General features: G+C 35.8%; 2 protein-coding genes across 5 annotated transcripts; both read left to right on the top strand.

The window, feature by feature from the left end:
• Nucleotides 1-7,258: 7,258 nt before the first annotated feature.
• Nucleotides 7,259-10,224, top strand: LOC131644742 (E3 ubiquitin-protein ligase SINAT2-like). 2 transcript variants are annotated; one of them, XM_058915324.1, is made up of 4 exons: nucleotides 7,259-7,397; nucleotides 7,986-8,298; nucleotides 9,060-9,446; nucleotides 9,617-10,224. In XM_058915324.1, the coding sequence occupies exons 2-4, from the start codon at nucleotides 8,071-8,073 to the stop codon at nucleotides 9,935-9,937; spliced, it is 936 nt and encodes a 311-aa protein (XP_058771307.1). In that variant the 5' UTR covers nucleotides 7,259-7,397; nucleotides 7,986-8,070; the 3' UTR covers nucleotides 9,938-10,224. The 2 variants fall into 2 exon arrangements, with proteins under 2 accessions (XP_058771307.1, XP_058771306.1); XM_058915323.1 differs by lacking the exon at nucleotides 7,259-7,397 and adding an exon at nucleotides 7,609-7,746.
• Nucleotides 10,225-36,958: 26,734 nt separating this feature from the next.
• On the top strand, nucleotides 36,959-39,845 carry LOC131621279 (probable protein kinase At2g41970). 3 transcript variants are annotated; one of them, XM_058892349.1, is made up of 9 exons: nucleotides 36,959-37,113; nucleotides 37,317-37,399; nucleotides 37,716-37,851; nucleotides 37,994-38,247; nucleotides 38,336-38,462; nucleotides 38,611-38,884; nucleotides 39,175-39,307; nucleotides 39,399-39,485; nucleotides 39,561-39,845. In XM_058892349.1, the coding sequence occupies exons 3-9, from the start codon at nucleotides 37,743-37,745 to the stop codon at nucleotides 39,684-39,686; spliced, it is 1,110 nt and encodes a 369-aa protein (XP_058748332.1). In that variant the 5' UTR covers nucleotides 36,959-37,113; nucleotides 37,317-37,399; nucleotides 37,716-37,742; the 3' UTR covers nucleotides 39,687-39,845. The 3 variants fall into 3 exon arrangements, with proteins under 3 accessions (XP_058748332.1, XP_058748331.1, XP_058748333.1); XM_058892348.1 differs by having other exon boundaries at nucleotides 37,711-37,851; XM_058892350.1 differs by lacking the exon at nucleotides 37,317-37,399 and having other exon boundaries at nucleotides 36,971-37,113; nucleotides 37,711-37,851.
• The last annotated feature ends 32,244 nt before the right edge of the window (nucleotides 39,846-72,089 follow it).

Here is a 72,089-nt window from a genome sequence, read left to right as displayed (position 1 = left end):
GACTTCATTCCACTCAGGAAAGTACATCGTTGTCGAGCAGTAAGCTATGACAAACCGCAATCGAGCCTTTAGTCCCCACTGATGATCTCTTACCACTCAGGCTAATGTTCCGTTACCGAGCATCAAGCTCCTACTGGTAACCAATGCCACACGGGCCACCTGTTAACAGCATTCCGCCATTAACGTATTGAAATGTTATGCTGTGCTCACAAATGACTCAATTACATAACAACGACAACAATAATATAACTCGGTTACACATCCACATCACACCAGTTATATTAATCCACACAGATACATCATAAACACCACTCAGGCTTCCATAAGCACACAACACACCTTTACCGTCAAAACACACCTGATTAGTAAATATTATATCATAAAAATATATTTATGAAAACTCATACAACCACCAACACACTCTCCTTTATCATAAGACATACTCAATAATTACCATAACACTTCAAACGGCACGTAGAAACGGTCTACGGTTCAAAAGATACTACAAAACGAAGTTTGGAAAAAACTATATTTAACATTGTCCGCTTGAGCTCCGCTTAGCGGACCCAGACAGAAAATTATTAGTCAAAAATGCAGAAGCTCCGCTTAGCGGACCCTTACAGAGATTTTTCTGCAAAAGAACCTCCGCTTAGCGGACCCAGGGCCGCTTAGCGGACCTGCGCAAACCTAGAGAAACCAGTTCTGCAACAGTCCCTCTCAACTCCCTCTAAACCCTTCAAAACCCATTTAAAACTTCATCCCAACACCAATACAACACAAACATGCTATATATACACCTAATCCATGATTAACACATGGTTGGATCATCACATAACACCTTTGACCTATATTTCTTCATAAGTAAGGAAACATGGAGAAATGAAAAACAAACATGATCAATGAAGATATCTATCATCACACTACATATACACACCACAAAATCATGTTTATATCTTCAAAACTCACAAAACTCACAATCTACCATTGTTGGTCAAGCATAGAAAATGAACAAGAACAAGAACAAAAACAAAACAAAACTATAAGAATCATACATCCAAGATAAATTAGATTCACCCCCTTACCTTGGTTAATCTTGATTCTAGCTTGGTTTGGATTTTCTACAACTCTCTTCTTCTCTTTGTTTTTCTCTTCTTTCTCTTCTCTTTACAAGTTTTCTCTCTTTTCTTTCTTTTTCTGGTTTTTCTTTCTTCTATATCTTATTTCTACCTCACTTCTACCTCCTCCCTACTTCCTATTCATTCATAAAATATCTAACTAAAATATCTATTTTACGGTCTAAACTTAGTTCCTCCGAAAAACCCCAAAACGCAAAATAACACGTCATATATATTTCTACTACCGAAAACGTAAAAATCATCGATTAAATAATAATCTACTATACCGAACTATTACCGACTGACACAACTCAAAAATGGTAAAATTTAGGAAAATACATCAAACATCACAATTAAACAGAAAAACACATTTACGGGCGTTACAGTACCAATTTTTAGCATCACTACTATAACACGGTGGGAGAACTGACTTTTTGAAATGTTGCGGATAGCAAGAGTCGCCATCGACTTTTATTTTATCCAATTGGAAATGCAAAAAGAACAGGAAAAAACTTTTAAAGATTTTGAGTTCGGGGGGGTAGATTATACAAAAGGAAGGTGTAAGCACCCTTTGTATGCATGGTTATCCATGGTCTCTTAATTGCTTAGCTCACTTTGTTTGTTTTGAAATGTTTGAAAGTGTAGTGTGTGTTTAGAAAAACAGTTTGAAAAAGGACTTTAACTTTGTAAATAAAGTGTAGCCTTTGAAATTATTTTGAAATTGGAGGTGTGAAAAGCATTTGAAGTTTGGAATTGAGCAAGCAATTATGAGTTACCTACCCTAAGTTGTAAGGTTTAACTTTGTTCTTTAAGACTTTCCTTGGGCGATAGTACTATCCATACCATTTGAGGGTAGGTAGTCCTATACATTGGATGTGTGGGTCATCTAAGGGTCATCGAATCGTCATAGGGGCTATCCATACCATAAAGAGGGTATGAAGTTATATGAGATGTGAATAGTCGTAAAGGCAACAAGTAAGGAAACCTTAGCATTCGAAAGGACTATCATCATTTAATCGAAGGCAACATCGAGGGACAAGATCATATATTCGTAGGCAACATTGAGGGTCATCGAGGGACTATGATCTTTATGATGATTTTGAATCGAAGGCAACATATGCTAAGGTATCCTCACATTCGAGGGACTTGACTATTACGAAGGGCAACAGAAGAGGGGAAACCCTAGAGGTGAGTGAGTGAGTGCGAAGTGTGTTAGATTCAGTTATTTAATCTTGAATTAGGTTAGCTAACGTTTGATTAAGTTATCTTGCCATACAATCCTAATTACTAGCAGTTAAATATATACAGAATAATAAAGTGCGGAAAAGTAAACCTAAGCTATTACATAAAAAACCCTTTGCGACCTATACATAATTTCTAGAATTTAAATAGATTATTAAATAAATAATTAAATAATAGTTAAAACAATCATGCGACATTCATTAGAGTTTGAGATGAGAAGAAGAAGATCGCGAGAAATTAGGGTTTGATTGTTCGTTAAGTGAAAGATTAATTTTAATTAAAGTTACTTCTAAATTAACCTAAATTAATTATATACAAAGTCTATTTAATTAAATCCTAAAAATAAATATTAAGTTATTTATTAAATCAATTATGACCTAATTCTATTAAATTAATTAATGACTAAATTAAATTAAGTCCTAAATTAAATTAATATTGAAACTAATTAAAAATAAAGCCTAAAAGTTAATAAAAACATAAATTACTAAATTCACTAAACTAAAGGCTAATTGTTTTTTTTTGGTTAATTAGTGGTTAGTGGTTAATTGGATTAATTAAACATAACCAAAACAGAAAAAATAAATAACAAAACAAAGAAAAGGGCGCCTGATCCCCTGCGTAGTATCCCTGAGTGTCCATGGTGGAGCAGCATTCCAAAGCTCTTAGATCTGGTTTGGTATTGATCAAATGGTAGAGGGTTGAGGGTGTACGGCGTGCTCTCATAGACAATGTGCGTTGGATCTGTGGGGAAACATAAGCATCAAAAGAATGAAAATAAAAGGCAGGACCCTGGGATCAAACCCAAGTCCTTCTAGTTACAGGTATCTCACGCTTGCCAACTGTGCCATGATTGTTTCGCTGTTAGTTAACCAAAACAAAACAATAAAATATAAAAAATGAAATTAATGAGAGATTCAAATAAAGAGTCAACGTGGGCCCCCTCGGTGCACACGTAACCAATCAAATGGAGAGAGAGAGAGGGAGTGTCGTTGTTGACCAGCGAATGAGAGAATCCCATCGTGCCACGCCAACAGTCAAAGGTTCAGCCATATTATTCATCATCTTCTTCACGTTATTGGCTGAGTTTACCTGCGGATTTTCTTTTGAGAATTGCTGCGGATTTTCTTGCGATTTCTGGAAAAAATTAAAACTCAAACAAAACCTGTTAAACAAACGCAAGTCATGCCCAGATCCACTAATTGGCACCTTGCAAATTCAATGGTGCCATTGGTGTGCCCTGAAAGTGCCTGCAAACTAAGATACAAAAAACGAAAGTTTTGAAACCCTAGCCATGGTGTTTCTCCATTCCTGCGTTAAGGCTTCATGCAAACGGTTCTAAACATCCAGAAACCTTAGTATGAACACGGATCCATGCATTAAAATCATTAATATAATGTAAAACAGAGGTTTGAGGTTTGACATTTTTACCAAAGTAGTGCAACCTCGTGAAACCAGTTCTGGATGCCTGCAAGCTTGGGTAAATAGAGAGATCGACTCCTGGGACTTTAGGGATGATGACATGATGCATGGGAAAGATTGAAACATGCTGAGAGAAGTTTGTGGTTGCGCCCTAGCTTTTGCAAAATTTTCTTTTATTGAGAACCCTAGCTCTTCTGCCAATTTCCTCCTCCCTTGCATCTGTTTATGTGGGATATACATAAGGGGAGATTTAGGTCAAGAGTTTATAGCAAGGAATCAATCTTTGATCATGAGAAAAATTGATATGATTTTTGCACCAAATCTTTCTAATTTGAGCTCCAACCTATTTCATGCATATTTCTCACGTTATATTGGCCCTTGAATTGATTAGAAATTTGATCAAGATATTTGGACATCAATTATATGATCTTTTTATTTATTTATAATTTTATTTGATTTTATATTGAATTTTGATGAATAAAAACAAATATAAATGAAATAAAATTATGAAATAAATAATATATGACCAATGGGCCTCTTTTGACCTTAAAGTCACGTGGGAAGTCCAAAAACAAAGGCCCAATACTCAAAAACTTGAATTTGCTCATTTAAGGTTTCATGTATTTTCCAATTTTTGCCCAAATTCTGTCAATCATAACTCACTCAATTTTTATGGTATGGAAGTTTTGTATGACTTTTTGGAAAGCCCAAGATGTTCTCTACAAGCCACTTTGGAACCCTTTTTGCATTTGGAGATTTTATCTTGATGATATTGGTCCTGACAAAAAATAGCTTTTTGTGAACTTCTAGAAGGACCTGTAATGTTTTGGATCCTATATCTCAAATGGTGCATTTATTTGTCTTGGGCCCAACATCAAAGTTGTAAAGAATTGAATTTCCTTGAGAATGAGCTTTGGTTGGACAATTTCTGATGAACCATGTGAGAGTTATGGCTGGTCAAAGTTTAGTTAACTTTCACCTACAAAACCCTAATTTAGAAACTACGAGTTTTGTTGATCTTTGAGCTTTTCTTGATGAATCATGATCAACCCTTGATCAAATGACGAATGTAACCTCAAAATGTTGATGTTGACCAAAAATCAGGAGTTTTGACTGTAATTTGACCATAGTTGACCTTTAGGTCAAATCAGTCGACTGTTGATCATTTGAGCACTTGACTGAGCAATATTGTACTGTGAGGCTTGCAACTTGGTGTGAGGATCATTTGAGACATATGAGATGCTATGCAGTCCACCTGGAGCCTTAGAACTTGATTTTACCTTGAGAGAAGAAAAACCCTAGTTGTGGGTTGATTGCTTAGGAGAGGGTTTGTGTACTCAACCCTTGAGAAATTCCTTGAAATATAGTGGGCAAATTTTTGGGATATGACAACTACATATTATTCTAGACGTATATGTATGGGGTGTTACAATACACAATTTTGTTTGAAAGGCTAAGATCCTCCAGGCTTATTAAACTCTCACTTGAGGGACTTAGTGTCTCCTCGAGTAGGACAAAACTCAAGGGCTAGGCCTGAGAGGCGTAACACTTATATACCTCGAGAGACTTTATCACAAGTCTTATCTAAGGGTTCTATAGAATTCCCGCCCAAGAATGTTAAACGCTTATCCTGAGGGACTTGTAGTCTCATGAGCTTGGCTATATAACATTCATTTGGAAGATTAAGATCCTCCAAGCTAATTAAACTCTCACTTTAGGGACTTAGTGTCTCCTCGGGCATGATAAAACTCAAGGGTCACGGTAAAGAGGCGCGACATACATCCTGTTTGAGAGACTTGATCACAAATCTTGCTTGAGGACTCGATGGAAGTCTCGCCCAAGAAGGTCAAACACATCACCTAAGGGACTTATAGTCTCATTAGCTGCGCTATATACATTTTGTTTGGAAGTCTTAGATCCTATAGGCTAATTAAACTCTTGCCTGAGGGATTTCGTGTCTCCTTGGGCAGGACAAAACTCAAGGGTCATGCCTAAGAAACAAGATAGATATTTAGCTCGAGAGACTTAATCACAAGTCTTGTCTGAGGGCTCAGTGGAAGTCGTGCCCAAGAAGGTCAATGCTTTGCTTGAGAAACTTAGAATCTCCTCAGTCGAGCCATATGCAATTATGCCTAATGGACTTAGATCCTTTAAGCTAACTAATCTCTGACAGGAGGGACTTAGTGTCTCATCAGCCTGAGCACAAAACACTATGAATAAAGAGCCAAGATTTCCCATGGCAGCTAATGACCTTATGAGAGGAGATACCGGTTCTCGGGATACTCCTATAAACCTTGACTTAAAAAACACGTATTCTCCTACGAAATGCCTCATGCTTGAGGTACTATATAGTGTTTTATTTCCAAAAGGCCTCGCATAGGGCGATGCCTTTAGACAGCTATAGAGAAGGCGACGTTAGAATATCGTCTAAAGGGAGGTATCGCCTCACCCCGTAGTTTTCCTATCGCCCTGACATGGGATAAGACGTTACTTTGGAAGAGAGATTCAACCCACGTCTCCCTTGAAAATAGAGATTCAACGGTCCACCATTTATTTAGTGTGCGGTGACCCTTTCCAAGAAAATTCCAGGTCCTAAAGGCATTTATAAAAACATCTCTCCTCAAGGGGAGAAGTTAGAAATGCTAAGTCATACACATTCTTTACACCTTAAAGAGCACAATAATCACTAAAGTCTTAGGACAGAGTTGCCTGCAACTATACACTTGCTATCAAGCATCACCGATCATCATCAAAGCGTTTCACCTCATGTGAATAGGTCTCTCAAAGTACCTCAAAATACTACCGTACAAGCTTCTCGCTGTCGTGAGCAAGCTCTAACTACCACATCGTGTTATAAATCTACTAAGGTCTCTGAGTCTCCTGCCCTTACAGAAGGAACATGCACATCTGTACTTTTTGACTAGTACAACTCTAATTTAAGCATACTCGCAACAAACACATTTTTAGCAAATACTAAGATAAAATATCTACTAAAACTAAAAATTAATGGAACTTCCTCGAACCAAGAATCAGACAAAAAAAAAAACTTCTGAACATGTGTCATAGTAATTTTAACAATCTAATACGATAACAAATATTTAATTTAAATTATCCTTTTTAATATATAAAAATAAACATTAATTACCCAATTATATAAAATATATCCTTATTAAATTATTTAAAAATCCATTTCATCAAAAATAATATCTCAAGAATTAAGAATAGAAAATATTCAAAATAAAGTTAACTATATGAAGGAGGGAAAGTTGTTTGTTAGGTTGTATTTATGAGGATGCGTCAATCACATATGGAAGTAGTAGCACTGGTCCATCAACCCTTGTTAGTAACCACAGACAAAACCTAAATATTTAACTAATTTCCAAATCAAATTAAATTGCTGTCAGAAACAAATAGTACATATTTTATAAAAAAAATAATTAATTAATTATTTAATTAATTAATTAATAAACAAAAAAAAAAATAGAGCACAATACAAGGAACGAAAACAAATCCTGCGATTTGGAAGAAACATAGAAGAAAAAGAAAGAAGAAGAAAGACAAGACAACCTTGATTCTCAGCATCCATACATAACCAATCACCGACACCTTAAGAATCTCGTGGTACCAATTCTTCATCGTTTGTTGTTCCATTTTAATTTTTTATTATTATTATTTTTTAAAAATTTGGGCATTTTTTTTGTACCCAAATGTGCATTTGTTTGTTTATTTAATTATTTTAATTTTGGAAAAAAAAAGGTTTAAATTTGTTTGCATCTTGTGAGTTTTGTTTTTATTTCCGTCTGTGATTGATAATTGTTTTTAGGTTTGTCTTCATTTTGCATGTGATTTTATGTGCTTAGTTTTTGTTGCATTGTTGTTGTTGAAGGAAGGAAATGTTGTTTTGCATGTGATGATTTGTTGAATAGGTCTTTATGGTATGAGTTTGAAGATTTGTTGTTGATCTTTTCTGGTAGGCAACAAGAACTATGTTGATTTGGTTGATTGATTTTCTGAAATGTTGTTTTGATCTAGGTTTGTTTTGAAGTATGAGATGTTCAGATGAGAGATTCAGTTTACAGATGTTGTTGTTATGATGTTTTCTTTTGTCGAGTTCATGAACTTTGAATTGAAGCTATGAAGGATAATGTTTTGAAGTAGTATTGATTTCTGAATATGTTTTTAGGGATTGACCTCTTTGTTTTATAACAGATGTGCGGTGTTTGTAGAAAGATATGAAGGAAAAGTTCTGAGGCGTGGTCCTTGAGAAAGGGATACTACAGATCTAAATTTTTCAATGGATCTGGGAGGCACTGGGAGTTCGTTCAAAGAAGTTCTTGAATCACATATGATATTTCCAGATTACGAGACAGCTAAGTCTAAATCTGAGGCCAATTGTAATAATACGTTCGTGAAATCAAGGATTTGTTCGGATGGAAAGAATGGAAATAATTCAAAGAATGGTGTCTATGATCTACTTGAGTGCCCTGTTTGCAAGAATTTGATGTACCCCCCAATTCATCAGGTTCAAGTCTCTCAATTAGAAATCCACTTCTTTTTCTTTAAACTTGAAATTTAGTAGCATGTGTTTTCGTGCGTACGCGTGTTTGAAAAGCTCATATTTTACGCGTGTTTGAAAAGCTCATATTTTATCATGCATTACACAAACACAAAATGGAATACGATATCATGCACATCCTGCAAAAGAAACTGAAGTTGATTCAGTAGATAAGGAGTTGGTTCATACCCCCACAAGGTCTTCAACTTTCTCTGCCACCATAAGATCCTCGTTTTTGGGTAATCTGTAACAACCTTTGTGAGTGTTATTGTGAGTGCGTTCTGAGCCTTGAGATCTGTCCTGACCTACGATATAAATATTGATTGGTTATAATTTGTAGATTGTTTGAAGTGGTGCTTGTGAGTTGGGCTTTAACCGACTGATCCCGGACCAAAAAATGTATCGGGTCCAAATTTTGGACTTGGACCAAATTAAGAGTTGGACCGAGCAGGCCTTATCATATTTCGACCTTATCATATCCTGATCAAATTTTCAGCTGAAAATCGGCCTTTCCACCCAAACATCTCCAACTTTCCCGTATTGTCTTAGATGTTTGCCAATATTTTGAGTACTGGCCGAATAACCTTTTCATTAGTTGATCACAGTTCGCATGGTTCCTTTAACTTAATATATAACCGAATCCCTAATACCTAATCTAATTATATGTTTATTTCCAATATTCTTCTTAATTTTAATTTTTTCCTTGATGACTGCATTATGTGTTCCAGTGCCCAAATGGCCACACATTATGTTCAAATTGTAAGATTGCGGTGCATAACCGTTGCCCAACATGTCATCGTGATCTCGGGAATATAAGGTGTTTGGCTTTGGAGAAGGTGGCAGAATCAATGGAGCTTCCTTGCAGATATCAAAATCTAGGTTGTCATGATATATTCCCGTACCACACTAAACTAAAGCACGAACAAAATTGTCGATTTCGTCCATACAATTGTCCCTATGCTGGATCAGAGTGCTCTATAATGTGTGACATTCCAACTCTTATGGCACATCTCAAGAATGATCACAAGGTCGACGTACATGACGGGTTCACCTTCAACCATCGATACGTCAAATCAAATCCTCATGAAGTTGAAAATGCCACATGGATGCTAACTGTAAGTTATTTCTTACGAATTCAATTATCACTTTGCTGTAGCATATAATTTGATGTATCATTTCTTGTAGATTTGCATGATTTGTTTCCGATTCATAGAATCGGCAAAATTTTTATAGGCTCGCTTAAGGTTGAAAACATGACATCCTTCTCATCTACCTATCTTTGTAGGTTTTCAATTGTTTCGGAAAGCATTTTTGCTTGCACTTCGAGGCGTTTCTACTAGGCACAGCTCCAGTTTATATGGCGTTTTTACGATTTTTAGGCGACGAGAAAGAGGCAAAGAAATTCAGGTATAGCTTAGAGGTTGGTGGAAATAGCCGCAAACTCACATGGCAAGGAATACCGAGGAGCATTCGCGAGAGTCATAGAAAAGTTCGTGATAGTCAAGACGGACTCATCATTCAGAGAAACCTAGCTCTTTATTTCTCCGGTGGCGATAAACAACAATTAAAGTTGAGGATCACTGGTCGTATATGGAAAGAAGAATGAAAAAATGGCGATAAACAACGATTAAAGTCGAGGATCAATGGTCGAAAATGGAAAAAAGAATGTAATTATTTTAGGGATGTCACCCAATGATTCTGTACATTGTACAGATCCTGAAACATTTTAAAGATTTTGGTCTGTGCAGAGAATGAAGGTTTTATTTGTCTTCATAGGCTCTCATAGACATGAAAGGTAACATTCAAGTTGGCATTGAGGTTTATGTTCTTTTATTTTTATTTAAATGACATTAATATCGAAACTAATAAATGTGTGTTTTTGAATGTGAATTACATGCCAGTTTGACTGCTATCTTTTTATTTTACTTTATTTAACTTTTTACAAGTTTCCATGTCTTTTTATTCTTGTGGAAAGAAAATTGACCCCTTTTCCTTTTTTATTAAAAAACCGCGTATTATTAAATTATTAGAGTGGACTCTAGAGAGAAAGTTACAAAGTATTTGGTATTTTGCCAAGAGGAAGAAGAAGAAGAAAAAAATGATAGTGAACTGTGGTGAAAATGATGTAAATGGAGAAGAGAAATAGAGTAATTGTTTCCAATGAAATTATGAAATCCAAGACCCAACACAATGAAACTACGACGGTGGAGCACTTTATTAGATGTAAAATTAAGGGCCCTAAAATTAATTATATTTTTCTTGTTCACTACAAATCCTATGAAAAAAACACCCTATTTACATAAAATCTTAATTCTAAATGTTAAATGAAGATCAATCATCAATCTTATTTTGAAATGTTAAATGAAGATCAATCATCCATGGTCTATATACATAATGATCTTTACTAGAACCATAATTGATATTGATAAGTGATAACGGACTTCTAATGCGGCGATGATGACGTGATGATGCGGTGATGCTGATCTCTGACGATGACGTGATGATGAACCTGCAAGGTTAATAATCAAATGCCTAAATCAATTACAGAGTCCAAGATGAGTGAAGTGAAATTATAAGATCGGAGAATGTACCTTAAAGCTTACGTGTGTTGATTATATAGGTTGAATACTTATGATTGAACTTTGCTTTGTTGGGCTAGATATTTAGATCTCGCCCGTGTTGGGCTTTTGATCGGCCAAAAGGCTTCCCATGTGCTTTAATAGCCGAAAAGTCTTTCAAAGTTGCATCTGACATCTGGTTGCCAAAGCCGATCATAGGGAGAAGTGGGAAGACTATGTGGTGGTCGCAGAAGTAGTGGGAAACAAGCACATTAAATGTATTTTCCATTATTGAGGCATTTCTATGATTTTTCAAGTACGTGGTCTTAGGATCGTAGTTTAGGGTGTGACGCTCTTCTCTAGGGCATTCAAGTGCATTTGAGTTTGCATGTGTTTCCAAGGTGAAATTTGATCGTTAATTTTTAACTAGATGTTTTCCCTTTCATCTGATCCACTGCTTCTTCCTTTATATAAGGGTTTCCGAGAATTTTGGGTGAACTTTTTGCCCTTCCGTAAAGCTGCCTTCCCCTGTTGTGAGAGCGATTCTCTTTCTTTCCAGAAGCCTTTACTTGAGCGTTTGTTATCTTTGAAATATAACTTTCCATTTTGCATTTAATCTCCACCCTATTCGTATGCTTCCATTATCTCCAGGTACCATTCTTACTCTGAGTTTACTTTCTTGTATCTAGTATTTATTTATTTTAGCTATGACTTATATAAATTATCATCGTGTAAACCTGTTTAGTGATTCTAGGAGTAATGGTTCCCTCTCCTTTTGTTAGAACAGAAACACCAACTAGTTTAGATTCCAACCTTTAAATTAATATCCATTCTGCCCCAATCATTATAAATGTGTCATATAATTTTGAGTCGAAGAGGTTTTCTAGCGGTTCTCTTGATAGAGAAAATAACCTTGATGAATCTTCCTTCGACGCTATCCTTTCTGACGATGGTGCTAGTAATGATCTCATAGTTAGCTCCGCAGCTGCTCTTTCTGGAGCCTTCGGGGACTAAACTTTTCTTTCTTTGACTTTTCCAGAGGTGGAAGTTACTACCTTGAATAGGGAAGAGGCTCACACTTTTAACAGAACTTATAATTCCCCTTTGGTCTGGGTCAAAGTGATACCGAAATTGGGGATCATCTTGCGCGTGAGACTCAATCGACTGTCGTTGATTGACTCAGACCATCATATATCTTTCAGGCTGATGAGATATTTGAAGAAATATCAATCTTGTGGAGGCGGATGATGCGAGCAAGTATAATTGGGTGGATTCTGAAATATTAGGAACCCCTTATGCTTTAGAAAGTTCTGCAGCCATGAGGGATGCTAATATAGAAGTATGTCGTTCCTGTGATTGAATGGTTTTCTCCATGGAATCAAGCAAAAGGATTTGTAGCAGCTTCAGAGGATATTATATTCCTTTCTACGAGTTTGTGTTTACCCGGGTAAGTTTGCGGTTACCTTTGACTAAGTTTGAAGTGGAGGTGTTGAAGTTCTTGAAGATTGTCCTCATCACAGTTTCATCCCAACACTTAGACTTTGGTAAGGACGTTCCAACTATAGGCTGATTATCGATTTTGAAAGCCCACATATCGATTATTCTTACATCTTTTTGTTGTGGTGTGTAACACCCTTCTAAACCCCGCAGAATATTATAAAATAATTCAGAGTAAAACATGAAAACAAGGGTGCCACAATTCAATTTAAAACAAATTTATCATAAATTCATTGTCATGCTTTCACTAAGGAACAATTCATCATAATACACAAACATCTCATGTTAACACAGCGGAAATTCACCATACGGATAAGCATAACATCATCTATGCAATATCTCACAAATTACTCCAATAACAACAAAATAGAGTATCATCATAACTCTAAACTAGCGTTCCCCCAGTGTTACAATATCAGAGCATGACACCGACCCTATACTAAACGAACTGGCTCATGAGCTAATCCTCACCGAGCCAAAAGCCGCTACTCGCCAATCTGAAATCATCAAAGTAAGGGTGAGTCTCATTCACAATTAACAAATGTTATCGAATCATAAACAATAACACGTCATAGTCACATTACTCATCCAATTTCATTATATTCAGATTGTCAGGAAGTACTCATCAACACACAACAACAAATAGAATACATTACCAAGAGACAACACCACAATTCATCCAAACAAATCATAACCATTATACAATCATCCCATATTATAACATTGGACAATCTTCCATTCATGTTATAATAACACAAGTAGCCTAATGCAAATGCAACTATATGCATGTGGTACCAAAATCTGGGATAACCCAACTCACCGATCCACCATCGTCAAGGATACGGCAACACCCACTCACTAATTCCACACAATGGGAATTAGCTACCACTGATCCACCATCGTCAAGGATCAGCCACATAATGATTATGAATGCATGTATCAACCATAACATGCTTATCACCCACATAAATCAACCAAATGTCATAATCATCAACCACCACAATAATCAATAGCCATACACAATTATGCTATTTCTCAACCACAATAAAATACATATTTTACATCAACAATATATGTATAACAAACACCAATTACAACCACAACATCATGACAGGTAAATCATTCATCATACAGTGCAACAACAATCACACCCATTTGCACAATTAACAGAAGCAACCACATTATCACAACATACATCATTGCACATATCCAATTATGCACACCACAGCCATTGCATCTCATCAACTATGCAAAACCAGGATAAACCACATTTGAAGAAAATGATACTTTTTAAAATAAAATCAAGTTATTATTGTTTTACTCATTTCATGTGATAGAGCATTCAATTTAAGGAACAACGTCCCAAACGGCGTCTAAAACGGACTTACGGTTTGAAAGTTACACATCTTTACATTTTTCAAAGAAAACAATTATCGCTACAGCACGCGGCGCAACCAGAGTCCGCGGCGCGTAACGAATAGAAAACACGCCTTCGCGGCGCAAACACAGGTTCGCGGCGCGGAACGAGAAAATTACTCCGCCTTCGCGGCGCGCACCCACCTTCGCGGCGCGAACTGGCAAAAACCAAAGATCTCACATCGATTGACAGCATTACGGGATTCATCCCAAAATCCCCAAAACCCAAATCAAGTTATATCATGAACCTCAAATACCACCATATCAGCCACATGCATATTATAACACAAATATAACACACAAAGAGGATCATTCAATCATCATAACATCCATATAATCATACAATTCATCACGTCAAACAATTCCCATCAAGATCATCCCAAAACCCCAACCTAACATATAACCAATTGACACAAACAATGCATCTAAATCAGTCCCATCATCTATAATACGATAAAAGATATTAACCGGAAGAGTCCCCCCTTACCTTAGCCAAAGATCTGGACTTTTCCCCTTCTTCTTCATCAAACCCGTAAGCCCTTTTTCCCTCAAATTCAGCAAGAATCTCCCATCTTCAAACTCGCTTATATCCCTCATCGAGAACCTCCCTGACACGAATTAATATATCAAATCGAAGGAAATTTCGTGTAGAATCCGAATCTTCGAGAATTACCTGATTTGGAGTTACGAGCCGAGAGTTATGACCCATTTTGTGAAGGCTGCACCTTGAATACGAAAATGGCTTTTGTATATGAGTTCTCTCCTTCTTCCTCTTAGGTTTTCCTCTTTTCTTTTCCAATTTTCTTCTTTTTCTTATTTTATCAAAACATAACATAATTTAGTAATGGGCTTCTTCACACTAACACCCCCACATTACTAACTCCACCAATGGCCCAACACTACATTTTATTATTTCTTCCCACATAATTCCAATAAAATGCTAATTCAAATTAATTAATTTAAAACTTAATTAAATTAATTAAATAATAAATTTTGGGATGTTACAACTCTCCCCCACTAAAAGAGTTTTCGTCCTCGAAAACATACCTCAAGTAACCAGCTCGTATAAGAGTCCTCCACCTGACTCTCCAGCTCCCTATCAACATTACTATCGATCAATCCTCAAAATCCATCTGACATAACCAACAGAAAACATGTTTCATACATTCAAATCCCAGTTCTTGCGTCGCATTTGACTATCCAAAAGTATACCACTCGCTATAGCTCCAAAAGGTTAACACCCTATACAATACGCTCAACAGCCGAGTAATACATTTACACGATCTATAGTATGATCGCACGGATCAACACTGCAGTAATGCATACCATCTACCAACATACCAACCTTAGACATACTCTTCCATCTGAGCGATAAAATACTACTTACACTTTTCACCAACTGCTTCCTTCAAGAAACTCAATACTCATATTCCTATACCATTGAATTCCAATTATCTGACTCCTCTTAAGTCAAGCCATCAATTATCCAACACTTTACATTCCGTTTTTTCCGCACTGATCTGACTACTCATCACAATCATCTATACCGATTAGACTTCTGAGTTTTACCCGATCCCAACTCTCTTTACTTATTCGTTCAAGAATCATTCTTCATCATTCATGGTACCAATTTACCACTCAGTAATACTTACTCGCACTCGAAAACAAATTCCTGAGTTACTACATCTATCAAACATTCAAGCCATCGGAACGGGTACACCCAAGTAGTTATAATCACATTCATCCATCTCAATATACCATCGCTTACAAAATAGCTCAACTGAGTCCCACTCTCTTTTAAGAATTAAATCAATTTCTCCCTCCATAGATTATAATTCCTCATTATATCTGGAATCTACAATGTCGCCTTGATAACAATACAAAATTGTTACAGCATCATATAGTATCAACTCTTCATTTTAATTTCGCCGAATATATACTCGTTAACTACGTACAACCGTAATAACGTATTCATCATCTCGGTAATTATTCAAAAGAGTTATAATTCTTCGACACGACATCCTTACCTCCACTGGATCCTAAATCCAACTTATAGATCAAGACATATTCTCTATGTAGGCTTCCGACATATTAATTCCTTACTTCCCGCGAGTAGTACTCATAACATACTCCACATCACACTTTCGCTGCGCGACTCTGATTGCCCGTCTTAAGTCATCATCCACCATGTTGCACTCTTCCATATTCACTTCTTCATAAGTTCACACAACATAGTGAGTGATTATTCTCACGGCTTAGTATTCATCGCATCTTAAACCATTAAGGTAACAAAACAAGTTCATCCCATCTATATGATTTTCGTCCACTACCAACAAGAGATTTAGGGTGATCAAGTCCTAAATTTGTCAATATTAGTCGAAAATCATATTTAAGCATAAACCGTCGTTACTACATAATAGTGTCCCTTTCCGAGTTTGCACCCAAACTCATTAACATCGTCATAGTCCAATAATTCACTACGGTGTCCTTCTAGAATATTCTTCCGAAGCTCAAAACATCAGTTACACAAATCCAATCACTCAACCTCATTATATTATTCCCGTCGATTCTGAATTCACCGCCTTTACCTTGGTGATTCAAAGTCAACCTATCGATCAACTCAACATCATCTTTCTGACCTTCTCTAATCTCGTTAAGAATACCACTAGTCATCTTCTATCATACCCAATCAAACACTACTAGGAGTGCCTTCACATACCAACTCAAGTCTCTAAATTGTCCAATTAAATCCAACTCATCCATCATTAGCACTGACATTTTAAGACTTCTTACGCAACACAATAGCACAACATTCATAACTCGTGGTTTTAATCCAATTTATATTACATCCTTCACGTCCAATTATCATCCCACTCGGAATCTCAACAAAGTCTTCCTCACGTCAACAAATGTTAGAAATTCCCTACAATTCTTCTTTTATACTTATCATTACCCTGCCATCACAAATACGATTCCAATAGTTCTAAAGTTTATTCCATCCTTACTATTAATCCAATCCTCACTAAAATCCATCGGTACTCAATCATCTTTATTACCGAATATCTCATCAGCTTATTCATCAACAACATGTTCCACTCGATTTTCTGTTCAAACAATTCGCGGTAGTAGGCATTCTTATTCAACAAGTTTCACGCTTCCATAACCGACTTCAGAACCTCTCCTCATAGGGTCACTCTACTGTATTTATAACTCTTCCATAAATTAGAACACAATCCCTCCTCCTCTTAGGTTCAAACGACACGTCAATCCGACACTCAGAACCCAAGATATGAATTTTCCAATCATTGCCCAAAATGCAACACTGACATCATGCAGCGACACTCTATACGATATATCCAAAACTCCTCAAATGATATATTCAATTATTAAAATTACTCCTCAACAAACCTTCTAATTATTCCTTCGATCCATTCGACACTGACACTGACATCTCGTGCAGTACCAATAAACAAGTCTAGTTATAAGAACAAGAGTAACCGTAACTCCACCTCTTTCCAACGTCATCCTGTCACAATTAAATATGTTACAGCTGCTGCAACTATTTTTATAGCAAAGTTCATCTCGTTAGCTTTCCGACGCTTCAAACGGAACTCAAATCGGATGTCCAGAACTCCAGTTATGAATTTTCGAAGTTCCGCAGCTATTCAGCAATTTTCCTGCGTTTTGCTTACGAAAATCTCTCTCCAAAACTCATTCTCTTCAACTCTATCACATTCCAAACATTCTTATGACTTGAGCAACACATCCTATCGCCGAAGTGCGATTTCTGAAACATCACGACAACAATCCTCCTTGCAAACTCGTAACTGAACCTCTTCCGAGACGCAAGGCTACTCAACTGACAACTTCGCAGCACACCAGCAGAGCTGACACATCGCAACTCTCCAATCTCCTTCTCTTACAATAACTGTCAATTACCTCTAATCACCTTCCTTCAAGATGTTCCAACTCAATTCCCAGTGAAGTCTTAATTCCAAGTCACCTTCAACTCGGGAAACAACAAACTCCGACAACGCTCACCCTGTTGCCAACAACCACCTACCGAATCAATCTTCTTACAACTGAAACATAACCGAGAAGCGAAGCTTCTCCCCCACTTGTTTCAATCCCACACCTGCAACAAACAACCAAGTACCGACAGTGATTCATTCACATGTCGCATACCAAGGAATAAAAATGCCGACAGTATTCAACCGTCGTGCAACTCAACTGACTCAACAATTGGCCGGACGGACCGACCTGCTCTGATACCACTATTGTAACACCCTTCTAAACCCCGCAGAATATTATAAAATAATTCAGAGTAAAACATGAAAACAAGGGTGCCACAATTCAATTTAAAACAAATTTATCATAAATTCATTGTCATGCTTTCACTAAGGAACAATTCATCATAATACACAAACATCTCATGTTAACACAGCGGAAATTCACCATACGGATAAGCATAACATCATCTATGCAATATCTCACAAATTACTCCAATAACAACAAAATAGAGTATCATCATAACTCTAAACTAGCGTTCCCCCAGTGTTACAATATCAGAGCATGACACCGACCCTATACTAAACGAACTGGCTCATGAGCTAATCCTCACCGAGCCAAAAGCCGCTACTCGCCAATCTGAAATCATCAAAGTAAGGGTGAGTCTCATTCACAATTAACAAATGTTATCGAATCATAAACAATAACACGTCATAGTCACATTACTCATCCAATTTCATTATATTCAGATTGTCAGGAAGTACTCATCAACACACAACAACAAATAGAATACATTACCAAGAGACAACACCACAATTCATCCAAACAAATCATAACCATTATACAATCATCCCATATTATAACATTGGACAATCTTCCATTCATGTTATAATAACACAAGTAGCCTAATGCAAATGCAACTATATGCATGTGGTACCAAAATCTGGGATAACCCAACTCACCGATCCACCATCGTCAAGGATACGGCAACACCCACTCACTAATTCCACACAATGGGAATTAGCTACCACTGATCCACCATCGTCAAGGATCAGCCACATAATGATTATGAATGCATGTATCAACCATAACATGCTTATCACCCACATAAATCAACCAAATGTCATAATCATCAACCACCACAATAATCAATAGCCATACACAATTATGCTATTTCTCAACCACAATAAAATACATATTTTACATCAACAATATATGTATAACAAACACCAATTACAACCACAACATCATGACAGGTAAATCATTCATCATACAGTGCAACAACAATCACACCCATTTGCACAATTAACAGAAGCAACCACATTATCACAACATACATCATTGCACATATCCAATTATGCACACCACAGCCATTGCATCTCATCAACTATGCAAAACCAGGATAAACCACATTTGAAGAAAATGATACTTTTTAAAATAAAATCAAGTTATTATTGTTTTACTCATTTCATGTGATAGAGCATTCAATTTAAGGAACAACGTCCCAAACGGCGTCTAAAACGGACTTACGGTTTGAAAGTTACACATCTTTACATTTTTCAAAGAAAACAATTATCGCTACAGCACGCGGCGCAACCAGAGTCCGCGGCGCGTAACGAATAGAAAACACGCCTTCGCGGCGCAAACACAGGTTCGCGGCGCGGAACGAGAAAATTACTCCGCCTTCGCGGCGCGCACCCACCTTCGCGGCGCGAACTGGCAAAAACCAAAGATCTCACATCGATTGACAGCATTACGGGATTCATCCCAAAATCCCCAAAACCCAAATCAAGTTATATCATGAACCTCAAATACCACCATATCAGCCACATGCATATTATAACACAAATATAACACACAAAGAGGATCATTCAATCATCATAACAGCCATATAATCATACAATTCATCACGTCAAACAATTCCCATCAAGATCATCCCAAAACCCCAACCTAACATATAACCAATTGACACAAACAATGCATCTAAATCAGTCCCATCATCTATAATACGATAAAAGATATTAACCGGAAGAGTCCCCCCTTACCTTAGCCAAAGATCTGGACTTTTCCCCTTCTTCTTCATCAAACCCGTAAGCCCTTTTTCCCTCAAATTCAGCAAGAATCTCCCATCTTCAAACTCGCTTATATCCCTCATCGAGAACCTCCCTGACACGAATTAATATATCAAATCGAAGGAAATTTCGTGTAGAATCCGAATCTTCGAGAATTACCTGATTTGGAGTTACGAGCCGAGAGTTATGACCCATTTTGTGAAGGCTGCACCTTGAATACGAAAATGGCTTTTGTATATGAGTTCTCTCCTTCTTCCCCTTAGGTTTTCCTCTTTTCTTTTCCAATTTTCTTCTTTTTCTTATTTTATCAAAACATAACATAATTTAGTAATGGGCTTCTTCACACTAACACCCCCACATTACTAACTCCACCAATGGCCCAACACTACATTTTATTATTTCTTCCCACATAATTCCAATAAAATGCTAATTCAAATTAATTAATTTAAAACTTAATTAAATTAATTAAATAATAAATTTTGGGATGTTACATGGTGCATACTTCACGAAGTAATATTCAAGATCAAGGATTCATCTCACTGTGCCTGGAAGTTCCTTAGTTTGGCACTTGCGCCGAGAATTGAGGCGATTTATGAGATCATTTTGTGTTGGTAAAATCCCATAATTTGGGAGCTCATTCCACCTTCTTCCAGGTTCCCAATAAGCTTCCCTTCACTTTAGGTGAAATTGGGTAAAGGTTGTTGTAGAAAAAAGTAAGGAGTTGCCCAATCATTTTTTGTTAGAATAATTAGTCAGGCAAGACTTTGTTAGATCCGCATAAAAGTTATTAAAGAATTGAAGATTGGAGCATAATTATTGTATCTAGCAAGTTTGTTGGATCAAGATCATTGAAGATCTTGAACATTAGCAATTGAGTAATATGCTTTAATAGAAGGGAATATCATTTAAGGTATGTGTTGGCTAAAGCATTGGGCTTTAGTGTTTTTGTATGATGATATTCTCACCCAACATTGACTGTTTGATCCCCATATTCTCACCCGACAGTCGTTACCCGTCCCGATAGAAAGGAGCTGGTGTAAATATTCAGCGTCACTAGGAACCTTCTATGACCAAGGGTTTAGTTCCCGTACCTACTACCCCTAGGTTTTTATCATGGTTCGGGGTGGACGTCTCTTGGGCTCCATCGCCTACGCCCTCAGAGTGACTAATTCCTAAGAGAGGATGCACCAGCCCTGCTTAAGCGCGTTCCGCCTATTAGGGTCCTGTTTCACAAAGATAATCTATGTCACATTATCAAGGATTATTATATTATTCATGTGTAGAATATTCCTTTAGGAAAAGATCCAATTATTTAATTTTTTAGGATCTTTGAGAAATACTTATCTTGCGTATTAAGATGACTTGATTGCATTCCTTTGATACTCGACATCAGGGAGCCCACATATGGTCATTTGGTATTTGAATTTATCTTTGATGGATTACACGTCAGTGAACTTACTTCCTGACAGGCCTGTTCTCTTTTCATTAAGTCGTGGGTTTTGGCTCCTACCCGTTGTCGTATTAGACATTTTAATAGGAATCTCGACCCAAGTTTTTTTGGATTCCTCCTCTTTCGAGTACTGAGGTGGATCACGGAGATTATTTTTTAATTTGGCGAAATTCATATCTAGGCCTCATCATCGAAGCGCTGCATGTTTCCATAGTTCAACTTGATTGGAAACTATTGGTAGTTACTTAACTATTTCCTTCCAACCGTTATTTCCTTGGAAAGTACTCCCTAGTAGAAGGTTGATGAATCTGTTGGATGCAAGGAATTTTCCTCTTGTCACCCCTACCCTAACCAGTGCATTGGAGATCTACCTTTTTGTTTATTTCAAGTTGCATTTGGATCAATTAAGCTCCTAATATAACTTGAGCAATCTAGCGCGTCATGGCTTATCAGGATCATAAAGACAAATTTAGAATTTGCTTTGGAGGTTCACAAATTGTGTCACGATAGAATTAGTTACATATTCTTTTGATTTATCTTTCTGATGGGGTGAGATCTGAAGGTTGAGAAAAACACAAGAAATGGGGGTTTGAATTGGGTTTTCTAAAAACTTTTTCTTCTAGAAAAATTATTCACCATAATCAATGAGATAGAAAAGAAATGAAAGAATTTGAACATGTTCGGTTATACAAGTTCACCTTAGAAAAGGTTAATCTTGTCCACCCGCCAAGGTAATTTCGCCTTAGAAAAGGACTTAATCGACTAGTCTTGAAAGATTACAAACAACCTCTAAGAGTCTAGAAATACACCTTAGCCCTCTCAAGTATATAGACTAACTACCTAATCACTTGAGGAATACAAATCTCAACAGATTTATAATAGAAAGTGTTTACAAAATAGTGCTTCTAAATAAGAAAATGAAAACAACTCTCAAGAATAAATGATAGCACAACTTATGAGCAGTAACACTTGTGTTCTAGAGATTCTTAGAAATAGATATAATCTCTTTAATATTTTCTTTTTCTTTCTCTTTTCTTTCACGTAGAAGATATGTTTGTTGAGTTTGAAATATATTTGTATAGTAACTTCAATGAATGAGTAGTGAATTGGTAAGCATGTAAATTAGAAGAATTCTTAAAAGGAGAGTGTCTCATATATATAGTCCTAGGAAGAAGACCGTTAAGAAAGACAAGATGTTGATTTCCTTGCCAACTGATGTAACAGATCCAAAAAGATTGTGGGGGGGGGGGGGGGGGGGAGGGGACAAAGAGCACACCAAAATCGAGTTCGTATATACGTCATTGCAGTAGTGGAGAAGATAGTGTACTATTGTACCATTTAGCTTTTAGTGCAAGTTTCTTATCTTTCTTCTTTGAAATGTACTTATGATTTGATGTAGAGAGCATGGAAAAGATCAAGTAACGTAGACATCCCAAGAGATTTGAGTCTTTAGAGTCAGAATGAAGTCTTCGGAGTTGAACGCAATAATTTATCTGAATGACACTTCTTAATTTCTGAGCTGGAAGCAAAAGCTTATCAGATCTTAAAATTTGGACTTCTGATCTAGAAAAGTAGCTTATCTTTATAAACACTTGAAAATCATTTTCTGAGGAATCATTCAAAATTTTTTAGAACTGCTGATGTCACTTCAGAAATGGATGAATAGTTCTTCTGATGTATGTCAATGTTGATTCTTATAATATTTTAGACAACAAGATCATTCAAAATAGTGAATCTGCACACTCAAGAAACTATTGGAGCACAAAATTGTTACATAAAAATATATGTATTGTTATCATCAAAACTAAAGATTGAGTGCATAACCAAATCTTGTTCTAACAATCTCCCCCTTTTTGATGATGACAAAATCATGTATTTTGATGAAAAATTTTACAAGGTAATATCACAAAAAGAAATCAGAGTTAGATAGAGAAAACCCCCCTGAGATGTACAAGCTCCCCCTGAGTCAGATACGTGTTATTAGATCTTTGGTTGAACTTACTAGAGTCAGATTTCATTAGAAACATTCACCAATCAGAGCTTCAGATGTCAGAGCGTGTGAAGTCTTGTATAACAGAGCGCATTGTTTCTCATTGTTACTTAGAACATTAGTGAAACAAATCATGTTACATCAGAGCATGATTTGTCATATCTTATATTATCGGATATTTTTGAACAACTAGAAATTCATCAGACTTTACTTATTAGACATTTCTCAGATATCAGATATTTCTAACTGACCATCATAAGTTTTCTTATCTTTATCAGGATATAATTAATTCATTAGAAATAGTGTATTTCCTGAACCTTGAATTAAAAATCTTCATAATAATTTTGGAAAATGTAAGCAGTGAGATTTTTAGAGATATAGATATGATTCAAAATCATCATTATTTTCTCCCCCTTTTTGTCATAATCAAAAAGTTAAGAAAAGATTAATTGATTTTAAATGATTAAGCACAAAATCAGAAGAAAACAGAGAGAAAACAAAATAAAAAAAATACTTTCATTGATAATAAGAAAAGAGTACAAACAACGTACAACAATTCTAAAACAAAAATAAACAGACAAAATCAATCCCTAAGGGAGTCAGATAATTGAAAGACAGAAGGCTTAACTAGGAAGGTAGGTTATAATCAGGACACATCAAGCTTCTAACGATATTGATACAACCTTCCTTCAAAATCCAAAAAGTTTATCCAAGCTTCATCATCAACTGAATCATCATGAAACTTGAAAGGATTTTTCTTTAAGGACTTCATCTTTGAAACAAATAATCTTCCTGTTACTGAAGTGCCAGTAGATGTTCCAACAGATGTTCCAGTCACGGACACACTTTTTACTAGATTAGTATATTTATCATCCTTGGCTTCCAGCGAGTATTCCTTTTTATCCATAAAAATTATGGTGGAAGAACTTAGATTGGAAAGCTGTTTGGATGAACAACGATGAACATCAAGATTAACTTCAATGATTTCCTATTTATCGGCAAGGGTTTTAAACACCATTGAGAGAAAAAGGAAAGTTAAGGAGTTATAGAAACAAAAGACTGATGAAGGATGAAGAATGAAAGGAATCAAAGAAGACAATTATATAGGAGGGGAGAAAACGTAACTGATAAGAAAAATGATCTTGTTACGTAACATATCACCTTTGAAATTCTCAAAGCAGTTAAGATAGAACTTCGAACGAGAGAGAATAAAAAGATACCATCATTTCCAAGACAATTTTCAAAAAAATAAATGCAAAGAGACAAAAGAAAGAAAAAAGTAGAAGGTCGTGCTTAACCGTAGTTATTCTCAATTAAAGCTTATCTCAACAATTCCATAAATAAACATGATAGGGTAGAATTATAAATGTTTTAACTACTCTCAAAAACTTTTTCCACTGCTCGAGGTTTTGTTCAAATAATGTGTTATGATGTATATGACATAAGTATAGATCATATCCATTTATTTGAGAAACCATGAGTTAATGTTCTCAGAGTCAAACATACCAACTGGTTTCTTACTAGAGATATTTCTGACTAAGATATTTTCCAACTTGTAGAAGTATCTTTGACAGAATAACACGCTTGCATAAGATATGAATCTTATTTTTCTCAGACGCAGATAACACACATAAAAAAGATTCATTCTAGACAGAACTCCATTATCACGTGTTTCAGAATGAATAGAAATCTATCTTCAGTTAATGGTTTTGTATAGATATCTGCCCATTAATAGTTTGTAGCTATAAATTTTAAAAGAAGGTTCCTTTTCTGAACATGATCTCTAATGAAACAATGTTTAATTTCTATGTGTTTAGCTCTTGAGTGTAAAATAGGATTGTTACTCAAGCATTAGCAGCAGTCTTATCACAAAAGATAGAAATGTTACTCTCGTATATTTGAAACTCTTTAAGCTAACTCTTCATCTAGAGCTTGTGAGTACTGCACAATGATGTTGAGATATATTCGGCTTCAGTAGTATATAGTGCAATAGTTGATTGTATTTTGCTTGACCATGATATGAGATTTTCACTTGGAAATTGACAGTTTCCAGAAGTTCTTTTGTGTTCAATTCTATCTCCTACATAGTCTGCATCACAGAAACATGATAGCTTGTATTTTGATGTTTTCTTATACATCAAGCCAATGTTATTTGTTCATTTCATATACCTTAGGATTCTCTTAACAACTGTTAAGTGAATTTCCCTTGGATCTGATTGAAAATGAACACACATACATATACTGAATAAAATATCTGAACGAGAAGCAGTCAGATACAGAAGAGAGTCTATCATACCACGATAGAGCTACTTATAAACCTTTGTGCTTACATCTTCTTTTTTAAGAAATCACGTAGGATGCATAGGAGAGTTTGCTGGTTTGTTATCTGTCATATCAAATTTCTTCAAAAGTTATTTTGTATACTTGCTTTGACGAATGTGTGTCATTTCTGGAGTTTGATTGATTTATATACCTAGAAAGTACCTTAACTCTTGCATCAGGCTCATTTCAAATTCAGCCTGCATTAGCTTAGAAAATTATTGGCATATAAAGAGATTGGCAGAACCAAAGATAATACCATCCATATAAATTTGGCATATCATAATATTTTTTCCGAAATTTTTACTGGAAGAGAGTGTCGCTACCGCGAAAATCAACAGAGTCGCCACTAACATATTTATCCTGAAAAGGAAGGGAATGCCAGCAAACCACGAAACAAAATAACGGTCTCACGACCAGAGAAGAGGGTAAGGGAGTCGGTTACGCGGGGGGAAGGTGTTAGCACCCCTCGCGCCCATCGTACTCGATGGTGTCCACGCTTGTGTCTAAAACTATGGGTGTGTAACAAATCTGCGCCTAATATGAACTAAAATGCATGCAAAATGTAGGGAAAAGAAAGAGTTATACTCGCACGAGCCCTACCCTGCTACCTACGTATCCTTTTTGAGGAATCAGAGGTACCGTAGCTCGGCTAACTAGTTTCTGTTTGTTTTGTGTTTTTTAGGTGAACGAGTTACATTCGCACTCCGCTGCTCGACCTTTGGAGACTTATGCTGGGAATGGAGCGGAAATAACAAGCTCCTAAGAAAAGAAAATCAAAGAGTGTGGTTTGTGTTTTAAAGAATGCATGAGGAAGACCTAAGCTAAGGGGGAAAGCTTGCTACCTATGTTGTCATACAAAGGGTACAAATCTAAACTAAGCTAGCAACCTATGGGGAAAAAGCGAAAGCAAACAAGAATATCATACAAACGAGCTCCGCTCGTAAAGCAAACACCTACTGGCGCGGGCCAAGTAGTAGAAAAACGGTCCCGTCATAGCCAAGCGGAGCGGATCACCCGAGTCAACCAAGCATTAAACCTCGCGCAAAAAGATCGGGCCATAGACAAGAGGAGCGAGTCCCTCTCAGCAACCAAGCCGTCACAGATCTAAAAGGAAAATGGTGTGTGCGTACACTGAGCATCAACGTCGGTCAACGTGAGCTAAGACACGTGGGGGTCCAATTGCATGGACCCGCTTCACTTTACCCATTGGGCCTTCGACTCGACGATCTTGGGGACTTGTCCAGAGCTCTGAACTTGCAAAAAGTGAGCATAGGGGCGACCTGGGGACTGAAATCTGCGGGGGTTGATTGCTAACCCTCTCCGCTTTCCTTCTTGAGGACTTACAATAGCCTTGGTTAGGACTTCCTACAAGCACAAACATAAACACACCCACAAAAACAGAGCCTCTTTTGAGGGCTTAGCCAGATGCGATGCATGCCTAAGTCCTACTTCTCATGTTAAAGGATGAGGAAAGCGATAAAGTGCAAGAAAAAGATAAAATGAAACGAGATCAATATCAAACGGATGATGATCCATAAACTGCAGCAAAATAAGAAAGAAAACCAGAGATCCCGCAAGCAAGCTAGCAAAGACAATAGCAAATAGTCAGCACACCGATTAACCGCATAAACGAATAAGGGTCGACGTCGTGAAAATAAATCACGCGTCGATATGTGCGTCGAGCACAATCACAATACACCTGCAAGAGGAACATGAAATCCAGACAATACAGATATAAAAGTAACGCGCGCGTCTCCTGATCGAGAATGCGAATCAGAAAGAGATAATGCCGTGTCCCACAAATAAAGCGGAACACGAAAGATGCCTTAGAAACCTTTCATACTAGCACACAAGTTAGAGATGACAAATACCGCAATCGGAATTGCGTTGGTGCTTTACAAATCAAACCGAAAATTAATAATGGAATAGGAAATAAAAATATGGCGAAGGCAAATCAAAGCCCAAACGGGACAGCAACAACGTGCATAAGAAAATATCTACAAAACCATGTCGTAACCAACACTAAACACCACAAGTAGGCAAGACATTATTAGAAACAAAAATATACAGTTTTAAGCGAGAATTGAACAATTAATACACTTTTTAAGCATAACTCGAGCGAAAGTAAGATAACAACATGAAATAGCACTTAAATGTTAACCAAATATGTACACAAATATTATGGAAACCAAAGCAAATATTTACAAGTCAAAAAGTACACTGAAACGACGAAATCGGGTAAAAAAGATAAAAACTAAACTTGTCAGAATTAAGCGAGATTTTCATGGTAATCTAAAAACATGGCAAGGAATTCAAATATGTGATCGAATTTTATTAAATCGGCTCGGAGGCCCGATTTCGGAAACGGGACAGTAGCGAAAACGGTAAAAAAGTCGGCCAAAACCGAAAATAAACCTCGCGAACAGCTCCGGAAATATTATTCTACTTGAGAAACATTATTCATATGCGTTAAAACTCCCACCGGTCAAGAAGTTATGGTAAAAACACAAAATCGAAACAATTACGTCTACCTACGAAAATCGCAACATAACAAGCAAACGCATTACACCGTCATCCAAAACAGCCATAAAGTTCCAGAAAGAGACATCACGATTTATCAGAATTTTTAGTAATAGTTTCCACGCAATCGAACTCGGAAAAACGATCGATTTGGTCAATTTTCGGCCAAAAAGTCTAATTTTCGCACTTGCTGTCAAAACTTCCAGAACTTACCTAAAATTGCCCGAATTGAAATTCCGTTCGTATGGAAAACTTCAGAATCATGAAATTAGTACAGATGCATGTAAAAAAGTCGAAAAAACTCCTTATGGATCAAAAGTTATGGCAAAATCAAGATTCTAGCACATGTCGGACTTTAACAAGCATTTTGACAAACGCTTAGAGTGCATAGTTTTGAACAACACTTAATTTTCACCAATTATCATTTACAACACCAATTAATTTGATATCAAAATCAATTAACAACAAACATTCAACTCAATTTTCAATATCAACATCAATTTCCATAATTCAAGAACACAACAATTAAGTTCAATCAAAGTTCAAGAACAATTATCGAATTGGAGAATTAAACAAAGTGCGAAGTCGAAGATGGATGCACCATTGGAATCGCGAGGAGGAGACCGAGAGATCGCTCGAGAGAGAAGAGAGATCGGAGAAGATTTGAGAAAATTCCGGAAAATTGTTCTTCGCCTTCTTCGTGTTCTTGAGATTGTTCGAGGTTTTGAGTATTTTGTGGTTTTTGATCTTTGAGAGTTGAGAGAGAATTAGAGAAAATGTTTGTGAGAATTTTGAGAGAATTGAAGTTATGAGAGAAAAAGAGGTAAAATAGTTTATATAGTGTATGTGGTGAAATGTCAGAAACGCCCTTAATTATCTCTTTTTTGGCTCGCTTTCAAGGAAATGCGACTCTGTGCGAAATTCGGAACCGAGACCAATGCCAATTCAAAGATGACTAAATTTGTGACTCGTAGCCGCGAGAATCGTCTCGATCCGATAAGTAGTGAATAAATTACGCGCGTTTGAATGATGAGAAACACCGATTCATCTGGCGCAACTATGCAGAATTTTGTGAGTACCGCTCAAAGAACTCGATAAAACTCCATCTTCGGCTCGAAATCTGAACAAGCATATGTGACGGAGAATCGAAGCTAACGAAATTTCTGAGAGAATGCCGCCAAAATGGACTTCATACAATAAAAATAGAAGAAATTATGAATTTTCAAACTTGTCGCGACATACCCGAAAACACACTTTTTACTGAAGAATCACGACGCTCTTTAAAATGCTGGGAATTTTCGGTGCATAATTGGTCGACAACCTGAACATATGAAATCTCGAGAATAATGACACAAGGCTGTAGTTAAAATCTCGAGCGAATCTGACAAACGGATCACGAGATATGAATTTTTTAAGGCCCGAAAACCTACATTCAACACCATTTTTCACTGTGAAAGCTCTAGTAATTTGCGAATTTGACAACCTTCCTCATAGAATTGGTTTCTGAGCCAAACACTAAAATTGTAGAGAACTTCGAAACAGTCTCGGCTAAGCAAAAACCAAGCTCATAGCACCTTCTAGATGAGACTTGTGAATTTCTTCGTATTTTCACCTTATAGACCAAATTCAGTGCCATATTTCCTTGAAACCAACAGAACTCTCTATTATTTTCCTTCCATTTTTGAGTGAAGAAATAAACGTCTTCCATAACTTATAGCTCAACTAAAGAGGACAAATTTTGGGGTGCAACAGAGAGTAGTATCCAATTTTCCTCTTGAGAAACCATTTTCTAATAGAAAAGCACTTAGTTTTTCATACCAAGCTCTTGGAGCTTGATTTAGACCATAAAGCGATTTCTTAAGTTTAAAAACATGTTGTGAAAACTTGGTGCTTTCAAACCCAGGAGGTTGGTGTACATATACTTCTTCAGAAATATATCCATTTAGAAACACACTTTTGACATCCGTTTGATATAATATAATATTATTATTGACAACAAATAATATTAGAAGACGAATAGACTCTAACCTGTAAATTGGAGAAAAGGTATAATTGTAGTCAATACCTTCTTGTTGACTATAACCTTGTGCAACCAATTGTCCTTTGTTTCTGGCGACTTCAACTTTCTCATTCAGTTTGTTAATGAATATCCATTTGGTTCCAATAACATGAGTCCCTTTGGGCTTAGGTACCAGATCCCAAACATAGTTTCTAGAGAACTGATTTATCTCTTCTTGCATTTCCAAAATCCATTCATTATCTTGAAGTGTTTCTTCATAAGAAGTTGGTTCTATTAGAGACACCAAACCCAGAAGAGTTTCTTCAGATTGTTTGAAAGTGGATCTTGTTATGACAGGTTCAGCTTTATCACCCAGAATCAAATCTTCAGATAATGATTGCCTTTGCCTTTTCTGAACTGAAGAATGTTCAGATGGTTATGATGTATCATCCTTTTTACCAGAATCTTTGTCTTCAGAATCCTTGGTCTTTTCTCCAGATCTTGCAAGTGTTATTTCTAGATCTGCAAAATTTTCAAACAACTTTGAATTTTTTGAGTCAAGCTTATCATCGAATATGACATGAATTGATTCTTCCACAATACGTGTTTCTCTATTGTATACTCTATAGTCCTTAGAGCATTCAGATTATCCTAACATAATACACTTCTGTGCTTTAGAATCAAACTTGTTCAAATATTTTTAGTGTTCTGAATAAAACAAGTGCATCCAAAAGGATGGAAATAAGAAATGTTGGGATTTCTTCCCTTGCACAATCTATAAGGAGTTTTTTTCTTTCTAGAATAGGTATTATGGAGATTCTAATATGAATATAACATGTTATATTTACAGCTTCTGCCCAGAAGTGCTTAGTCACATTAGTTTCATTGATCATCGTTCTGGCCATTTCTTGCAATGTCCTATTCTTCCTTTCTACAACTCTATTTTGCTGTGGAGTTCTAGGGTATGAGAAATCATGGGATATGCCATTAGAATCAAATAGCTCCTCAAACTGTTTATTTTCAAACTCACCTCCATGATCACTTATGACTCTACCAATCTTAGAATCAAATTCATTTTGGTTTTAGAACAAAAACTAGTAAATGCAAAATGAGAATTATCCTTATACTTTAGAAATATTACCCATGCCCAACGACTACATTCATAAACTATGACAAGTCCATACTTCTTACCATTGATTGATGCAGTTTTAACTAGACCAATTAAATCAATGTGTAGAAATTCTAAAGGTATGGAGGTAGAAATAACATTTTTAGTTTTGAAAGATGTTTTATAAAACTTTCCTTTTTGACATGCTTCATAAAGAGCATCTGAAATAAACTTCAGCTTAGGTAAGCCTCTGACTAACACAAGTTTATTCAGCTGATATATTCTTCTTATGCTAACATGACCCAAGCGTCTATACCACAACCATTGCTCTTCATTTACAGACATTAAAAATTTTACATCTTGATTTTTAAGATCATAAAGCTTGATTTTATAAATGTTGTTTTTCCTCTTTTCAGTGAAGAGAACTGTGCCATCTTTCTAACAGACAGCCTTACACATTTTCTGGTTGAAAATAATGTCATAACCATTATCACTTAATTTACTTATGGATAATAAGTTATGCATTAATCCCTCAACATAAAGTACATTAGAAATAGAAGGAAGAGATCCATTACCAACTGTTCCAGATCCTCTAATTCTTCCTTTATGATTTCCTCTAAGGCCTACGGAGCCAGTATCTTTAAGTTCCAGGTTTTGGAACATATGCTTTCTTCCTGTCATATGTCTACATACTTATCCAAGTACATACACATCTATGCTTACATACTTGATATGTTTAAAATACACTTCCATGTTCACCTCACCTATCCATGTTTACCATGTCCATACACATATCCATGTTCACACATCCATGTCCATATTCACAATGTTCATATTCTTAATTCTCATATACATATCCATATCATTGTAATGCTCACATGTTCATACAAATCTGTGTTCACATACTCACATTCCTTTTGACACACACTTGATGTTGCTATGATCTTGTTGCTTTACTTTGCTTGCTTGAGTACATGACATACTTGTCTTTGGATTGATCTTTTTTTTTTGATGATTGATTGAATACTTGTTTAAGTGTTCATATTGAGCATGCTTTGATGATTATGGTTTAGATGGTAACTCCTTTTTACTTAGGATTTTGATGTTTGTCCTTAAGATTTGTATAGTCCACTTGTGACTTTATCTTTTGTTCATCTACTCGTTGATTTTTTGCTTGATTCACATATTCCCTTAGGATTACTTAGTTCATACTTGATTCTTGATCAGGAATGAATTAATATAGACATTAGGACTCTTAATCCAAGCATGACAAAATTAGGATAGCTATTCCCATTCAGTTCAAAATTTAGGACCATTAATACATGATAACATTAGGTTAGTCTTCCTTCTCAAGACTTAACTTTAAGTCCATCATGACACGACAACAATTTGAATATTGAGAAAAACACAAGAAAGGGGAGTTTGAATGGGTTTTCTAACAACTTTATCTTCTAGAAAAACTATTCATCAAAAACAATGAGATATATAAGAAATGAAGGAATACAAACACGTTTGGTTTATACAAGTTTACCTTAGAAAAAGTTAATCTTGTTCACCCGCCAAGGTGATTTAGCCTTAGAAAAAGGACTTAATCCATTAATCTTGAAAGATTACAAACAACCTCTCAGAGTCTAGAAAGACACCTTAGCCCTCTCAAGTATTCAGACCAACAACCTAGTCACTTGAGGAAAACAAATCTCAACAGATTTACAATAGAAAGTATTTACAAATAGTGGTTCTAAATAAGCAAATAAAAACAACTCATAAGAACAAATGTTAACACAACTAACGACCAACAACTCTTGTGTTCTAGAGATTTTCTTAGAAATAGATTTCTCATAATGGAGTGTTTAGTATAATCTCTTTAATTTTCTTTCTTTCTCTTTTCTTTCACGTTAAATTTGATGTAGTTTAAAATATGGTTTTGCAACCTGAGCAACTTCACAATGAGTTACTAGTAAATTGGCTTTATTCTTCAATGGTGAGTGTCTCTATATTTAGCCCCAAGAATAAGACCGTTGAGAAGGACAAGACGTCTCTTTCTTTCCAGCTAATGTAACGACTCAAAAATATTGTGGGGGACAAATAACACACTAAACTCTAGTTTATACTACGTCCTTGCAGTAGTGGAGAAGATAATGTACTATTGTACCATTTATCTTCTAGCGCAAGTTTTTGAGAGAATTGAGTCTTCAAAGTCAGAATGTGGTCTTCATAGTTGAATGAAACAACTTATCTGAATGATACATCTTGATTTCTAAGCTGGAAGCAAAAGCTTATCTAAGCTTTGAAATCTTGATTTCTGATCTGGAAGAGTAGCTTATCTTAGAAACAGTTGAAAATCCTTTTCAAGTGAACATTCAACATTCTTCAGAAATGATGACGTTTCTTTAGAAAGGATGAATAGTTCTTCTGAGGTGTGTCAACGCATATTCTGGTGATCTTTCAGACAACAATCCATAATCAATCAAAATAATGAATCTGCGCACTCAAGAAACAATTAGAGTACAAAATTATTATATAAAAAATATATGTATTATTATCATCAAAACTAAATATTGAATGCAGAACCAAATTTTGTTCTAACAATCTCCCCCTTTTTGATGATGACAAAACCATGTATTTTGTTGAACAATTTTACAAGGTAATCTCATAAAAACATATCAGAGTTAGTTAGAGAAAACCCCCCTTGAGTCAGATAAGGGATATATAGCCTTGGTTGAACTTATCAGAGTCTGATTTTAGTAGAAACATTCGCTAATTAGAGCTTCATATATTAGAGCGCGTAGAGCTTCATATATCATAGCACATTGTTTCGAGTTGTTCCTCAAAACTTTAGTGAATCAAATCATGTAATATCAGAGCATGGTTTATCATATCTTATCTTATCTAAATTTCTGACATTTAGAAGTTTTCTCATCTATATCATGATTTAATTCATTCATTAGAATTAGTGTTCCTGAACGTTGATTTAAATCTCTTTTCACAATAATATTGAAAAAATATTAGCAGTGAGATTTTTCATAGAATTAGATATGAATCAAAATCATCATTTCCCCCCTTTTTTGCATAATAAAAAAGTTAAGAAATTTTAATTGATTAAGCACAAAATTTCTGAAAGAAAATGAGAGAAAAACAAATAAATAAATATTTCATTAATAAAGGAAGAGAGTACAAAAATAACACAGAAGGACGAAAAATGATAAAACAAACAGAACAACCATCATGTGAACAATTGATTTCTAAAGGTTTCACATCTTTCATCCACGAGGGCAGTATCTGGACCAACCCTAAGCCTTCAAACTATTCAAACCAAACTAGACTTATAAATCAGTTCAGATGAAACTATCCCATATGGTATGAAAGACTTGTTTTTTCTTCTAGAGATCATTATAGAGTCCACCAAGTGATTGAAGATAGTTTGAGGAAGTTTAATTGGAACTCGATTGAGAAGACAAAAATCAAGAGTTTGTCATTGTGATACATAAAATCCTTGTTAACATCTCTGGGTTTCAGGTTGGTTAACATAAGAAGAAACCAATCTATGGCATGTGGCAATTTTTTTGTTAGATTGATAGGTTCATAATTAGATGTAGTGTCATAGATGGTCATGAGTTTCTCAGCAGGAGTGTACATAAGATAGGTTTGTTATATAGTAACACCCGTTTGAGCGCACCCAATGGCTTTAAAAATAGAAGAGGGAGTGATGATGAATGGGAAACCAAAGATACTTGATTGTATGTAACTATTATCACTGCTAACAAACACATACCTCCAAAAGGCTTGCATAAGGTTTGGATAGATGGGTTCTCTAAGCAAGGCGATATAGCTGGTCCATCCTTGAACATGAATATTAAGAAAGAAGTAATTGTTTGAACTAATTAGATTTGAACACTTTTCATTAATGACTTCCAAAAGATCATCATCTCCACAGAAGGTTTTTGATGGCATGATGAAAGAAGAAGGAAAGTTAAAGAGTTAAGAAACAAGAGACCGAGGAAGGATGAAGAATGAAAGTGAATCAAAGAGTACAAATATATAGGAGTGGAGAAAACGTAAATGACAATATAAATGATCTTGTCACGTAACAGATCACCCTTGAGACTCTCAAAATAGTTAAGACAGAACTTGGAACGAGATAGAATAAAAAGAAACCATCATTACCAAGACAATTAATTGTCAGGGAAATAAATGCAATGAGACAAAAGAAACAAGAAAGTGGAAGGTCGTGCTTAACCAGATTTAATCTCAATTAAAGCTTGTCTCAGCAATTCCATAAATAAACATGATAGGGTAGAAACATAAAGATTTTAACTATTATCAAAATCTTTTCCCACTGCTCGAGGTTTTTTTTCCAAATAATGTGTTATGATATATGACATAAGTCTAGATCAAATCCATTTATTTGAAGAACCATGAGTTATTGTTCTCGAAGTCACGAATACCAACAGGTTTCTAACTAGAGATATTTCTGACTAAGACATCTTCTACCTTGTAGAAGTATCTTTGACAAAATAACAAGCTTGCATAAGATCAAAATCTTATTTTTCTCATAAGCATATAACACATAAAAGAGATTCATTCTGGACAAAATTACATTTTCAGATGTTTCAGAATGAATAGAAATCTATCTTCAGCTAAGGGTTTTGTGAATATGTCATCAGCCCATTGATGGTCTGTATTTATACATTTTAAAATAAGAGTCTCTTTCTGAACATAATCTCTAATAAAATGATGTTTGATTTCTATGTGTTTAGCTCTTGAGTGTAAAATAGGATTCTTACTTAAGCAAATAGTAGCAGTATTATCAAAAAAGATAAGAATGTTACTCTTGTATATCTGAAAATCTTCAAGTTGACTCTTCATCTAAAGCATCTAAGTACTGCACATTGATGCTGATATATTTATACTGCTTTAGCAGTAGATAATGCAATAGTTGATTGTCTTTTGCTTGATCATGAGATGAGATTTTCACCCAGAAACTTACGGTTTTCAGAAGTGCTTTTGCGTTCAATTCTATCTCCTGCATAGTCTGCGTCACAGAAACCTAATAGCTTGTATTATAATGTTTTCTTATACATCAAGTCAAGGTTAGTTGTTTCTTTCAGATATCTTAGGATTCTCTTAATAGCTGTTAAGTGAGTTTCCCTTGGATCTGATTGAAAACGTGCACACATACATACACTGAATAAAATATCTGGACGAGAAGCAATCAAATACAAAAGAGAGTCTATCATACCACGATAGAGCTTCTGGAAAAGCTTTGTGCTTACCTCTTCTTTTTAAAAAAATATTATTTTAATTAAAAATACTGTTCATCGTATAAATACGGTGAACAGTGTATACGATGTATGTATTAGGCGTAAAAAAAAGTGTACACATAACAATGCTTTTTTATATATATATATATATATATATATATATATATATATATATATATATATATATATATATATATATATATATATATCCCGGGCTGATAAGTAGGGGATAGAAATATAAGAAACATTTAAGAAAAGAAAATTCACAAACACATTGAATATAAAAAACTACATGAAAATAGTAATATGCGAAGTACGTGCATCGTGGTGGCACGTACACAACCCTTGGAAGGTCAAGGTTAGAGCAGCACTAGCTTTAACTTATATGATAAAAACACAACCGATTTTCCCGGGAAACGCATAAACATGCACCTTTTGTCCAAAACTTGATTATTTTCATTTGGAAGAAGTTAGAACAACAACACCTTTTTGTTCTTCTTCTTCCCCTTTCCAATTCTAATTCCAATTCATTTCATTTTCTTATCCATTCATTCATTCTTGCATTCACAAACAGGTCACAGGTAATCAATCACTATATCATATCCTTGGTTTATATTTTTTTCTTTCTATATCGATCCTTTTTATTTTCCTTGTAGGTTTCCATATCCTACAAATGTTTTGTTCTTGGTTGCATGTGATTTGTCTAGAATGCAATTTCTCCATCTTTTACATTTTTTTTTTCATATAGCAAATGAAAATTGATAAGTTTTTCTTTGTAAATTAGGACTTTTTGTGCTGTCAAATTCTCTCTGAGAAAGATTAAGGTTCAAAAAACTACTTATTGTTCTCGAAGCTCTCATATAAGAGGTAATAAATACTTGTGAAGCACGGACATTAGAAATACGACAATGACACGTCGACATCAATAATAACTTGAAAAAATGAATAAGAAAACATTTTTTAGAGGTGTCTGTGCTATAAAGATAGATACACTGAACTTTTAAGATTTTCGATGGAAATGTAACAATATATTTTTTAGTTCTTTAGCTCGGTTGTTACAACATCTTCACGTCATTTTCTACATTTTCCTAATACAAACTTTATGGTAAATTTTTTTAGTCTTGCAACATTTTCGAGTTATTAATCGAATATTGTTTAATTTTAATGCGTTTGTTTAGGGTAGTGTGATTCAACTAGACAACTTTGAGCTATGTTGTGCTGTGGAGGTGCAGAAGAGGATTTTAACGGTTTAGCTGCAAACCATTATAGTGCAGCAGCTATTGGGGCTAACGCATACGGTGCTGGTGGTGGTGGAGGAGGTAATTCATCGCATTTGTGATCTTTGATATCATAGATAATAATCGCGATCAAAATGCCTTGTACTATACTAGGATAATCGCGATCAAATATCGGCTGCGAACCTTCTTTTGATGTGAAGTAATTTACTATCTTTGAATGCAGGTGGTGATAGAGGAGAGCCAAGGAGCAATATTGTGAAGAGTGGTGGTCCTCAAAAAGCATTAGAAATTGAGATACCTGAATTTAAGTTGAACGAGTTAAAGCGGTTAACAGAGAACTTTGGAACAAAAGCACTCATTGGGGAAGGTTCCTATGGGAGGGTTTTCCGTGCAAAGATGAGCGACGGTGTTGAGGCTGCAATCAAAAAGTTGGATACTAGTTCTACACCGGAAGTTGACTCCGATTTTGAATCACAGGTAGTTTTTTCTTATATTTGAGATTGGTAATTTATCGACGAAATGTTTAGTCTAGGTGGTTTGGATTCTCACCGTCTGAATTATACAGTTAGCAATTGTTTCGAGATTGAAGAATGAACATTTTGTCGCGTTGATGGGATATTGTCTCGAGGCGAATAACAGAATTTTGGTTTATGAATATGCAAGTCTTGGTTCTTTGCACGACACATTACACGGTATGCTTAACGATATAACTAACTTCTGATATTTAGAGACATAGCTAGTATTAAGAAAATAGATTCGTGCCAAATTTTGAGCTTGTGCGGTAGCCCGCTTTGCTTGTTCTCAAAAACAGTCCTGACTACTACGGTTTTGTTGTTGCAGGAAGGAAAGGAGTTCAAGGGGCAGAACCTGGTCCAGTTTTAAATTGGAACGAGAGAGTAAAAATTGCGTTTGGTGCAGCAAAAGGACTTGAGTTTCTTCATGAGAAAGTTCAACCTTCAATAGTTCATAGAGATGTTAGATCCAGCAATGTCTTGTTATTCAATGATTATGAGGCTAAGGTTGCAGATTTCAACTTGACAAATCAGTCTTCCGACACCGCAGCCCGGCTACATTCAACAAGAGTTTTGGGAACATTTGGCTATCATGCTCCAGAGTATGTATTCTCGAACTCTACCTCACTCTTAATTTGTTAGTAGACATAGTCATGCAATCTCGGCCATCAGATTGAGATCAGACAAACTATGTTTCAACATATGTAACCAACTTTAAAATTTAATCTCGAAATGTAAGTTTTCTAATCGAGATCAAATGACCAAGATTGCGTGATACCATTTGTGTCAGATTTAACAATTTGCACATGCTATGACACAACAAAATTGCTATGTGACAACATTTTGTACGAAATAGTTTAATGGTTATCGAAATGATTACTTTCGTTTTCAGGTATGCCATGACAGGACAAATAACCCAAAAAAGCGATGTATACAGTTTCGGCGTTGTGCTTTTAGAACTCTTGACAGGAAGAAAGCCAGTGGATCATACAATGCCTAAAGGGCAACAAAGTCTTGTAACTTGGGTATGTCCTTTCAAACATTCTCATGTGGTTTAACTCTCTTTTGGACTAAGTTTTCATTATTGTATACTCTTGTTTTCTGATATTACTATAGGCAACTCCAAGACTAAGTGAAGACAAAGTGAAACAATGTGTCGATCCTAAACTAAACAACGAGTATCCGCCAAAAGCAATCGCTAAGGTTCGTTTCTTTATTTCTCTTCGATTTATCATCGACGAGAGTGTTTTGTAATTGGTGTTTGATGTGGATGTGTAGTTGGCAGCAGTTGCAGCACTTTGTGTTCAGTATGAAGCAGATTTCAGGCCAAACATGACAATTGTTGTTAAAGCTCTTCAGCCACTTCTCAATTCGAAACCGGCTGGACCTAACACTAATGCTTGACATAGTGACCAAGTTTTTGTGGAATTAATTTGTAACACAATGAATTTGTTCCTAATTTTTTTGTTCTAGATATTGTACTAAACCAAGTTGATTCAGGATTCTTGATCTACTGTTTAACTGGAAAAATATTGTGTGCATAATGTATGAAGTAGATCATAATTTTTGTATTTAAGAAATGAAAAAGTCAAAGGTATATAATATAAGCAAAAGAGAAATCAAATTTGTTAGATAAATCTTTAGTATGGATAAATCTTTAGTTTGTAACATGTTATCTACCATTAATTAAGTTTAACACGTGAGTTTCGCTTATAAGCAAATTTTGCTTAGATTATTGAATAATGAATAAAAAAAAGCCAAATTTACTTATAATTTGTTACACATTGTAATTGTAAGTTGTAATAAACAACATTTTATACTTAACCATTAATGTGTATGTAACATTAATGAATGAGCTATCACAAATCCCATACATGATGATTGTAGTCATGATACATTAGGGGGTGGCAAAACGGTCCGGCCTATTGAGCATGTCTGTTTTGTCCACACTTTTGTGCGGGGCGGGTCAAAGTTTTAGGCCCTCACGCTGTAGTGTGACCGACCCGCTCCGTCCCGTTTTTTATGCGGACTTTTGCGGACACTAAAATTAACATAAATTTTATACTTTTAGGCTTAAAAAGTACGGTGAATGCGGGCTTAGTCCGCCCCGCCCTCATTTTTTTGCGAGGCAAACCAAAGTTTTAGGCCCGCACCCTCTACTATGACCGTCCCGCCCCATTTTCTTGCGAGTTTTTGCGGGGCGGACATGCCCGTTTGCCACCCCTATGATGCATAGTCCATTTCATCCTAATAATGTCCACTTGTGAACTTCTAGGATAGAAATAAAAAAGAACTTTCATGCCCTAAAACACTTACTTCATAACCATTATTCTACTTTAACAAACTTGTGCATTCACATCTATATTCATTTGTTTATATAATATATTTATTGTAAATAAAAAATTAGAAAAGAAAAAAATATATTTAGATCAATAATAAACAAATTTATTAGATCATAAATATTTTAGTCATAAATATCATTTTTCATATATAAAAATATTTATATCAATAATTGATTTTTTGGTTAAATATATAAAACTTCCGTGTAATGTAGGCGAGATTTGATTAGGCGAGATTTGATTTAGCCCTCTGTAAAAGAATTTTTTTATTCCCCCTCATTATATCAAGATTCCATGTTATGGCCCCCGTGCGCACTATTTCAACCAAGATTCCTTTTCTGTTCCAGCGTGGCTGTTTAAATGGATTATTTTATTTTAAATAATCATTCTAAAATAAACATCGATTTAACAGCATACGCAGGTTTCATGGGTGGGCTAGATCACTTGACTTGTTTTACAATCCTACGAAATAATATATAAGAAAATTCATTATTTTTACCAAACAAACAAGTGCATGCATACAATGCATTTCTATACGCGATTGTCTCCTCACACAAACCCATGAACCAATGCATGCAATTTCACTAAACTTTTCAACGTCCTATGTGCACGTCTTGCCTATTTTCAACCCGTTCATCTGGAGCTCTTTACTTTAGTGAAATAGCTTTAATGGAGTAAAAAAATGGGAGCTAATATTCTTGTTGCGGTTGTAACAGGAGTAGCCACCATGATGATGTTCCACAAATTGGAAAGTAATATTCACGTCCATTTCAAATACTTCTCCTTTCCTTTACATTTAAAGCTTCAAAACAATGGTAACCTCGTTCTCGAAACGGTTAAAGAAAATAAGATAACATAATAGAACAATTACAATTTTTCACCAAAACAAGGGATGCTGAGGCGAGGAGTTGGTTCAATGACGGTGCAGATTCTGGAAGTGCAAAAGCTGTTAAAAAATAATTTCATTCAAATAGTTCGACGCTAAATCGTGAACGAAATCACTTTCCTTATAAGTATTTCAAGCACTCTCTATATTGTCTTAGAGTTGGAACGCAAGAATATCCAGGATAATTCAGCCAATTATTGAGTTTGCGTAAGACCGGCGAAAACTCGAATGTCGCTGTAACGCGGTGGGAGAACTGACTTTTAGAAATGTTGCGGATAGCAAGAGGCGCCACCGACTTTTATTTTATTCAATTTAAAGAAAGGCTAAAAAAACAGAAAAAGACCTTTAAAAAAGATTTTGAGTTCGGGGGGTAAGTTATACAAATGGAAGGTTTAAAGCACACTTTCTATCCATGGTTATCCATGGGCTCTTAATTGCTTAGCTCACTTGTTTGTTTGAATTGTTTGAAAAGTGTCGTGTGTGAATAGTAAAAACTTCGTTAAGCACTTTAGCTTGTAAATAAGCGTAGCCTTGTTTTGAAAGTATTTGAAAAGAGAGGTGTGAAAAGTAATTTGAAAGTTTGAATGTGAGCAAGCAAATGAGAACTACCTACCCTAAGTTTGTCTTTCATGTTCTTTAAGTCTTTCGGGTGAAAGGGTCTATCCATACCATAAGAGGGCATGCAGGAAGTCTTTCATTGGATTTGAAAGGGTCATCGGGAGTATCGTTCGCCATAAGATTGTCCCTACCATAAAGAGGGCAGGTAGTCTAAGGGAAGGATATAATAGTCATTTAGGCAACAGTAAGGATACCTTAGCATTCGAAGGGACTATCACCATTTAATCGAGGGACGAGATCATATTTATCGTAGGCAACTCGAAAGGACTATGATCTTTTATCGGAGGGACATGGTGATTTTGAATCGAAGGCAGCAAGCTAAGGTATCCCTATATCCGAGGGACTTGACTATTTTTTTTTATGGAAAAGGCAGCAGGCAACAAGGCAACGAAAGAGGTTACCCTAAAGGTGTGTGTGCACCAATCATGTGATTTAATTCGATTATATTTATCTTGTAAAATTACTCATTCTAGATCCAATTCATGGTTTGCACTCCCTAATTTACTAACCACGCAATAAATATTGTGCAGGAATTAAAGTGCGGAAAATTAAAAGTCCTAAGCTATTACAGTTTTAGGGATGGGGGATTTACAATAAACACTTGTAGGGGGTATGCGGAAAATAAAGACAGAAATTAAGGAACTATTATTAATTCAAAAAAATATTTAAATAGCTTGAATCGTCGTCGAACCTTCGATCAAGCCTGAGAATCAAGAATGAAAAAAAGATTAGTATATGAAGGATCTATTCATCATATTCTCGATTAATCAATTAAATCCTAAAAAATTAACTTTGATGTTTTAAATTAATTATTTAATAGAAAAAAAACACATGCAAAACAATTAATTTTTAAATGTTAAAAAAACAATTTCCGATTAAAAACAAGTTTTCGATTAAAAATTAATAATTAAAATAAAACATTACTTAGTTAATATAATTTTTAGAAAAAAATAATAAACAATAGTTAGTAAAAGAAATAGCTTTTAGAAAAGGAATTTATGTAATTAAATATAAAACAAAATTAGAAAACTTAGCTCTGGATTCTGTGAGGACGTCCTTATGAAATCCATGGTATGCCTGCGCTTCCAATGGCGTCAGATCTGCATCCATGGTGATCCGGCGGTTGGGATTGGAAGGTGCATGATAGGCGTTCGTTGGTGAGGCGCACTGAATCAAGAACGTATGCATAACAAATAAAATATCAAAATAAATGTCCTGCGTGAGTATCGAACCCAGGTTTCACATATTACAAATCCTCACGCCATGCCACTTGAACTGTGTCAATTTGCTATTAACAATGCCAATAACAAAATTAATATACAAAAAAGAAAAAGCTGGTGGAAAAGTTCAAAAGATGTTACGCGTGGGTCCCATAAGTTGTACGAAGGACCAATAGGAGAGAGAGATAGGACATTTGAAAGGTTGACCGGCCAATGAGAAGCAACACACGTGGGAGAGAGATATTGAGACTATTGATTGGCCAGTAGAATGAAAACGCGTCACGTGGGAGAGTGAGTCAGCTTCGTCTCCTTCCTTCATATTACCTGCGGAATTTGTTAGGAATTTTCCTGCAGAATTACTTGCGGAAAATCCTTCGAATTTCCTGCAATTTTGAAAACACAAAAACGCGCCAGATAAAAACATGAGGGGGACCTTAACCCCCTAAATCAAGGTCTCTGAGTCCATTGGTGTAATCTTTTTGGCCATTAGACGCCTGTAGGTAGGAGCACGAACGCAAACATGAGTTTGCCCTAACAATGTCATAAGCTTGTTTCTGCGTGGAAACTCATGAATAAAGGTTCAAGGACACCCTAAGTAATCTCCTGAACTCATACCAAACGTTAGCTTGCATTGAAATAAACTATCACATGAGATATAAAAAGTCAAGATATGCATGAAGAAGATGAATTTGATATGGAGAGTATAGCCTTTATGGAAGCTTAGTAACGATGCATACCTGCTCTATATTACCTTAGGAAGGAGTTAGGATGATTGTTTGTTCCTGAAAGTGGCTGGAATACGAAATCTAGATTTGCACTTTTTCTTAAATTTTTGGTGACCTTGAAACCCTAATGCTCTCTTCAACTTTCGTTTCTTTTTTAAGATTGGTGAGTGTTCTCCTTATATAGAGGAATGGAATTAGGTCAAAATATTTTTGAGAGAATCACATAAAATCATGTGGTTTTATGGTGAGAAATTTTATTGAAAATTTGCTATTTTTGTATCAATTTTAATCCAATCTTTTTCAACCCTCTTGTCACGAAATTTGCATCATATTTGGCCCTCTTGATTGCTTAGAATTGACTAAAAATCAAATCTTTCATTAAAACTAATTTTCCATATTTTATAATGATTTATTTGCATTTAAATGAATTAAAATTCAAATAAACCAAATAAATATTGTAAAAATAAACTAATTAGTTTAAGGACGTTCATAAATCCTATGGACATGTTTGGGACCCATGTTTTAGGCCCATTAGTCCAAAAACACAAAATTATGCAATTAAGGTTTTGTATTTTTCTTGAAAATCGACCAACTTCTGAGCCTCGTATCTCCTTCAATTTTTATCATATGACCATGTTCTAGGACTTTTTGAAAAGTCAAAGATGTCTTCTATAATCCACTTTAGAACATATTTTTCATTTGGAGATTTTATCTTGATGATATGGCTCCTGACAAAAAACAGCCTTTTGGCGATCTTCTAGAAGGACCTGTAATGCATTGGCTCATATCTCTTATGCGGAAGCATTTCTTGACCTTGGGCCCAACATCAAAGTTGTAGAGATTCAAATTTCCTTGAGAATGAGCTTTGGTTGGGGAATATCTGATGAAGTATGAGAGAGATATGATCACTCAAAGTTGGGTTGACTTTTCTCCTAAAACCCTAATTTAGAAACTTGGATTTTTGTTTATTTTGGAGCTTTCCTTGATGAATCATGATCAACCCTTGATCAAATGATGAATGTAACTTCAAAATTTTGATGTTGACCATAAATCAGGAATTTTGACAGTGATTTGACCATAGTTTGACTTTTAGGTCAACAAGTCAATTATTGATCATTTGAGCCATTAACTGAGCAATCTTGTGAATCAGGGCTTGATACTTGGTATGAGGACGCTGATCGCGACTTTACGTGTCTATAAATCTGATAACTGCAAGTGCACAGTCGTGTCGTGTAGTTTTAAAAGATATCGAATCCACAGGGACTATGAATCGATCTACCGTTATCTAAGGTTACTATGTAAAGCTAGGGCTACTAAAATTTTGATTGTTTCTAAGGGAAAGTGAGTGAAAAATTAAGAATATAATAAAAGACAGATATCAGTATGTATTTCGTTTAACTTAAGGTGATCCGAAGGTCTATTGGCTTTTGCATAATTTAATTAAAAATCTTTACTAATTCAATTGATTAAAAATCCTCGTCTCAAACTTTCGCTCTATTGATTTAGATTACTATCCTAATCCTAATGTACGCTTTCGCCATCCCATTAGATTTTAGAAAAGCTTTTTGGAAACAACGTAATTAATAAAATGCCCGTTTTATGAAGTTGTTATCTATTTAAATCTCCTAATCTCAAACTTTCGCTCTGTTGACTCGGAACATGCTAATATCCCTAACGTACGCTTTCGCCATCCCGTCGGGTGTAAAAACAATTTTTGAAAATAAATAAGTCCTAATTAGTTTTAATACGCTTTCGCCATCCTTAAAACTAATGTCCTATGTCTACTATCCAGTTAAAGATCTCAAACTTTCGCTCTGTTGATTTTAACCTTTGACCGTCTTAACCCCTCAAACTTTCGCTCTATTGGTTTTAAGACTTGCTAATTAAATTAGACATACAGACCAAAAACAAGTGATAGTTAATAAAACATAGTTAAGCAAATTTATTTCGGATCCCTACGGTTAACTTACTTTACATACCGATATCATAATAATTTAGCCAGACATATTAATATGGTTAAACATGCATAAATCGATTCGGTTCATAATAATAGGCATAATAAATGGCATACAATATATCATGCAATAATAATATAAATTAAAGCAGTAAATAAAAACCTGAATTAAATAAATGGTAATTGAATCTTCGAGTACTGAACTTCCACCACAGGTTGGCTGGATCGTTCTTCGGAATTTAAACAGACAGAAAAAAATAAACAAGGAAATAAAGCGATAAATCTAACGTAAGGCTAGATCTATAAAAAGTTCACAACAATTTCCAGTGTAGAAATCGTTGTGAGAAAATAAGTGTTTGAATGTAAGCAGAATAAAGAAATACGGTTCGCGGTACAATTTCGGCAGCACTTCGTTGGCAGGAAATCGGACTCTTTGAAAGTGAGGTAGCAGGTCCTATTTATAGGAGAGGTTTTGCTGTGACGTTGCGTGAAAAGTGGGGATTTTTGCAGACTGGGTGTGGAGACGTGCGTCTCCGTTTCTTCAGGAGGACTGGATGCAGGACTTGAGACGTGCATCTCAAGTGGAGAAAATCCAGGAGCAGTTGGAGACGGGCGTCTCCTCTTGGTGACGTGGCAGAAGAACGTTGGAGACGTGCGTCTCCACTTGCTGGGAAGGTTTGGGCCACGCGCCTTTGGTTCCATGGTGGGCTGGACTGTCTCTTTTGGGCCTTTTGGGTCCTAATTGCACCCCTCTTTCACTTTAGCACTCCTTTTTCACTTTAGCACTCCTTTTTCATCTTTTAGGCATAAATATTGGTCATTTAAGCTCCATTTTCTTTCCTTTTCGCAAATAGTCGTAATTAGAGTGTGGAACCTGAAACAAAGCAAATACTCGCGTAATATCATAATAAATTAACATAATAAATGGAAAATGCTATAAATATCTATGGATTTCAAGCTAAATATACGATATAAAATCGTGTTATCAGATGCTTTGAATAATATGAGATGCTATGAAGTCCACTTGGGGCATTAGAAATTCAAATTCCTTGATCAAATCAGAAACCCTAATTTTGGGTCTTGTTGCTTAAGAGAGAGTAAGTGTGTCCGAATCTTGCATTGTCTTGAGTAATTGAGAGTCAAGTGAGTCAAAATATATTGGAATATGATGGGCAAATTTTGGGGTATGACAGTAGCGAAGAGTGTCTGGAATTTTAGTGAAGATGATAGGCTTATCAGATATACATTTTTTGTTATTAATTTCTAAATTAAGAATGAGGTTTTTAAAGGCCACTTTAGTATTGTTTCATAAGGTAGAGACCCTTGGCAAAACAATTTCTTTTTCCAAAAGTTACAATGCTTGGCCTACTCCAACATTTACCAAGAGTTGCATGTTTTCATTCCGCCACACTTCATAAAATGTTGCCTATTTCTGATTCAAACAACAAACAGCCTATTGCAACAATTCACGAAGTGTTGCCTATTTTCATATTCAAAATACAAACTTCACATAGATATTTTCTTGTCATTTTAGAACACACCCATGGTGATTAAATATTATTAATTATTAATAATTTCCAACAATTCCTTAGTTGTTCAAATAATGACAAGATCGATTCCAGAAAAAAGGAAACAAAGAATGTTAATACAGTTAGGTATCTTTCGATTTAAAACTTAACCTTAGTAAGGACAACGCAAAGTCTAATCGGAATGTTAGTTAGCAATGCTTTTAAACTATTAATCCATGTGAATCAGGGCTTGAAACTTGGTATGAGGATGCTTTGAATAATATGAGATGCTATGAAGTCCACTTGGGGCATTAGAAATTCAAATTCCTTGATCAAATCAGAAACCCTAATTTTGGGTCTTGTTGCTTAAGAGAGAGTAAGTGTGTCAGAATCTTGCACTGTCTTGAGTAATTGAGAGTCAAGTGAGTCAAAATATCTTGTAATATGATGGGAAAATTTTGGGGTATGACAGCTGCCCCTGTTCAATCTTCTTAAATCGGAAGAGGTAGATTGGCACGTGTGCCAATCGTGATCTGAAGGTAGAAGAGGATTGAACACTAGAATACCAAGAAATTTGCCCTTGCCGAGGTAGGGACCTTTGCCGGAGAAGGGCTTAAAGATGCCATCCGATATTGATAATATGAAAGTCAGAATGAGTCGTGCATTAGACTACATCTGAGCTTGAAGTATTGAGAAGTGTTTGTTGGAGATGGGATTAAAGATGCCATCTGTATGTTGACAGAAAGTTATCTGAGATGGGCTTACAGATGCCATCCAGTTGTTGGTTGAATGTTATCGATGATGGGCTTAAAGATGCCATCCCGCTCTTGATAAACAGAATAAGTCATGCACTAGACTGTATCGGAGGTGATGATGAGTGTCAGGCTGAATCTTTGGGTAGATTATATCTGCCTTTATCTTTGAGAGTCGACCGTGTCAGAACCGTTCGTGGTAAATGAATTAGATCTTAGAAAGCTGATCGTGTCTTCATCGTTCGTGATGATAGAATTAGATCTTTGAAAATCGACCGTGTCAGCACCGTTCGTAGTAGCTGAATTAGATCTTGGAAGGATGATCGTGTCTTCACCGTTCGTGGTGATAGAATTAAATCTTTTGAAAATCGATCGTGTCAGCACCGTTTGTAGTAGTTGAATGAGATCTTGAATTGTTTTCGATTACTGCCAGGAGACTGATGTAGATACCATTGCCAGGGGACTAATATGATAAAGACCGACTGATCACTGCCAGGGGACTAACATGATGAGAAGGATTTGTGAGATGGGCTTAAAGATGCCATCTAAAAGAGATAAGTGTCAGACGTCAAAATATGCACCTGATAGGAAGTTTCAGAATGTCCAGGATTCGAGCTTCCGGAATGTATATCTGATAAGAATGTTTCAGAAGTCTGGGGGTCAAGCTTCCAGAATGTGCATCTGATTGGAATTTTCAGAATGTTCGGGGTTCGAGCTTCCGGAATGTGTATCTGATTGGAACGTTTCAGAAGTCTGGGGGTCACGCTTCCAGAATGTTCATCTGATTGGAATTTTCAGAATATCTGGGGTTCGAGCTTCCGGAATGTATATATGATTGGAATGTTTCAGAAGTCTGGGGGTCATGCTTCCAGAATGTTCATCTGATTGGAATTTTCAGAATGTCCGGGGTTCGAGCTTCCGGAATGTATATCTGATAAGAATGTTTCAGAAGTCTGGGGGTCAAGCTTCCAGAATGTGCATCTGATTGGAATTTTCAGAATGTCCGGGGTTCGAGCTTCTGGAATGTGTATCTGATTGGAATGTTTCAGAAGTCTGGGGGTCACGCTTCCAGAATGTTCATCTGATTGGATTTTTCAGAATGTCCGGGGTTCGAGCTTCCAGAATGTATATCTGATGTAGGTGTCTTCAGAATTTCTGGAGGGATATGCTTTACAGAATTTATATCTGACAGAGATTGATTTATTGATGATATTCGTCCGCTTGGGAACTTACCTGAAAAACAAAGTTAACAGCATGCAATGCCATGATGCATGGTATGTATTTATGTAATGATTGATTATGAATGATGTATGTATGCAACGTGTTGTCAATGATGATAGTAGATCGTAGAATAGTCTGGCGGGGAAAAATAAATCCCTGAATGTTATGGAGAATACAAAGTACAAGTATTCTGTTTTAGTAAGAACTCCCGCTTCATGCTCGAGGATACTCAGTTGGGGATTATGATTTCTGCTTGGGGATGAGAGCCATTTGAGTGATTGATCTCGATGTACCCTGATTGGGGATAAGAGAGATGAATATAATATCCGATGTTGCATCTGACTCAACTCAATTGTGAGTGCCAACCTTTATGATGATTATATAACTTCTCGAGGACTACTCTGTGGGGATATGCCCCTGTGAAGATGGCGCTGTGGGGAGGCGTGGATGCCTTGAACATTTCCCCCAGTATTATACTAACTGTCATTCCTGGACTTGTATTGATTGGGATGAGTATCGATCGAAGTGTCGAACATGCCTTGCATAGCTTTGCCCCAGCTAGTAGGGACTTTGAAGAGATTCACCTTGTGAGGAACTTTTGAGATATATACTATGGGTGATGCCCCTAGTACTCATAGACTTGGGAAATGCCCCTGATTGTTCGATGCTCGTGAGAGATTCTTTGAACCTTGACTTGATTGCCCCAGATTGATTGGATAAAACATGTCATGCCCCTCGTATTCATTAACTTTTAATCAGCTGAGTTAGTTATAAGAGATGTTGCTGCTAGAATAGTTTCGTCTATCGGGATGACTTTTAGTCATTAGTCGTACCTTGTGCAAATTCTTTCTGGTGCTAACATTTGAAATTATGTAGCAAAATATGTTTAATAATGAATGCATGAGATGCAGTGCATATGTCTGTCTTGATTTTTTTGAAAAACATTAAAACAGAAGATGTAAAAGCATGATGTTTATAAAACGTGACATTTGTAAAAACGGAATATCAACTCAGCATTTGTGGTAAACCTTAAGGAGTCGGGATACCCTTTGGGTAACAGTATGCTTTCAAACTAACCATGCTTCAGTTAGGACTTTCAAGGGTTGTAACGTGGCTTGGTTCACGGTTTAAGAAACAAAGGGTAATGGCTCAAAGTTTATTTATACCCATCCCAATCTTCGTGATGTTCTTTGATCCTATGCTCAGTTAACTTTGCATTTAAGTTCTAGCAGGTCTTGAAGCCGTAACATTGACATTTGATGATGATTAAGGTATTGGAAGTTTATTTGGATAGGCAGTCATCCGTTTTTTTGTAATTATTTTTCTTTTTTCGAGGATTTGTAGTGACCTCTTTTTTGAATTTGTTGTCCCTAACTTTTGCCTGAACTGTTTATTTTGAGATTACAGTCAGCGGGATGATCCGATTTTTGATAAGTCTCCTTCATAGGTTTTGACTTAACATTCTTCTCTTTTTGGTGGATATTGACTGCATGACTTACTGGTTGCGGGAACTCATCATTATTTGTGTAAATAATGACTAGCATGACTGAGTTAACTGAGTAACTACCCTGCCCCAGGTTATAATCAAGGTTTTAATCTGTACGAGAAAGAAAACTTCTACTTCTTAGGCTCAAAGGGGTTGACGAGGGATTAACATCCTTATATCTCCACTGTTTAGGAATTGAAACAATGCCTGTACATCGTCAACATAGTCCGTTCAAAAGTATACTGTATGAGGTTGCAGTATTGTTTTCGTCATCCTCCGTCAAAAGCCTTGCAGCTTAGCAGGAGTTGAATAACACAAAACATATGCAAAGTAAAGACACAATTTAAAATGAGTGATATCGAAATAATTTATTCAAGACAAACATATGCAATGCATTAATGATGATTATTAAAATAGATAATGTCTATCATGAGTCAAATGTTTAAACAAACAGAAAAGAAATTGCAAATGAAAGTAAATCTAATGATCTAAAAGTTCGTCCGTTTAGCCATCCACAGCATTAGCAATCTTGTTGTGATTGGGCATGGGAGCAGTGATCACGTTAGAGGTTGCAGGAGGGTCGAACTTGATTTCCCCAGCATCGATCATGTCTTGAATCTTATTCTTCAATGTCCAGCAACTGTCAGTGTCATGTCCAGGACTATTGGAGTGATATGCACACCTCGCGTTGGGATTATAGCGAGGGGAGGAAGTGTTGGGATTTGGATGAGGAGCTATTTGTGTAAGTAGCTCTGCTTTCAACAAGTGTTGCAGCGCTTTAGTCAAAGACATGTTGATCTTTGTGAATTGTCTTTTGGATGCGCCTTGTTTATGTTGGTTGTCTTGTTGTTGTATCGATGCTTGATTAGAGACCAGGATTGCCCCAACAATGTCGGATTCATTCCTCCCATTGTACGACTTTTTTGTGACACTAAAAGTTGAAGTCACTAGAATCTTTCCACTTCGGATTCCACTTTCAACACGTTCCCCAATCAGTATGAGGTCGGTAAAACCAAATGAAGAGCTTCCAATTAGATGGCTGTAGAAAGGACCAGTTAGTGTACTCATGAACATATCAACCAATTCTCTGTCAGCTAATGGAGGTTGCACTCTTCTAGCCAGGTCTCTCCATTTTTGAGCATATTCCTTGAAACTTTCTTTTGGACCCATAGACATGCTTTGTAGTTGCATGCAAGTCAGCGCGGGGTCAGCATTGTATTGGTATTGCTTATAGAAAGAAGTTGCCAAATCTTCCCATGTATGAATGTTGGCACCATCCAATTGATAGTACCACTCTAGTTGAGTTCTAGATAAACTCTCTTGAAAAAAGTGGATCCATAGCATCTTGTCAGCAGTATGAGGCTGAATCTTCCTTACATAGGACTTTAAGTGCAGTTTAGGACAGGAGACTCTATCATACTTAGCAAAGGTCGGAGTCTTGAATTTTGGAGGAATGACAACCCCTGAGATGAGTCCTAGTTCCTCAAAATCCAGCCCAGGTACCTTCTGAATTTCCATGGCTTTCATACGTTCTTCCAGCAACTTGTATTTGTCGTCTGGATGTTCACCCTCAAATTAGTAGTCTCCTTCTTCCTCAGAGGGGTTAGCAGAATCATGCTTGCTTTTTGCATCAATTTTGACACTAGCGTCGTCCTTTTGTTCATCGTCATCCTCTTTGGAAACCTTGACTTCTTCGGCTTTCTTGAGTGGTCCTCGGAATCTTCTTCCCATGTTAAGGACACCCACAGATCTTCTAGGCTTTTTCTCCTTCTTGGTCAATAGGGTTTTCAACTCGTCTTGCCCCTTGGCCAAATTCAAAATCAGGGCTTGGAACTCAGCATTCTGGGTTTGAAGGTCTTTGATTGATTGCTCGAGATTCATGATGCTGAAATAAATAGCGAGGGAGGATGAGAAACCTGTGGTAGAAACCTGTTATGCAATGTTATGAATGAAAATGCAATATTTTCAAGGATCTTTAGGAAATTTAGTTTGCGACATTTAGAAATTGATCGATCACAGCCTTGTCTGAAGAACTCGGATTTTCGTCTTGGGACGTCCTTCTTTGGGAATCAAGCTCACCATATCGAGTGGGTCATCGTCTCTAATTCGGGATATCTCTAAATTTGAAGGTACATGGCTAGAGGAAAATAAATCCTCTTGCCCCTTGATAGGTACTGAGTCTCTGAATTAGAAGGTATGACGCCAGAGGAAAATAAATCCTCTTTCCCCTTGATAGGAATTCAGTCCTTGATAAGAGCACCTGAAATTGTGCGCCCTAAATCCCTAGAATCCTTGAAAAGGTTAGTTAACATGCAATGTCATGATGTTATGATGTCAAGAAGATGTAATGCGTTAGGGAAAGCGTAAGGTAATAAGGACGAGTGAGTCCCACAAGAAAAACCTGCAAGAAAACCAAAGGGTTAGTAGCACACACAAGCAAGTCACACAAGTGTCCTTAGGTTTAAAAGCTTGCATGGAGTCTGACCAGGTAACTTCCCTTTCCCAAGGTACTTCTATGGATAAAGAGATTTCAGCAACAGGGTTCTACCAGTTACTCAGAATTGTCATCCCCTCTAAAGCACCCTCGGACATGATGCATTCGCATCATGCAATGATACTTTAAGAAAGAACCTATCTGGGTTGTAGTATCAGGTAGCGACTAGGCTCTCAACATTCGTCAAGAGTAGCCCCCCCACTACGTCCTAAAGGCCAAGATGGGTTAAATGATAACTAAAGTCCTTGAGCTCCGGCGCACCCAAAGTTACATACATAGACCTCCCTCATTTGAGAAAGGTGTGCATATATCTATGGAGTCCTAACTTAAGCGTGAACTTCATATTGACTTATCTCCCACATATGTGAAAGAGGTCGCCATGACTATGCCACTCCTATCTTAAGTGTACTTGAATCCGGGTATAGGATTCGTCCTTCATTTAGATCCCAAGCAACCTTTAAAATAAAGCAAGCAAAGCAAACAATTCAAAACATTTAAGTGATCCTAAACTTTAAGGTAACCCCTCTTTTATTCGAAAGCATCCCCAGCAGAGTCGCCAGTTCTGTAACACGGTGGGAGAACTGACTTTTATAAATGTTGCGGATAGCAAGAGTCGCCACCGACTTTTATTTTATCCAATTTAAAGAAAGGCTAAAAGAACAGAAAAAGACCTTTCAAAAAGATTTTGAGTTCGGGGGGTAAGTTATACAAAGGGGAGGTTTAAAGCACCCTTTGTATCCATGGTTATCCATGGGCTCTTAATTGCTTAACTCACTTGTTTGTTTGAATTGTTTGAAAAGTGTCGTGTGTGAATAGTAAAAACTTCGTTAAGGACTTTAGCTTGTAAAATAAGCGTAGCCTTGTTTTGAAAGTATTTGAAAAGAGAGGTGTGAAAAGTAATTTGAAAGGGTCTATCCATACCATGAGAGGGAAGGAAGTCTTTCATTGGATTTGAAAGGGTCATCGGGAGTATCGTTCGCCATAAGACTGTCCCTACCATAAAGAGGGCAGGTAGTCTAAGGGAAGGATATAATAGTCATTTAGGCAACAGTAAGGATACCTTAGCATTCAAAGGGACTATCATCATTTAATCGAGGGACGAGATCATATTTATCGTAGGCAACTCGAAGGGACTATGATCTTTTATCGAAGAGACATGGTGATTTTGAATCGAAGGCAGCAAGCTAAGGTATCCCTATATCCGAGGGACTTGACTATTTTTTTTATCGAGAAGGCAGCAGGCAATAAGGCAACGAAAGAGGTTACCCTAAAGGTGTATGTGTGCACCAATCATGTGATTTAATTCGATTATATTTATCTTGTAAAATTACTCATTCTAGATCCAATTCATGGTTTGCACTCCCTAATTTACTAACCACGCAATAAATATTGTGCAAGAATTAAAGTGCGGAAAATTAAAAGTCCTAAGCTATTACAGTTTTAGGGATGGGGGATTTACAATAAACACCTGTAGGGGGTATGCGGAAAATAAAGACAGAAATTAAGGAACTATAATTAATTCAAAAAATATTTAAATAGCTTGAATCGTCGTCGAACCTTCGATCAAGCCTGAAAATCAAGAATTAAAAAAAAAGATTAGTATATGAAGGATCTATTTATCATGTTCTCGATTAATCAATTAAATCCTAAAAAATTAACTTTGATGTTTTAAATTAATTATTTAATAGAAAAAAACACATGCAAAACAATTAATTTTTAAATGTTAAAAAAACAATTTCCGATTAAAAACAAATTTTCGATTAAAAATTAATAATTAAAATAAAACATTACTTAGTTAATATAATTTTTAGAAAAAAAAAATTAACAATAGTTAGTAAAAGAAATAGCTTTTAGAAAAGGAATTTATGTAAATAAATATAAAACAAAATTAGAAAACTTAGCTCTGGATTCTGTGTGGACGTCCTTATGAAATCCATGGTATGCCTACGTTTCCAATGGCGTCAGATCTGCATCCATGGTGATCCGGCGGTTGGGACTGGAAGGTGCATGATTGGCGTTCGTTGGTGAGGCGCACTGAATCAAGAACGTATGCATAACAAACAAAATATCAAAATAAATGTCCTGCGTGAGTATCGAACCCAGGTTTCACATATTACAAATCCTCACGCCATGCCACTTGAACTGTGTCAGTTTGCTGTTAACAATGCCAATAACAAAATTAATATACAAAAAAGAAAAAGCTTATGGAAAAGTTCAAAAGATGTTACGCGTGGGTCCCATAAGTTGTACGCATGACCAATAGGAGAGAGAGAGAGAGAGGACATTTGAAAGGTTGACCGGCCAATGAGAAGCAATGCGCGTGGGAGAGAGGTATTGAGACTATTGACTCGCCAGTAGAATGAAAACGCGTCACGTGGGAGAGTGAGTCAGCTTCGTCTCCTTCCTTCATATTACCTGCGGAATTTGTTAGGGATTTTCCTGCCGAATTACCTGCGGAAAATCCTTCGAATTTCCTGCAATTTTGAAAACAAAAAAAACGCGCCAGATAAAAACATGAGGGGGACCTTAACCCCCTAAATCAAGGTCTCTGAGTCCATTGGTGTAATCTTTTTGGCCATTAGACGCCTGTAGGTAGGAGCACGAACGCAAACATGAGTTTGCCCTAACAATGTCATAAGCTTGTTTCTGCATGGAAACTCATGAATAAAGGTTCAAGGACACCCTAAGTAATCTTCTGAACTCATACCAAACGTTAGCTTGCATTGAAATAAACTATCACATGAGATACAAAAATTCAAGATATGCATGAAGAAGATGAATTTGATATGGAGAGTATAGCCATTATGGAAGCTTAGTAACGATGCATACATGCTCTATATTACCTTAGGAAGGAGTTAGGATGATTGTTTGTTCCTGAAAGTGGCTGGAATACGAAATCTAGATTTGCACTTTTTCTTGAATTTTTGGTGACCTTGAAACCCTAATGCTCTCTCCAATTTTTGATTGAAAATTTGCTATTTTTGTATCAATTTTAATACAATCTTTTCCAAACCTTTTGTCATGAAATTTGCATCATATTTGGCCCTCTTGATTGCTTAGAATTGACTAAAAATCAAATCTTTCATTAAAACTAATTTTCCATATTTTATAATGATTTATTTGCATTTAAATAAATTAAAATTCAAAGAAACAAAATAAATATTGTAAAAATAAACTAATTAGTTTAAGGACGTTCATAAATCCTATGGACATGTTTGGGACCCATGTTTTAGGCCCATTAGTCCAAAAACACAAAATTATGCAATTAGGGTTTTGTATTTTTCTTGAAAGTCGACCAACTTCTGAGCCTCGTATCTCCTTCAATTTTTATCATATGACCATGTTCTAGGACTTTTTGAAAAGCCAAAGATGTCTTCTATAATCCACTTTGGAACATATTTTTCATTTGGAGATTTTATCTTGATGATATGGCTCCTGACAAAAAACAGCCTTTTGGCGATCTTCTAGAAGGACCTGTAATGCATTGGCTCATATCTCTTATGCAGAAGCATTTCTTGACCTTGGGCCCAACATCAAAGTTGTAGAGATTCAAATTTCCTTGAGAATGAGCTTTGGTTGGGGAATATCTGACGAAGTATGAGAGAGATATGATCAGTCAAAGTTGGGTTGACTTTTCTCCTAAAACCCTAATTTAGAAACTTGGATTTTTGTTTATTTTGGAGCTTTCGTTGATGAATCATGATCAACCCTTGATCAAATGATGAATGTAACTTCGAAATTTTGATGTTGACCATAAATCAGGAATTTTGACAGTGATTTGACCATAGTTTGACTTTTAGGTCAACCAGTCGATTATTGATCATTTGAGCCATTAACTGAGCAATCTTGTGAATCAGGGCTTGAAACATGGTATGAGGATGCTTTGAATAATATGAGATGCTATGAAGTCCACTTGGGGCATTAGAAATTCAAATTCCTTGATCAAATCAGAAACCCTAATTTTGGGTCTTGTTGCTTAAGAGAGAGTAAGTGTGTCTGAATCTTGCATTGTCTTGAGTAATTGAGAGTCAAGTGAGTCAAAATATCTTGGAATATGATGGACAAATTTTGGGGTATGACAGTAGCGAAGAGTGTCTGGAATTTTAGTGAAGATGATAGGCTTATCAGATATACATTTTTTGTTATTAATTTATGAATTAAGAATGAGGTTTTTAAAGGCCACTTTAGTATTGTTTCATAAGGTAGCGACCCTTGGCAAAACAATTCCTTTTTCCAAAAGTTACAATGCTTGGCCTACTCCAACATTTACCAAGAGTTGCATGTTTTCATTCCGCCACACTTCATGAAATGTTGCCTATTTCTGATTCAAACAACAAACAACCTATTGTAACAATTCACGAAGTGTTGCCTATTTTCATATTCAAAATACAAACTTCACATAGATATTTTATTGTCATTTTAGAACACACCCATGGTGATTAAATATTATTAATTATTAATAATTTCCAATAATTCCCTAGTTGTTCAAATAATGACAAGATCGATTCCAGAAAAAAAGGAAACAAAGAATGTTAATAGAGTAAGGTATCTTTCGATTTAAAACTTAACCTTAGTAAGGACAACGCAAAGTCTAATCGGAATGTTAGGTAGCATTGCTTTTAAACCATTAATCCATGTGATTAGACCGGCGTTACCTTGCACACATTCTTTCATGGTTCTTCGCCTGCATTTATCGCCTAGCACTTATTTATGGCCATATGTTATCATGTTTCATTAATTTTTCATGAGAGAAACTCCAACTCCCACTTTAAGACGGCACCATCTCGAAATTCACATAGGTGAAGTTCATATTGTGTCCTTTTCCACGAGACACGTACCCTCAGTATTGAACTTAATTAAGAGTTTGAAATAAAACTCAACCCTCGTTTTAAGGTCAACATTATCACGAAATGTTAGACAATTATCCAAATCAACGACTTGTTGTTATCCATTGAATCTTGAGGTTAATGTTCTGTTAACATAAGATTGGGTTACCGCCGTTGTCGGAACTCTTACTCAAGGAGTTTCAACCTCATACCTCTCGAGGTTGTTTTTACTAAGTCTCTGGCCAGTAGCTTAGTAAATGAATTTCCCAAATTATAGATCATCGTATATATGTGGGTGAAATGATTATATATTTAATCAATTTTCTCATGAATGTCTAAGCCTCAGTGCCCAGACTTTCCATTTTACACTTATTTGAATTCTCTAACTAAAATGGCCTGAATATTGAAATGTGTAAACACCTTTGAAACATTGTCTTTAGCCAATGGAATTTCCAACAAAAGATTCCTCAATCATTCAAATTCTTGACCAGTGGAAGCGAGAGCTACAAACGCTGATTCCATAGTTTAAAAAGTGATCCATGTTTATTTCTTGCTCCTCCAAGAAATAATATCTCATTTAGTGTAAATATCCATGAATTTGTAAATTCATGATCTCCAACACTCGATATCCAACTCACATTGGTATATCCTTCTAATATGGGAGGAAACCTACCATAATGAAGTCAAGTTTTGGTTTTAAAAGATAATAAAAATCCTTGTGATGGTCTTCCAATGCTCATCATTTAGATTTTTAGTTTGTCTACACATTTACTATTTGGAACTGCTATATCGCATATAGTACATTGCACTGGAAAACCAATTTCACTTGTGTATTCTAATATGGCCACAACTCTTCCATCTTTATTTTGACACTGAGATCAAATTGAACATTCACCTTTTTGAAATGTGGCATTTTGAACTTATCAAGAAATTGCTCAACAAAGTGTGTTTGACTAAGTTCATAACCCTCAGTATTTCGCATTACTCTGATATCCAAAGGAGTGTCAACTATTTCAAAAAATTTCATCTTGAATTTGGAAGCTAGAAACCTCTTTGTTTCTAAGATTTCATTCATCTCGTTGTTAATGATCAACATGTAATCAACATAGAGACAAAGGAATATCACAATATTCTCCTACAACTTTGTGTACAAACACTTGTCACAAAAGTTAGATGAAGACGGTTTTTTTTAAAGATAATGATGCATGATGATGCAAGAAGGTTTTTAGATGAAGTGAGAGATAAAATTATGAGCAATTTAAAGTAGTATAGTATAAATTGCAATGAGTATCTTAATTAAGTTCTCTTGTCTCAAATATTCACCAACGCCAAAAAAGACTTTTAATAGCGCTTTTTTTGGCATTCAATAGCGCCTTTAAGAGCTATTAAAGCCCCCCTATTATAGATTGTCCACATATGATAGCGCTTTTTAGGCGCTATTAAAAGCCCAATCTTTAATAGCACTTCCCTCAAAGCGCTATCATAGCCTATATTACACTAACACATGTTTATGGATCATCATTTAATAGCTCTATTTTAAAAGCGTTATTATATACCTCTCTTTAACATCACTTTTTTAGAAGCGCTATCTTAAGACCATTAAAATTTTTAAATATTACAAAAGGGGTTTTAAAGATTATGAAAAGGTAATAATATATATTTTCGTTCAACGTATTCCTTATAATATAAAATAGCAACCAAATGGCATCTAAAGCACACATATGCCCATATAAAATACATAATCATACTGCTAGTCTTGATACTAAAGGTTCTTGGTAAAATGCGAGCACACGATTTTGATACCTCTTCAACAACAAAGTAATCTCAGCAGCTTCAGGTGCCTTTCGCTGCTTGTGCTCGTGATTTTCGTGATGATTCAAAACCTTGACTTGTAATAAAATTGTTTTCAGAATAATTATAAACTATGGATATAGTAGATGTCGTTAAATATACATGTCAAGCTTAATTAGAATAATAAAAAACATAAAATTATAGTGGAACAAGAAATATGTTTATTTAACTACCTCCCAATGATCTTCTCTCTAGATAGCTCTACAACACCAAAAATCTCCTGTAATACATCATGCCACAAACTGAAAAAATCCAAAGAGGAAGGGATTGAGGAAACATAACATTGAGTACTGAGGGGAGAGACCAAAATTACGGGGAATACATTTTCTACGCATCAACTCATATCAAATGGAAACAAACTCAGACAAATAGGATTTGCCAAGAATTTATAGCCTGTTCTTGCCATAGTCCGCCCTCGATAAGATGTCCAAAAATAAAGTTCCAAAGTGTCACTAAAACTTTCACTAGAACTTTCTTGAAGTTCTGGATCCTCAGCAGATGAAACTCGACCAATTCTTTCAAGAAAGTTGTCCCATTCATCTGCAATATAAAACAATTAGATTTCAATCCCTTAAATTAGATTTTCATTATATTTTGCTCTATGTCATATTCAAAACAAAAATAAAATTAAAAAAATTTCATAACCTGCATGATATTTAAATAATTAAATAGTAAATTTATATATTTAAGGAATGTACAAATAATACAGTGGTAAACAAATTAATTAATTAATTAAATTATACTTGCCTCATTAGGTTCTTGTAGAGTGTAATGAGTAGTAGTTTCTTTTGGAAATTTAGAGACCAGAATTCCAAAACCTTGTCCTCTGTCTCTTAATTTTTGTTTAGTCTAAAATAATTAGTTTGTTAATTATCCAAAATAGTTAACAAACAGTTACAAATATACTTGATTAAGAAATAAAAAATTAATTAAATAAAACAACTAAGATTATTCGATACCTTGAATGCATCTTCATCGGTTATACCGCCACCAATATAAACACACATCGTTACAATTGGCCAATCCTGTTGAAAATGATATATTAGTTACTTAATTGAAGGACTAATTAAAAACAACTTCCTCAAGAGCTTCAATCAATTTTAAACACATTAAATTACCAATATTGAAGTGGTTAATAGATATGTGTAGATATATAACTAAATAAGAAAAGGAACTCTACCGTGTACTCTTAGTGAAACATAGGATGAAGTATTCAAAAGCTTTGACATGATTTCTCTAAATCTAAATGAGTAAACCGCAAGAGGACTCACAACCACCACTACAAGTATAGCAACACTATAAGTTTATATTTATGGTGAATTTGATACCATCAATGTAAATAGAGTCAATGGCATTACTGTCAATGGAATCATAGTGTTAGTTTTCTGCCATAGTTTTGACAAAAATTATATTTGAGTTTCTATAAATTATTGTGCTAATTCATACAATCACTAAACTTTTTGTAAGTATTTCATGGCTAAGCAATGTGTAAAATTATCTATGAAACTAAGTTCTCAACATACATCAACACAGTTCTAACATGCCAACTCTTCTCAACATATAAAGATGATCATTTATGTATCCATAAACTCAATAAATACTAGCAGTTTAGCACCGTTATAAAATTAACATCAACCATATTTTCCCACTTCCAATGAAACAGGGTAATCCGGGCCAATGGATGAGTTAACTCCACTATTATCAATAAACTCTTCGTATCATTTGATCAACAAAGAATGGAATTGTTAGATCAACTACAACAAGAGAACATATCTACCTTAAGTACACTACCAATCATTTTTTTCCTTTTTTTTCTTCATAATTATTTAGAGCCATCTAATTATCTCAGTCTCTTTTTTCTTACCAGTTTCTCAAAGAGTTTTAATATAATGATCACCATGTGTCTCTTGCATCTTAGGTACTGAGAAAGCAAAAACTAAGAGAAAATTATGACTTCACCAACAACAGGGGTAGACATCACTTACTACAGCAGCTGATAAGTGTATGCATAAAAATGGAACATATTTCTACATGCAACCAACCTACCCTACAACATCGCCAGGTACGAGCCATCCTACGGTACTGAGAACACTAAGAACGGATCATAAGTCATACAAAGGACTCGATATTATTTTTCTTATAATCTAAGAGGTGAGTGAGAAAGAAAAAAAAACAAAGATTGGTAAAATAAGTAAACTAAAAAGAGCTGAGTTAACCTTGAATTATCATTCCTGACAGTCCTTGCATTGCCAAATGCCTCTAAAAGTGGATCCGACTAAGTCAATAAAAAAGTGAAATTAGCACCTCATATTGATGCACAAATAAAATTTCAAAGTGAATTAAACGCCTAACAATGATAGCTCACCTCAAGAACTTGTTGTTCGACTGATCTATCATCAGAAAGGTAAGATACTGCATAATCAATTTTGTTGTTTCAGTTTTCCCAACACCACTTTCACCACTGACCAAAATAGATTGGCTATGACCTTCAATCATCATTGCTCTAAATCATGACCAAACACCAATTAGCATTTCCCATATTCACAAAGTGCAAGAACACAATTATAGACTCACGTGCATTTCACCAATAAACTAAGATTGTAAAAGTGGAAGAATAAGCTTAAGTAGAGTCTTAATATCTATATACTAAAAATTCCAACACTAAACACTTACATATATATCATTAAGCACGCATCTTCTCCAAATATTGTACTACAGCCCCGGTTCATTCAAATAAGCCAACCTCATCATATCTTCGACTCCACCATGTTCATCTTCATTTGCATCCCTAGGAAACAATTTCTCCAGAGCAGCAACCTGCTACAACGACCATTACAAAACCATCATTCAAACCAATTAGTATAAGTCAGTCGCAAACGCAAGCATCGTAGAAAAGGCACAAACATAATAATAACCTTGTTACCGGAACTGTTTCAACGCGGACTTGCTTTTCGGAAGATTCGAGTACTTCAGCAGGTAGCCAGGCAAAGTCCCTGTCAGGAACCCAAATCTTGGAGCCCTTGCGCAAACTCATGATAAATAAATGACAAATTATTTTATTAAACAACTAAATAAAGAAAGTGATTAACTTGGTCTAAACGTCTCATGTGGATGATGGGACATTAAAAAAACTATGAAACGAAGTTCACAAAGTATAGCATTTCATTTCTTAATGACATACTACACTTACAACTATTCAAACATTAAACAAATATGCATTATTTGTTCATCATAAGGCATAGTTTGTTGTTTTTGGATCCATACCCCAAAAGAAGGAACTTTCATATCCCTTTTTGTTTACTTTCTCACTTCATGGACAATATAGACAAATGTAACCCTATCGCCACCAACCCTAATAAAGCCAGACTGACTAGGCATAAAAATCAGCAACTCACACCCACACACCGTGAGAAAATATTCGTGAATACCTATACCAGAATGGCTTAAGGTTCAACATTTGAAAAAAGGAATACTCTCAAGATATGCATCATTTACTATACTATCAACTCGAAATGAATGTGATGTTACCTGTCAAAATGCCAAGATCCTTTGAGCATTGATACCAATATAGAGATTGTAACGAAATTCAGAAACCGAATGTATTGCTGGTGAAAGAATATGGGTTAGGGTTTCAATTGATTTCTGGGAACAAATCAATCGATTTTATAATTCGGGTTTCTATCAATTTTTTTGTTTGAATCAAATTTAAGGATTTCTGAGTTATGGATTCCATTAAAGTTCTAGGGTTTTTAAGTTTGTGAATGGAAGTTGAGTTTTAGGGAGTGAGAAAAGTGTATGAGTTTGATGGAGAGAAGAATAATTTTAGGGTTTTAAGGTGAATTCATTGGGGTTGAAGAGGGATTTCAATTCTTGGGGAAGAAGAACCTGTTCGAAGATGGAAGAAGCATCAGAGTAAGATGAGAAGGTGTGTTTGATGAGATATACAGAATTTTTGAGGCTGAAAGTGAGAGCTCATGAAGTGGTGTTTCTGAAATTTGGGAGTTCGACGAGGGACTAGAGCATGAAAATAGTTGTGATTTTTATTTTATTTTATTATAGACCCGTACGATAGCGCTTTCTCAAAAAGTGATATTAAAATAGTACATCTATAATAGCGCTTTCGCATAAAATGCTATTAAACACTTTTTAAATATTTTAAAATTTTTTGTCGGCACCTTATAATAGCACCCGAAAAATAAATGCTATTATAAGTGTCTCTGTCAAATTTTTAATAGCGCTTTATTAAAAAGTGCTATTAAACTAGTGCTATCATATGTTATAATTGTAGTAGTTGAAATTCTATGTTCAACCTTCTTGTCAACTTCATCATTGATCTGCACGACACTTTTGATCCTTTTCTTCTTTAATAGCCTTTGTCTTCATCAAAACTATATATAAGATATATATTCTTCACAATATCCCCCTTTTTTGGTATGACAAACTCTTTGAATTCTTTTTTTCATAAGATTGAAAATTCTTCCTCTAAGTTGTGTGTCTCCCCTTAATTGGTGAATTTTGCAATGACGAAGTCAAACTTTTGACGATATTGTTCCATCAAGTCATAGGCTTGCGGCGACAGAGTTGCAGAGTCACTGCGTAGCGGGATCAAAAAAGCTTAATTTTGAGGCTATCAACCTCCTTTTGTCTGTGGAAGATGCGAACATAGGGAACTTTTCGTGTAATCCAAGGGATCTTGCTGAAAAGGCTACACAGGATATCCAGGTTGTGAAGTCAACATTTAATTCTATTGGAGAGGCTGCAGTAAGCGAGGGACACGTGGAAGGGTTTTTCAACGCTGATGGTAAGGGAGCAATAAATGCAATTCAAAATGGGGCATCGAGGAAGTCAAATGATATGTGTGTTAAGATCTGTGGGGCAGGAGAGGTGGGCCAGGGGAAGGACTATAACGAAGGGACGCTTTTGGGCCAACAAGATTCAGACCCAATCTCATCTCCATCGGGTGGACATGTGGTGATTTCTAAGCCCATAAGGAGGAAACCAATTCATGAAGTATATGAGAACACAAAAATTATGTTCGAGCCTTCGTACTTCTCAGCCCTTTTGCAATCTCAAGGAAACCCAAATTATCAGCTACTTCAAAAATCAGGTGGAAATTTGATAGGGGCAAAATCTAGGAGCTCATCTGGATCAATGTTAAGTGGTGACTCAATGGAAGATTCGGGAATCAATCAAGGAAATAATAGAATTTCGAAGAGTCTAGATAGAATTCCGGCCAAAGTATGGAAATTAATAAAAGAACTGGGAATAAAAGGTGAAGAAGATGATGAAGTCTTTGAAGGGATTGTCAGAGACATTGAAGCAAGGAACGTAAGTGTTTTGAAGAAGGGAAGGGGAAAAATAGTGTTCCATGAATCTTGGAACATTTAACATTAGAGGGGGCGACAATTCAATCAAGAGAAGAAGAATTTGCCAAGTTTTTGCTAAGGAGAAAGCCGATATATGCTTCAGTCAGGAAACTAAAATCAAGAAGATGAAGGATAGTGTTGCTCGAAGCTTTTGGGGCTCTGAAGAGTGTGAGTGTATGGCGGCAGACTCAGAGGGCCAATCTGGGGGGATGCTGACAATCTGGAGGAAAGGGAAAATCAGGCCAATATTCAGTTTTAAAGCTAAAGGAATTCTGGGAATGAATGCAGATTGGAAAGGTAACAACTGTTATTTCATCAAGTCATAGGCTTGCAGCGACAGAGTTGCAGAGTCACTACGTAGCGGGATCAAAAAAGCTTAATTCTTAGGCTATCAACCTCCTTTTGTCTGTGGAAGATGCGAACATAGGGAATTTTTCGTGTAATCCAATGGATCTTGCTGAAAAGGCTACACAAGATATCCAGGTTGTGAAGTCAACATTTAATGCTGTTTGAGAGGCTGCGGTAAGCGAGGGACACGTGGAAGGGTTTTTCAACGCTGATGGTAAGGTAGCAATAAATGCAATTCAAAATGGGGCGTCAAGGAATTCAAATGAGATGTGTGTTAAGATCTGTGGGGCAGGAGATGTGGGCCAGGGGAAGGACTATAACGAAGGGACGCTTTTGGGCCAACAAGATTCAGGCCCAATCTCATCTCCATCGGGTGGGCCTGTGGTGATTTCTAAGCCCATAAGAAGGAAACCAATTCATGAAGTATATGAGAACACAAAAACTCCATTCGAGCCTTCGTACTTCTCAGCCCTTTTGCAATCTCAAGGAAACCCTAAATATCAACTACTTCAAAAATCAGGTGGAAATTTGATAGGGCAAAATCTAGGAGCTCATTTGGATCAATGTTAAGTGGTGACTCAGTGGCAGATTCGGGAATCAATCAAGGAAATAATAGAATTTGGAAGAGTCAAGATAGAATTCCGGCCAAAGTATGGAAATCAATAAAATAACTGGGAATAGAAGGTGAAGAAGATGATGAAGTCTTTGAAGTGATCGTCAGAAACATTGAAGCAAGGAACGTAAGTGTTTTGAAGAATGGAATGGGAAAAAACAGTGTTCCATTAATCTTTGAACATTCAACATTAGAGGGGGCGGCAATTCAATCAAGGGAAGAAGAATTTGCCAAGTTTTTGCTAAGGAGAAAGCCGATATATGCTTCATCCAGGAAACTAAAATCAAGAAGATGAAGGATAGTGTTGCTCGAAGCTTTTGGGGCTCTGAAGAGTGTGAGTGGACGGCGGAAGACTCAGAGGGCCAATCTGGGGGGATGCTTACAATCTGGAGGAAAGGGACAATCAGGCCAATATTCAGTTTTAAAGCTAAAGGAATTTTGGGAATCAATGCAGATTGGAAAGCTAACAACTGTTATTTCATTAACGTTTACTCTTCCTGTAGTATAGTGGATAAGAGAGTCCTATGAAAAAACTGTTAGATTGGAAACATAGTATGCCAAGAGGGGAGTGGATTGTTGGGGGGGATTTCAACGCAATTAAACTGAGGGAGGAAAGGTTGGGGAAGGTACAGGCAAGCAGAGTCGAATTAAAGGAATTTTCAAAATTCATTGAGCTTCTAGAGCTAGTGAATCTACCATTATTGGGGAACAAATTTACTTGGATTAATTCTAATGGCAAAGCAAGAAGCAGGATCGACAGAATATTAGTATCAGAAGGTATAATTGAGTCGTGGAATGCAGTGGCACAAGTATCGGGCAACAGAGACATCTCAGATCAACAGCCTATGTGGATGAAAACTAGTAAATTGGACCGGAGTCCTAAACCATTCAAAGTCTTTCACTGTTGGTACGATCATGATGACTTCTACAGCTTTATAAAAAAGGAATGGAGCTTAATGACTGTGAAGGGTTCAAGTGCATTCATCCTTAAAGAAAAATTCAAAAGATTGAGAGAGAGATTGAGGTGGTGGAATCAGAATGTTTTTGGTTGGTTAGACTTGACTCTTGAAGAAGATGTTGAGGAGTTGAATAGACTGGAGGATGATGAGGCTATTATCTCTACTCAACAAAGAGATGCAACTGTTGAAAGAAGGAAACAAGTTCAAGCAAGCATATGGAGTAATTTGCATCACAAATAAAGCATGTTAAAGCAAAAGTCAAGGGAGAAATGGATCAAGGAAGGGGATAGAAACTCTAAGTACTTCCACTCAATGTTGAAATCACGGTTTAGAAGAAACTCTTTGGTAGGATTACAAACTGAGCAAGGGTTAGTGGATGGAGTGGATGAGGTTAAAAAGAAGGCCAAGGAATACTTTGAGGAGAGTTTTAAAGCGAACGCGTCTCCAAGGCCGTCATTGGTTGGTTTAGAATTTAACAAATTGTCTGATGAGGAGTGTTGCCGGTTGGAGGAGGTTTTCATAGGGGACGAGATTAAAGAGGTGGTGTTTAACTGTGATGGAGATCGAAGTCCTGGCCTTGATGGGTTTATCATGGAGTTTATTAAACGGTGTTGGGATGTGGTGGGGAAAGACATAATCCAATGCATTCAAGACTTTCATCATAGAGGGATATTACCGAGAGCCACGAATGCGGCTTTTATAGCCATTATTCCTAAGGTAGAAAACCCTCAAGGGCTGGAGGAGTATAGGCCTATATGTCTAATTGGGTGCGTTTACAAAATTATTGCAAAATTGTTAGCAGTAAGGCTGGGGAAAATTATTGGCAAGCTAATCTTAAAATCCCAAACAGCTTTTGTCCCTGGAAGACAGATCCTTGATGAAGTATTAGTGACAAATGAAATTCTGGACCAGGCTAAAAGGAAGAAAAGGAGCTGCTTATTGTTCAAAGTAGATTTCTCTAAGGCTTACGACTGTGTTGACTGGGGTTTTTTGAAAGAGATGATGATTAAGATGGGCTTTAGTGGAAGATGGATGAAGTGGATGGAGGCAGGGGTATTTAACAACAATATGTCAATTTTAGTTAATGAGAGTCCGACAGAAGAATTCAAAGCTTTTAGAGGGTTGAGGCAAGGGGATCCTCTATCCCCTTTCTTGTTTACAATAGTGGCTGAAGGCCTAGCTAGATTGGTACGGCAAGCTACGTTGAGGGGACGTATTAATGAGAATGTCTCTTATAATCTTCTACAATTCGCCGATGACACAATTCTAGTGGGAGAGGGATCATGGAGCAATTTATGGGCAATCAAAGTTATGCTACGAGGGTTTGAAATGGTGTCAGGTTTGCGAGTTAATATGTGGAAGAGTAAACTATATGGTATAGGAATTGATGAATATTTCTTACATGCTGCTAGTCAATTCCTTTGTTGTAAATTGGACATCATTCCATTCAAATTTCTAGGAATAATTGTTGGTGGCAATCATAAAAGGGGCAATTTTTGGAATCCGATTCTTCGAAATATGAGAGCGAAGCTGTCACCATGGATAGGAAAATTAATGTCTATTGGGGGTAGAGTTACCCTTATTAATTCAGTAATTACCAATCTACCTGTTTACTTCTTGTCTTTTTTTAAGATACCCAACAAAGTGAAGAAAGAGATCATCAAAATTCAGAGGAATTTTCGGTGGCACAATGTAGTGGAGAAGAAAGGGATTGATTGGATTAAATGGAGTACAGTTTGTTTGCCCAAGAAAGATGGAGGTTTAGGAGTCAAAGATATGGAGATCTTCAATAGGGCTCTGGTCTCTAAATGGTTGTGGAGATTCCTAAATGATGATTGTGCAATTTGGAAAGGGATTTTGGAGGAAAGATACGGCAGGTTACATGAAAGGATTCTTTTTAAAATATCAATAGGAAACAAAGCTTTGGTATATTTATGGTGGAAAGACTTGATGAGGATAAGTGATGTATCTGAAGATACAGGTTTCACACAGATTTTATCCATCAAACTAGGAGATGGTGCGTGCGTGCCGTTTTGGACGAAGAGGTGGATCGCGAACAGCTCTTTCTGTTTACTTTTTCCTTCTCTTTTTCAAGTTGTGACAGAAGCGGACGGTAGTGTGCAGTCGATGGGAAGATGGGAAAATTCTAAGTGGGTATGGAGCATAACAGATTTGAATTTAGTTCTCAATCTGGAGGCAAGGGAGGAACTTGAAGATCTGAAGCAGATTCTAATCGAGATAGAGTCTAGGAATAATGTGAAAGATAGCTTTGTGTGGCCATTAAACGTTTTTGGCGAATTTAAGGTCTCATCTTATTATAAGTTGCTGCAGCAGGGGCGATTAGTAAGAGAGCTGGATCCAAGTAGTGCAGAAGCTGTTACAATTCTGTGGAATTTATGTATGCCTTCAAAAGTGAAAATATTTGGATGGAGGCTCATTCAAAATAGGCTTGCATCAAAAGCACAACTTGATAAAAGAGGAATTCTGGAGAATAATGAAAACAGTTTTTGTGTTTTTGGTTGTAGGCATGTAGAAGATATTCATCATCTTTTCATTAACTATGCATTTATTTATAGGCTGTGGGAAATCATTTATCAATGGCTGGATATCGTACCACTGCATGATACTGACTGTACTGCTCACTTTCTATACATGTTGGAGTGTCTGAGTTATAAATGTTCAAGGAGAAGAGTGGGCTATATTTGGATGGCGATCTGTTGGAGCATATGGAAATAGCGGAACAACATTATCTTCAGTAATGTTGTTGCAGACTTGGATGAAATAGTGCATAGTATGAAGATGATTTCGTGGTGGTGGTTGGTGATTGGAAACAAGCGGAGAGTTATGTGCAACTTCTATGAATAGAATCACTGCCTATTGGGTTTCATGTAATCATTTTATTCTGATGGTTTGTTGAATTGGTGCATAGTATCACCATAACTTCTGTAATGTATTATGAGCATTTTTTGTGCTCTGTTATATAAATCTCATTGATTATCGAAAGAAAAAAAACCTCAGATTTCACTCAAATTTTAAAAGACAATAATTAATAGATAGATTCTGATTTAAATACATATCACATAAATGCATATTTAAGCATTGATTTTAAATCGTACGGTTGTTATTAAAAGCTCTCATTCTTATAATAACCAAAGTTCTCATTCGATACGTCCCCATATATACATATATATATATATATATATATATATATATATATATATATATATATATATTTATTTATTTATTTATATTGTTATATATTTTATTTTTTTCGGAATAATTATAATAATTATAAATGTTTATTTTTCTTGGAAATATATATGGCTAATAAGATATCACTTGGGCTTTTGGAATTTTTATATTCTCGGAATAAATTACTATGATAACATTATTTGGGCTTTGCAAATAGGAACCAGATATTTAATTAAATATTATTTCTTATTTGTAATATTAATAGTTATGCCTAATTATAATAACAGACCATGCGTTCTTTAGTCTTGAAAATATAAAACGAAATTTGAACAGTCGTTTCACTAACAACATCGACATTCGTTAAAAGCTATTAAATTCTACCCATAAACAATACAACTTCACTACTTCCAACTTCCAATGTCATCAATGATTTTTCTTCTACGAGTCCCAATTCATCTCATCATCAATTTTTCAGGTAATTAAATTGAATTTTTTGTTGATTTATGTTGATTTCGGATGAATTCAATAATATAAATTGTACCAATTTCACACAGATTTTGATTTGTTACAAAAGGGTATATTAATAGAATCAGGTTTTTCGAATGGCTCCCGGAGGACCCGATTCATCTCATCATCATCAACCGGTGTTGTTGCTCTGTTGATTATAATTGACAAAGAGATTATTTCATTTCATTTTATATTGGGGTAGATTTACAATGAAAAAATTTTAGGGTTTTAGATTTACAAAGTAATCCCCTTTTTAATTCTCTATGATTACTTTGTATTTTAGATTTTTGAATTTTAGGGTTTTGTATAAAATTTGTCAATTTTGTTAGAATTTTTTATTTTTTATTTGCTACAACTTCTACTGATCTTTGTAACTTAATTCTTCATTGTGGTTGATGATATTTTGAATCATGTATTGTGTTACGTAATTTTTTCCATATATTTTTAATTACTTCTTATGTTTATGTTTCTTTATACATGACAGAGGTTTCATTTTTTTCCTTATACTCTGTTTTTTCTACTACCACAGAGACAAAACTTGATCTGAGATTTTTATATATTTTCAAGGTGTGGAGACGGTGAAAGCAGAAATCCAGTGAAGAGAAAAAGGATGATAAAAAACCAGTGATAAAGAGGTTATGTTTTTGTTTTCATCAATCATTTACTACTTCTGTGTTGAAAATTATGTACAATGTCACAGTCGGTTACGACTTCTGTGTTGAAAATTTTGCTGCACTGCCAAGGACGCATTCAAAAAATCGGCAAGAATGTGTTGAAAATCAAAGGTGGGTGTTTTTTATCTTGGTTATATTTTTTTTATTCTTATATGATTTGATAATTTTAATTTGAAGAAATGTTATTTTTTTGTTGAATGTAGCAGTGGTTGAATTGACTATTGATAAAAAGAACCGAAGAGAAGGATACTAAAAGGTATAATGGATG

This window comes from Vicia villosa, linkage group LG1 (genome assembly GCF_029867415.1).
Source record: "Vicia villosa cultivar HV-30 ecotype Madison, WI linkage group LG1, Vvil1.0, whole genome shotgun sequence".
Lineage (NCBI taxonomy): Eukaryota > Viridiplantae > Streptophyta > Magnoliopsida > Fabales > Fabaceae > Vicia > Vicia villosa.
Note: the sequence above shows the minus strand (reverse complement) of the source record. Positions and strands in the feature narration are given on the sequence as shown.

Coding starts and splice junctions, on each gene's coding strand:
- LOC131644742 (XM_058915324.1), top strand. CDS start 8,071: ATGGATCTGGGAGGCACTGGGAGTTCGTTCAAAGAAGTTCTTGAATCA. Junction 8,299..9,059: donor TGTACCCCCCAATTCATCAG/GTTCAAGTCTCT, acceptor TATGTGTTCCAG/TGCCCAAATGGCCACACATT. Junction 9,447..9,616: donor ATGCCACATGGATGCTAACT/GTAAGTTATTTC, acceptor CTATCTTTGTAG/GTTTTCAATTGTTTCGGAAA.
- LOC131621279 (XM_058892349.1), top strand. CDS start 37,743: ATGTTGTGCTGTGGAGGTGCAGAAGAGGATTTTAACGGTTTAGCTGCA. Junction 38,248..38,335: donor ACTCCGATTTTGAATCACAG/GTAGTTTTTTCT, acceptor TGAATTATACAG/TTAGCAATTGTTTCGAGATT. Junction 38,885..39,174: donor TTTGGCTATCATGCTCCAGA/GTATGTATTCTC, acceptor TTTCGTTTTCAG/GTATGCCATGACAGGACAAA.